The sequence below is a fragment of the Merops nubicus genome, unplaced genomic scaffold (genome assembly GCF_000691845.1).
Source record: "Merops nubicus isolate BGI_N331 unplaced genomic scaffold, ASM69184v1 scaffold12807, whole genome shotgun sequence".
NCBI classification, from domain to species: domain Eukaryota; kingdom Metazoa; phylum Chordata; class Aves; order Coraciiformes; family Meropidae; genus Merops; species Merops nubicus.
In genome coordinates, this window is record NW_008619672.1 from 25,202 (window position 1) to 96,099 (window position 70,898).

A 70,898-nucleotide genomic window follows, 5' to 3' on the forward strand; every position below is an offset into this window, starting at 1 on the left:
AAAGAGCTCTTTGTGGTACCACCACTGCCGAACCCAGGCCCATGGAGGGGCACCTAGCACTGCCCACTCATTCAAACAGCCTTGGTCACCGTCTTCTCAAGTCCTGTGTGAAGAGGTCATAAGTTAATAATTCTGAAAGCACATTCAAATTCACATTTGCTAATTGCATCCCATTGCTTGTGAGGCCTGAACAGTAGTGGTGAAAGTGTGACAGCATAACTAACCGAGACTCAGCTGAGGTGGGATTTGACTTGGTGGAGAGCTGACCAGGTCCCGGCCCACCTATGTAAAAATAGCAAGATGGGTTTGAGCTTCATTCAAGGGAAGAGAGAAGAAGCACTCCCAGAGAGGCACAGGCAGGTCCCACACCAACCCTAGACAACAGAACAGCTCTAGGAAGACAAGGATCTGAGGAGAGATGACCCCAAGTCTTTTCACTGGGTAGGACAGCTAAGACAAAATGGGAGGGCTCAGTATGGGGAAGAGTGCAGGACTTAGGACAGAAAGCTCAGTGAGCACTCAGTGCTTCATCATTATTCACACCTTTTTTCATGTACACCTTCTCTGAAAGTTTTTTTTCTGTGGCTAGATTGTAATAGCAACTTCTGTGGCATCCTCACAAAGGATCCTCACCTCCTTGAAAAGGGACTTTTCAGGTTTTTTTTCCCCCCCTCAAATAAATCAAGGGGATATAACAAAAAATACTGCTTCTATCTGCAAATTTTATCTCAGTTACAAATAAGATGTTGTGTCAGATTCTCAGCTGGCATAAATTTTTGGTCACTAAATCAAAGCCTGGTGGAGTTCCACCAATCTGGCCTATTGTCTATAATGTAGATTAATAGAGGGACAAGACTCCAAACCAGGTAACTGCAGCCAAACCACAATTTCAGGCACTTCCTTGCCAGTGCCTTCTGCCTGGGGCCATAGATCACAGAAAGTTACAATACTGATGAGAATTAAGTGCAAATGTATGGACAGCCTAAGCATGTTAATTTTTGAGCAAATTCTTAATAATGAACAGAAACAGAAGAAGCCTGAGAATGAACAAACAGTAAAATGTGCTGGCATTATCAAGTTCAAATACACAGAAAAGTTAGGCCCAGAGTGGTTCTGCCCGTTCCCTGGTAAAACACAACATTTGTCAGCAGCTACCTGCAGCACTGCTTCAGGACTCTACACAGTTGTATTTCTGCATGGCAGAAATCCTGATAAACTTCTCAGCCTGGCAGAACAGAAACAAAAGCCAGAGAAAGCAATGGGACAGAGGCAAAGTCAAACAGCAAATGAACAAATATTCAAGCTATAGCATAGAGGGAATGAAATAAAGGCCCAAAGCAAACCCTAATGTGCTCCAGGACATGACTGCTCTGCCAGGACCCATTAACACCTCGTAACTGCAGCCCAGCACCCGCAGAAAGAATTATATTTTCATATAAAACAACACAAAACCCAAGCTAAGCTCAACAAACCACCAAAAGGTAAATCAGAGTAGCTAACAGAAATCAGACTCAATTATTAAAAATATAAACAAAACATGAAGCAAGGAAGGCATCCTGAAACTTTGGAAGGGTCAGCCTGGAGAAACTGATTGATAGTCCTTGTTTCAGAGCCAATTGTTAGCATAGCTGCTCAATTTGGATCTGTGCTTTTGTATGGGAAGGGCAATTTCCCAAGAGAGGAAATCTCATCTTGGGGGCTGTGCGCCTTGCTGGCAGCGGGACAGCAGTCTGGGGAGAGACTGGGACAGCAAACCTAGGAGGAACTCCAGTGAAACTGAAGGACTCATCAACAGGGGTGATATCCTCTGTCACCTGGGACAGGGAGAGAGGGACAACTCAATGGAGCACTTCTTTTCAACTGAAGATTTTTCTCAGGTCTTTTCTGTCATCATCTTTTTTGATGTGGCTGCCTTGCATCTCATGGTTGCACCTGTAATTCGTGCCCACACCAGCAGTGATTAAGAGATGGCAGGAACTGCAGCATTTGTACAGAGACTTTGAATGTCTTAGAGTTGGGGATCTTTGAAGCAGGTCCTTTGGCTCAATCCCCGAGAGAGATAAAGACAACTGTCAAAAGGGAAGCCAGTGAATTCATGTTTATAGCAGCCTGCCATACACAGGTTCAATTCATGTCAGAATTTGTCACAGGCAGTTCATTACTCGTGGCTGGGCTAGGGGCCCACCAAACATTTGAGGAGGTGCTGGCCCTTAGTAAGGCCATTAAAAAAAAGAACAGCAGTAGTAAATACTGCTGTTGTTATGCCTCCAGAAAGCCCAAAGGTTAAATGAACTGGGAATCTTCCTCCTCCTTGTCTGACCAAGGTTCCTCCAGATCATGATGGAAGCCTGCTGGCCCCAGCTGGTACTCTTCTAGGACACGCTGACATAAGTCGTGGTCAGGTTGACTGTTTTTCCTATGAGATGTTATAATTGCTGTATAGTATGCAAACAGTGGGGAAAATGCAGACAAGGTCTTTGAGAGGCATTTATAAAGAAGCAGCAGCTTGCTAATTGTGATCAAAGCTTTTGTGATAATCTTAAACTAATTTCAGAAAAATGTAATAGTAACATCAGACTGATCTTTGGCTGATGTGTCCTGGCAATAGCAAATGCTTTTTAAGAACAGAGAAGCTCAGCAACTCTAAGTAAATACTGAATCATCCATTTGTTTTTCAACGTCTTTCCTCTTAGCATTCAAAACTGGACCACTTGGCTCTAAAGTGAGAGTTAGTTTCTTTGCAGGCATAAGGTGATCTCTGATTTAAACGAAGATTTACTCTATTTTCAGACTGCTTTTCACCAGTGCTGGAGAAGACAGACTCCTTTGTCCAGTATTTCGCTCCAGCATGGCTGGCAGGAGACAGCAGCAGCTTTATCAGTGGGTGAGCACTAGGAAATGGGGTTGCTCGCTCTGCCAGTGAACGAGTAGACAACTCTTCTGGTAGCTCCAGGAGATAAAAAGTTTCAGAAACTGAAAGCGGCTCAGGAAGGAAACAGACCAAGCTGCACCGTCATGTAGCACCTACAGTAACGGGCATGCCTGGAGAAGGGGCCAGAAACAGGCACTTTACACCAGGGTGGGCAATTAGAAAATAACGATACATGCATGTGAAGGAGGGGAGGGACCAAGAGGTTCATACGCCGCCCTGAACACTCATTGTACTGATTTATAGGCCTGACCCAGAGCCCACCAGGCAGGCCTCTGCTCCAGTCACTGCATCGATTTGACATATGCCAGTGTATCTTGTTGCACTTCTGGTTGACATATTTTCTTTGGGTTTGAGGGGATTTTTTGTTGCTTTCTAAGAGAAAGAAAGAGATTAAAAAAAAACAAAACTCTAACAAGTAGATCATCTGATTGTCTTTTCACAGTAAATTTTTATCACCTAACAGAGCTCAGACCTTTTACTCTTGCTGAGCTCTGATCAGCACTCTTCTCTGAAAGTAGTCATTTTGCATAGCAGTTAATCTTGATCACGCTCACAGCTGCTCAGATATTTTCAAATCTGATTTAAAAAAACAAAAGCCAGCTACAGAGCTCCCATGAGCAGGAATATGTTAGGCAATTTTTGCACATTGTTCTACAAGCTAGTTTGCAGGTCTGAATTATCATAAACAAGTTAGGAAAAGAAAAAATATTATCTTTCTCAGAACCGTGTTGACTTATGAAAAACTCTTCCCAGATATAAATCAGGGAGCTTCCCTGGCCAGAACTAAGATCCAGAGAAAATCTGGAGAGCTGGGATCTGCTTATTCCTGTGTAGACTGCTAAGAGAAGCTTAGCTCATTCAAAGTTCAAGTTCAGTTCTCCAGGTTGGTATGCCATATGTTTCTCAGTGGTGTTATGGCCACCACTGTCCTGTGAATCTCAGCCCCTTCCGAGGCAGTTATCTTGGCTCATTCATGATGCTCAGACCACATTCACTCCCATTTTTTATTTGTACCTTTTTGATATTTGCACATCATGTATTCCCCTGTGTGAGAGACCAAGGAAAAAAGAAAACATTTTTAAAGAGTCTCTTAATGCACCATCAGTTTCTTATCCAGGAAAAACAAAAAGAGAGGAAAGCCAGTGCTATGGGATTGTAGGACTCTGCCAGTCCTCAGCAAGGATGTGGGGGGGTCCCAGGTGTCCTTTCTCAGAGCCACTGAGAACTGTTGCCATATGGAAATTCATCAGTTGTTTGGTGTTGCCTATGGGAGAAGGGCTAATGGTGCCGATACACTGCAAGGCAGGATAGGAGCTTGTGTGGTAGTCAGCACCACAAGCGTGTTGAATTGGTCATTTTTAGATATCTCCATCTTTCTCATGAACTGTTCCCTCCTCAAAACAAAACTTCCCCTCCTTGGTACCATCTACCAGACGGCCCATTTTATGCTCACATGTGTATGTTTGCACAAATTCCTGAACTCTGCCCTGCTTGGCCACCCCGAGCCCTCACCAGTCTCCTCACAGCGCTCACTGGGGCTGGCTTGGCAGCTGCTATACAGACAAAATTTGGGTGCTTTCATTATGGAGTTATCCACAGGGGAAATTTAGATTCCCAAGTTCCTAATGTTAGAGCTACCAGTCTGACTTTTTTCTTTGCAAGGGATGAAAATCACAACAGAAATGCAGTTCTGTGCCAAAAGTAATTCCTGTCGAAAACTACAACCAAAACCAGTTGTTTCTGGCATGCAAAGTGGACTTTGTGGATACCGTGCTACACAGAGGATTTGCTCGTGTCCCCCAGTTTTCCTAGGCATTCCATGCTTCCCGGGAAAATGCTTCAAACAGTTGGACACTTTAACCTACGTGTACTCACCACAGCATTCGGCTTCACTGAGCTGGGTTCACATGCTTACTTTGCAAGTGTCCTGTGTTTTCAGTGAACAAAACCTTACTCTAACAGCCACTGGTTTATCAGATGTAACATAACTGCACAGACTGAAACAGCCTAATTTCAAGCTTAGTTACATCCCTAACCTGCATACTCTGATCCAAAATCTTACCCAATATGCATTTTTCTTCAGCTATCTCAAGGGCCTTGCCAATTCTGTAGCAAAACTTCCTTGGTCTTAGACTAGAAACAAGTACACATTGCACCAGACATTAATGCATTTAAACTGGATTTGTCAAGTTTAAATCTGGGATAATTGTGTTTCCTTCTTTGGTGTTTTTTTTGTTTGTTTGTTTTGGTTATGAATGCTGGCATCTGTCTTTGCTTTTAATCTGTTTAAAATTTTATTGGCACAGTCATATAAGGTAAGTAAATATTTTTTTCATGAGCCTATAAAACATCATTAGTTTATTTCTTCACCATGTCAGATTGGATAAGTATCTCCCAGTGCCTGTACATCTTCATGAGGATTTTATTATTTATTTTGATTTAGACTAAACTAAAACAAAGACCTGCCCCAAAAGCCCTGGGTTTCTCTGACAGTCTTTAAAATATACAGTAATAAAATTGAGTTAACATGCTCTCTCAGCGATTTCCAGATGGCAATATGCGGGTAAACAGCAGAGAAACCAGAAGAGCTTTAGCCCCCTTCTGTTCTGCCCCAGCATTGCAGCAGACGTATCCTTTGAATCTCTCCCATCCCAAAGTCGAAGGGCCAGAGGAGAACAGCAAAGGGGCAGGCAAGAATGGGATCCTGCTGTTAAAATAATAACCTTGCCCATTCCCAAATGTCAGAGGGGAACGTTAGCTTTGGTCAACTGTCCAATTTTTGAGAAACAAAAGCACCAGGATGGACAATTTACTATTTTATCCACACAGAGATATTAACTACATCTAGTAAACTGGAGAATGAACTAGCAACACAATGGGTGCATCACTGAAGCTGCCCTGTATTAATTCTCCATGTAGACCAGCTTGATGTGAATTAGACCACCACTAAATACGCAGTTTACCCTAGATGTGAGGAGAGGAGAATTTATGCTGAGAGCAACAGGAAGCAAAAACACATGGGTTCATTTTACAGCTGATTAATCTTCAGTGTTCCAGAGTGGACAGTTCTGACTGAGGACACTTGAATCTTACAAATCTCATCATTTGTCCAGCTGGAATAACCTAAACCATTTACGTTCCACTTTATAAACTGAGTGAAACAAATTATTTTCTTTAAATTTATCAAAAGCCAGGAGCACTGCAAATAGAGGGAAATGCCATCCTGCATGAAAACATCTGCACAATTTTGCCGGTGTAAACCCAGGTAAGTGTCCCTGTCATCCAAAAAAAGAATACTGCCACCAGAACCACAGAAATTGTTCCTGGTGATGTAACCTGCACAAGGAACTCAAAAGAATGCAGCGTTGTATCCACACTGAGCAAACCTGTCCCAGTGCCTTAAAATGTATTGTCCTTGCAGTCTTTGCTAGCCACCACTTCACAGAAATGGGACAACTTTCAGTTTCAAACAAGAACCTCTATGAAAGAGGTGACAAACCTTGCCAGACACCAGTGGATGGCACTGCTATAGATGCAGAGCAGCATTCTGGACTGATTGTGAGATATGGGCTTGATCCATTACAATTACTGTGTCTTCCAAGACAATGGTAATTGAAGCTGCTTGGTAGCTGCAGGATTGAAACCACAGTACTGCAAACCAATGCAATGGGGAGAGACGATAAGCAAAGTACCCAAGCAGAGCTAAATACTTTTTCTAAAGTAATTTTTTGTTCCACTCAGGTGATTCTTCCTTTTGCATCCATGGCAAACATAATATCCCTTTTGGGTGTGAGATGCACTTACACCCTGTCCTCCAGCCTTCCTCACAGAGCACAAATGCTCTTCTACAGGAATTACAGTTTCTTCTATGCAAAGATAATTCATTCAGAAGAATTCATAACGAAACAAGGCCTCTCCCTCCTCACTCCAGCAGATCCTAAAGCAAGAGGAAAACCCTTCTATTTTACCTTCAGTGAAGTCAAACGACACATATCAATGATATGAACAGATAACACAGTTCAGTATAACCCCCAAATATTTCACTCCTGCTACGACTGCTGCTGAAGTACAGAGAAATGGAGATTTGGAGACTGAGCCTCACTAGTTAAATAATAATAGTTCATTAATAGTGAAACAACCCCAATGCGTGCAGACAAACTCCTTGCCTGTAAAGTCATCCCTTCTCCCTCTTGCCCGTGCACCATTTGCAGAGCAAAGGGAGCTGGGTCTTCACCAATCTGCAGGACAGCACTGGGGACTCTGAAGTGCAAGGAGCTGCCTCCTCATGAAGGGTGGGGAGTCCTGGGAGCTGCAGGACATCCCAAGGCGGCACAGAGGCCTGAGGCTTCCTCACCTGTGGTGAAATAAGGAGACCTCTGGGCAACACTACATTGCACTGGTGCTAGATGGCAACAAACCAGGGAGCTGTAACAAGGTTTCTGTGGTTTTACCACTATATCCCCCCTTCTTTCTCCATGGTATCCTGAAAGCGAAGGGCATCAAACACAAAAGCCATCATCGCAGTTGGAAAAACACAGGTATGCAACCTAAGTAAATATAACTCAGTTGTACCACTAAAATTGAAAACAGAGAAAGGACATAAAAAGAACATACTTTATTTTAAATTGCAATTTTTTATATGTTCACTTTTATTGCCTCACTCTTTAAAATAAATCCAGGACCTGATTTACTTTAATAAAAGTTTAATTTCACATCTTGGTTTCAATTCTGTACTCTTAATTTACCCTATGGCCAGTCTTCTGAGAGGAAAAGAGCTAGAGCAGCCGGGGAGTTTACAGACAGGTTATACCCGGCACTGTAGCACAGAGGTTAAGAGCAGATTCAGTTGTAGATTCCACTGGATAGGAATGTTTTGGTGGTTTGCTTGTTTGTTTGTTTTTTCATAAGTATTGTTTTGAAAAAGCAGCAAAGATTGAAATGGAGCCCTTCTTTACATCCAAAAATGTAAGCATTTGCATCGCCATTTCACAGTCATAAGTTTCAAAGTTGACAGAAGTGGCATACAAAAGAGGAACGTTTTAAGGGCCAAACCCAGGGTGAGTAATACACAACTGACCCACAGCAGCACTGCAGAAGAATCCTGCTTTCAGAAGCCTCAGTGTACCAAGCACAATTTGGATTATACTTCTTTTTACTTGGTTCTTCTAAAAATTGCCAAGCGATTTCAGAGTGTAAAGTCAAATAACAATTACTCTTGCTCTGCAGCTGTGCAGTTACTAACCTCAAGCTCGTACAACATATGAAAAACGGATTTATTAGCAAAGTTACGTGGGATACACATGAGGCGGCTGCTTATAAACAAGGACAGAAGATGATCTGCAGAATGGTTAGCATAAGCAGCTAATATAATGGCACAGAGATGAAACAACCTCTTCAAGTCATTCAGGACTCACAGGTCTTGCGTTCAAACCCTGGCTCAACACATCTGAAACATAAGCAAAAGCCAAGATGTGCCCATGGACACACAGACGTGCCTCAAGGGAAGCCAGACTGAACACAGCTATGCTTGAGTTTTCTCCCAAGCTTCCTGTTTCTGCAGGGAAGACCTGGCTCTCCCAGCCCTGGGGTGAGGGCTGCCCCAGCCCTTATCCAAGGGCTTGTCTCTGAGGGAGCACCTCAGAGCAGCTTCATTTTGGCCAAGGGTGGGGAGACTTTGCTGCTCTGCTGTCACCTCTTTGACCACAGGACTCCCACAGGGCATCCTATCACCCCAAGGGCAGCCCCACTGCAGATTTCTCCCTTCCCAACCCATAACAGCCATCTGCTCCAAGTCCTCACATTACTATCAGCTAAGAGCCAGGGAGACATTAAAACCACCAGCACCCTCACAAACCTATACTCTCGCCTCGCCAGGTGTTCTGCCAATGACCAGGCCTAACAGGAGCGACACAAACAGCAGGAAGAGAATCCAATACACAGACTGTATTGTAAGCAAAAAATGTCATAACATGAGTGACCGCCAGGGGTACAAACAAGTCAACCAGCTCGTACATGATCGACGCCACCCCCAACGATCCCACAAAAGACGTGACTCGGCCCACAACAGGTGATATGAACAGAGACCCGAGGTTTCCCATAGTTGGCATGGGAAACAGCCAGACTAGAAAGCTAAACATATAAGAAAAAGGTGCCCACATGGCGACTCTCACCCGATCGACCCGCGCTCGCAAAGGTCTTAAGCAGACCAGGGCCCAGTCCAGGGAGAGTCAGGAGGTCTGCCCTGAACCAGGAAGATCTGGGGCGTGCCTTCCACAGACATGCACCCAGGAGCTTTGGGGTGTTGCTCCCCAAACACAGACACTCCTGACTCCCTGCAAGTGGTCCCAGCTTTTATCCCCAAGCAGACACCTGCCCTTTGTCAACTCAGTGCGGGACCCCTGGGGCTCATTTCCCTTCTGGCTCTCCCTGCAGGGCCGGCCGCACCCTGGGGGGAAGCTATAAGGCAAACTCACCACCTCTGTATGAAGGGCTGTGGGAATCACCCATATGTCAACATTAATTCAGGGCTCGGGGTTCAAACCCCAGCATTTCACCAGGGAGCCTCTTGCCATCTTCTGCCTGCTCTAGTCAGTCACGCTGCTTCATGGAGAGCATCTGCTGCGGGGCCAGGGCACCTACCGAGGGGGACAGAGAACCTGCTGCAGAGGCCGCACCTCTCCTCCCCACACACACCGGGCAGTGCAGCCGGTGCCACCCCACCAGCAGAGTTGCCCTGCCTGGGAAGAAGGGCCAGGCAAGGGCCCAGCCCTGAGCCCTGCCTGCTGCCAGGTGCACCAACCCTGCATCTCCCCTGGCACTGAAACACAGCTGAGACCCATTGTTACCACTGGGGGAGGGAAGGTGGGGAAGAAAGAAGCTGAATTATTTGCAGTGGGGAATGGGCTGACCCCTGTCATCCAGATGGGCAGGCCTCACACTCTGGTTTCTGACTTCTTTCTCCTTTGCTTCAATATTCGCACCCCAGAGGCAAGATCTGCCCCTCGATGGCTGCTGGGAGAGGTGGGGTGTGTGTATCCATGTGCAATGTGGTGAAGGCAGGTGAGATTTGCTTGGGCAGGATCAGAAATCATGTGCTTCTCTCAGAACCAGAATATACACAGCTAGAGCAAGAAAAGTCAATCAGAATTAAAAGGCAGGCGTTTGCAAACACAGAGAATGAAAACCGCCCTTTTGAGGTGGCTAAGCAATGCATGTAGTAAATACCCACGCAGTCCAGACTGGCAGGAGATCAGCAAACCTCTGCTGTCTTGGTGTGCAGCTCCCAGTCAGCTTCCCCAGAAGTCAGTGCACACAACCATTTTCTTTCTGAAGAGCTTATTTGCACGCAAAGAGCAAATCCTGCCGCTCAGACTCACGGTAGAGGCATAACACCATAGCTCCAATTCAAGATGCTAAGCGTCAGCAGCGAGCACGCGGCTCTGCACGCAGAGGCTCATGGGTGCACACGCAATTCCTCCCAGACACTAGTCACTGTGTTTGTAATCCTGCTCAGCTCGCTGTTCAGGGAATTTGCACCTCCCTTCTTTGGCTGCCGAAGGTCTTGCTGATAGCCACAGTGTCCCTGCAGCTGTATAACTCATTACAAACGCATGGTTCATCAGAAGGTTCCCTACCACTCGCAGCTGGTTTAACTTTGCTGTGTGCTGACTGCTCTGCAGCCATAGCATATCAGTGTATGGCTTCAAAACAAAAAAAAAGAAAGAAAACTAAAGCAACATTTTTGTTCTAACATTTCTTCAAAGGAGCGATAGCAATCAGCCTGTCCTTTCTGCAACAGTGAAAAGAATAATTTTGGTTTAGTAATGTAAATCTCACTGTGATGGAGACCAGGTGGAAGGACCCAAAGGATTGCAGCATGGCCAACTAGGCCAGCTCACAAATGCTCAGCTGTAAACACCTAATGGCTGACCACTCAAGCCCAGAGATGTGGGGGAGTCCTACACGAGCTACTGAAAGGAACAGGAAATAATGCTTTATTCATGTCTGCAGAGCAGCACACAGGTCTACAAATGAAGAGATAGCAATTTCCTCTCATCAGGCTTAAAAAAGTACTAAATTGTAACCAAGGCAGCAGATTTGTTAACATCCTAAATTTATTGTTTCTCTATAGCAACCAGGTCCCATTCTGCCTGGCTGTTGCTGCCAGATGTTCATTTCAGTGTAATTTAGCTATAAATGCAAGACACTGGCTTGCACTGCCCTTGCTTTTTTTCCCCTGTTAGCAATTCTCTTTGCTCCTTGGTCACTATTTCATTAGCAATAAGTCATGCAACAGACAGGTGAAGTTGTACAAAGAAGTTCTTATTAAGCGTGCTGAGGGGCCGTGCTGCCTGCTGAAGCTTTGCAGATGAACAGCCTCCATGTCCCAGGCTGCGATGCCAACCTTCACACTGCACAGAGTGAAGGGCCGGGACTTTAACATGCACGGACTCGGCCTATTGCTGTCTTCTTGCAGTATCTTTTCTCTTTCCCCTTCTCTCCCCCCAGCTTCTTTTAAAAGCTTGTTCTTGTTCCCTGAAGAGAGATTTTTAATGCTATGCTTTGAAGGGAGAAAGCTACCAACTTCTATTTTTCATGTTTCTGCACTAGAATAAGCTAACCTGTAGAGCTGAGCACAACTGATATCTTGGGCATAACATAGTTACAAAGAGTTACTTATTAAGAAAAAATTAATTTAAAAAAAAAAAAAAAACAACCAACCAAAAAACCAAGAAAACAACAAAACTGGCTGGAAGAGCTTTGCCCTGTATTTCCAGAAAGAGCAGTACTAAAAAGGCTGTTTTACCTTGTGTCTTCCCCAGTGAAAATGAAGTATTTTAAGGGTCTAAGAAGTACTGCAAGGAAGAGTACACTGACAATCTGAAGTGGATGTACACCAATACACAGATTCTTTAGTATTAGAAGGGGTTTAGCTGATATTTCAGCTTTTCTCTCTCATGCCAGCCCAAATTAGGGTTTGTATTTTCCACAAAAACTTGCATGAGTTTAAATCATTGAGAATTCTAATTCAAGTTCAGCTGAGGCTGCCCACAAAGCTCAAAAGCTTCAGTGGGGAGAAGGGGAGAAGAATGAGAAGCAAAGTAAACAGCAGAAAAATTACATTTGCTTTGTTTTCCTAGACCCAGAATTCTACCGTAAGCAAGTCCAGGAACAAACTTCAAAAAGCCCTGCGACTGTGCTCTAAGCCCACAGTGTGGTCAGTGCCATTCCTAAGTCTCATCAACACGTGTCATTCACAACTGAGATTTTCATGCAGCATTCAACACACCCACACCTTCTTTACGTTTGCTTTCTAACATTAGCCAGATTTACGTTCCTTAATGGCCAGCTTTTATAGCCTCATCTCTACATGTATTTACCCAGCTGCTATGTATTTGCTAGGTGAGCATGTGTGTCACTTTGTGTTTCGGAAGGGCTTTTAACCCTCGCCTCTGGGCAGCCAGGATTTCCTGCTCCGCCGCCGCAGGAACAGAGCGAGACAGGAAACGCTGCTGGCTGCTGCCACGGGCTGGGAGGGAGAGAGGTCAACGGCTGGGCTGGACCTTCTCATTACTCCCACATCCTCGGGGCTGTGTCTTGGCAAGAGTGCATTTATCAATGCCACTATCAATAACCAATTTATGAATAATTGAACCTATCAAGTTGCCTGTTTATGTTTTCAGTATTTGCTGAACTTCGAGTACATAATATCGGTGCTATGTATTCATTGTCTTTAAAGTGCTTTGAGTATTACATTGCTGAGCTAGCACCAACTGATGCAATAGCAGCACCAGACATGCACATGCTCACAGGAATAAAGCCAAACCCTGCCAGCAGCCTGAAATGGGAATAGCTTCATCAAGGCCCTGACTTGAGACCATCCACTTTACCTTTTGCTCTGTAGAAGCATCCTCGGAGGTCAGCCACACTAGGGCAAGCCCTGTGGTATTGAACAGCAAAGCTGTGACAATCATTTGACATTCTTCATTGTTAGAAGACATAGATTAATTTTAAAATATGTTTTTGTTCTAAAATCACTTGTCTTTTCCTTATTTTACCTGAAGTGCTAGAAGCTTAAACTTTACATGATTACAGTTGCATCACCAGGTTTTGTCCATCACCTTTTTGTATTCACACAACTTCATTGCTGGGATCAACACTTCTGTTTCATCCTTCAGAAGGCCCCTATGGTAATTTATAGTACTACAATAAATATAAAAGCTGTTATGTCCCCATATGGGACAGGGGCTACTGCATCCTACCATGAAGGTAGAAATAGGCTGAATGCTACTTTAACAGAAATATACTGGAATTTCTCATCAGTCAATTGAAATAAATTTAGCTTTATTCTGTAACAAAATGAAACATTCATAAGGCTTCCCATAAAAAGCTCAATGTTTTGTTTTTCCAAAGTGCAAAAACAAATTAATAAATGAAACATTTCACAGCATTTCAGTAGAGTTACATATTATTGCAACTTGTATTGGCAAATATTGTAGGGAACAATATGATTTAAAATATTATAACCCACATATTTTTTAAACTGAATTTTTAACTTCAAACTGACAGCACTACTATTTTTCAAAGACAGCATCGCAAACATTTTTGAAGCCTTGGACCACCTCTGCTCTTGAGCACCACAGCAGACCTTAAAGCTGCTCATGAACAAAGCAACCACCTGCCAATTCTGGTCTCCATAAGGAGTCCAGGGAAAGACTTCGATTTATGTTAAAAGGTAATGTGGAATTCAGAGTCAGTGTTGGGACTACAAAACCATAAACACTGAGCCTACAGTATTTACACAGCTGCAAGTTCAGGTCCAACTTTTTACAAGCTTACTTTAAACAAAGAGAACACTGATGGGATCTGGCTGTCATCCTGAGACAAAGTATATCACTTAAGATCTTTCAAATTGATACTATCTAGAACACAGTAAAAGTACTGCATTTTTATGCTGTTAACAGGAGGGAAACAAAATGCTTGTCTGTCAGGTAGTTTCCTCCTTCCTGTGAAGAGCACACAAAAAATTTGGTTCATTGAAAAATTGTTACAGTTCTACAAATTGAAACATGTCTTTTGATCTCCTGTCCTCAGCATACTATGGCATTTGCAGTTCTTGAATATGCATTGAAGACACTGTGTTAGCATAAGACAAATGAAGAGCTCTTCCAGGAGAGATGCGACTGCAGCCGTTTCAGCTTAAAGGGCACAAGGGCCTTACAGGAAGGGAACACCTCCTCTGCTCACACGTGCTGCATTCATGCACACGGAACTTTCCAGCACACTCCAGCACCTGTAACAACGAAGTCTTAAATAAGACAAGCACACAACAGTACGAAACAGTATGCCTGTTGCAATAGTTTAATACAACAGGTCTTTGGAATACAGGGACTCTATGTAAGCCAAGGTATGCTCCTGTATTATTCTGAAAGAACTTTCCAAGAGCAGCTGAACAGGGTGTCCTTACTGCCAAACAGGGAACCCTGAGGTGGTGAAATTTCTGAACTGAGTACACTGGTGTTCAGCTGTTCTGTCCTTCCTTCACTGAAATTCTCTGGTTTTCCTATTTTGCTTTACATAGGAAAGCAAAGCAGAGCTTCTACTAGCATACATTTACAAGTTCAATCTCATTTCTCCCTGCAAGTGCCAAAGCCTTCCTAATAGCTCTCCTTAGGCAAGTGTTCACCGCCAAATTAAAATGAATCAATGACGACAAGTTAGTAGAATATATTTTCGTTTCAGCAAAGAACCACGTAATTTTTTAGGCCCAATTTCTTTTTATTAATAATATAAGGTTCTATAATCTCTTAACATTACAACTCAAATTTTACAGTTAATCTCACACTATAATGACAAACACCGTTTGGCTTTATTTGCAGAAAGTTAAATTACAGCCTTGATAAACATACATTTCCAAGATTGAGAAGCAATTTGTGTTTTCTGAATTTCAGTGCTAATGTATCCCTGCCTTTGAAACGGGTTAATTAACATTGCTAAGGAAGAACTATTTGGCCTGGCCTCTGTTAACAGCCGTAAGGCAAACATGACATCTCTAACTCAACCAATATAGAGTCAAGTCAAGAAGAGACATGTTTTAGTTTGACTGCAAGATTTAGAACCTGGATAAAGTTTAACAGATTTTCTTCTTTCCCCTCAAAAACTTTCTAAAAAGTCTCACTAATGTTAACAGGTTCTGCAGTCAAGCCATACTCTGCACCTTTCCTCCTTCAAAGAAAGGAGATGCTGTGTAATTGGAAGTCATGACAAGCTTAGTTAAAACTGCTTGTAACTTATACATGGCCAAAATAGTCAAAGCAAATGAAAAAGTAATGTGTTACACCAAGATACTTCATCTCTGAACAGGCTGCAGCTAGGGGAAGTTAAGTCTTCAGAAAGAAAGTAAGGAACACAGAAGGAAGAATAGTGGAAGACTTCAGTATCAGAGAAGGGAAGATTTCTTTTAAATGGGTAATGATCTGTGTGCGTGTCTCTAGGTCTCCCAAACTTGCACTAAGTTTTTCTCCATTTTCATTAGGAATTTAAATGTGAAATTAAAGACAGTCAGTAATACATGCATTTCAACCACAGTTTCACTAATCTCTGGCCAGTAGCTAAATATTTTTCTATCTTATGAAAACAGCAATATAGTGGCCAATTGGAAAAAAAAAAAAAAAAACATTACATTTGTAGTTAGTCTCCTCCTCAGAGCCATCCAGTGACTACATTGCTTGGGAGCCTTACAACCTGTGATTCCACCTTCCCATAGGACAACTGACAAGCAGTACAAATTTTTACTGCATTTTAAATCACTTCAGAAGCCAGTGGCTACATAAAGGTTAGAGAGTATAAGTTTTTGACCATGTAATTTCAGCTATAGTCAGAAAATCAAGATTTGAGAAGGATGTTGTAGAACTGTGTTGTACTTTAGATCAAAACCCCAAGAGACCAGTACTACTGAGCTATGACTACTCGTTTAGTTCTGTTTGTGCTGTCATTCTGCAAAAAGGCTTCATGTACTTTCCTTCAAAACTGATTCTTCATATTTAGACTTTTATTGAGGCACATAAACACCCTTCATATTCACCAGCTCTTAGAAAGATCTCTATTTCGGAGTGATACAAGTCCTCAGCAAGGTGCCAGCTGCAGCCATGTAGTCACCGCCGTGCAGCACAGGAGATGAGGAAGCTCTCTGCATAAACATGTACAGATTCACTTCACCCAGACACCACCGTGTACTTAAGGAACACTTAACCACAGTGCAAAGACTCAGTTTCCTAAAACAGACTACACCTATTGTTTTGGTTGCTGCTGAAATAGGAACTCTGGGGGCCAAAACTAAATATACAGGAGTAGATTTTTTTAAATGTTGAAATGTTGAGAAACAAAGACCATTTGAAATAAATATAGCTGCATTGCACGTATCACATAAACATCCTGTTTTATGACTTGCAGATCAAAGTTTTCCTTGACTGCCTGGATTTTCAAGTGATGTTTTTGAGTGTTTGTGGTTTTGATCACTTTAGTTACAGAAATGAAATTTCATCTTTTACCAAGTCCGAACTTGTCTGATATGAAGTATTTTTCAAGCATCTGATTAGGCAGTATTCCAAAATACTTTAAAAACAAATGCAATTTTATCTTTTCTCCTCATTAATGGCACTAACAGTACAAAAGGCATCCAAACTGACACTACAGAGCTGTAAAGCAGTTGGCTAGAGAGACAGTGTCCTCAAAGGATAGTCTGGATTTTTTCTATCCTATGCAATCATATGTATTAATTATCAAAAAGTTGGGTAATTTGCTTTAAGAAAAAAATCCACCTTAAAAATGGATCATGAGTATTGACAAACACTTTTAGTTTTACTAATTAAGATTCAAGTTTCAATGTAAAAATGCTTACTCTCATACAATACTGATCAATAAAACATTTAATTTTCTTCAAGTCCAATGGACAATTAAAATTGTGGCTACTAGTGAAGTAAATAAATTACCCATAAAGGCCATAAGAAACTATACAAATCTCACTTTTAGGATGATAGCATCTTCTCCACTTAGGTGTTTTAGTAAATTGTTGAGACTGTTTCAAAAGACAGTGCTGGGCAGTTTCATTTGAATAGCCAAAAAATTTTTACTGAAAAAGATATTTTGCATCTCTGCAAAACAAACGAAACGTGAGCAAACCATACACACTAGGACTGAAGTACAGATGAAAGCAAAGTTTTGTTACAAACCTGTTTTCAACACAGTGAGAAATGTCCATTATATAAAACTTATAGTGACTGACCTACAATTAAGATTATCCCAGCAATGCAAATACAACTCAGAACAGCTCAGTTGTGTAAGGTTTTCCAGTAGTAGTACAGTGGGAAACTATAGAGTCCTTAGAAGTAGTTTGACATGCATTATCTCTTTTGATCAAAGCCTACATTTGCACTTTAAGCATTCACTGGTTACAAGTCTGTTAATCCTTCCGTACAGTGATGTACTCCTTGGTGTTCTCTCATCTGTCTCTTAGCAGCTTTCCTTTAGCAAGAGGCTGACCTGAGCAGCTGCTTCTGTAGAAAATATTGTTGTCAGTCTTTTTTCTCCTCACAGGAAATGCTTTTGTAAGAAATTATCCAGCACCGAAAATATTGTCAGCTATATTGCCAAACAAACTTGGAAAACCAAGTCTGTGCTTCCTTTTGTGCCCAGTGGGTTGGTTAAGAGAACTGTAAGTAAAAATCCATAAACATTAACAGTGATTTTGCACGTTATGGAGGGAAGGGGAAGGGAGTGGCAAAAAAAATCAATTAGTTACTAGTTTTTAAAGTTTAGGCTATGTTATATTTGATTACTGGGATATCAATACAATGAAAGTGGAGGAATTTCAAGAGTAATTTTGAAGGAGTTTTAGTACATCATGTTGTGCAGGGCTTTATAAAAGGTTTTTGTTTCCAAAGATATTATTGGGGTCCACATATTCCTTAACAGATCTCAGCATTCCCAGGCCAACATCAGAGATGCTCTCCTTCATCCAGCGCTTCCGCAACTTGCCTACTGGAAAAACAAAAACAAAGTGTTTCAATATATGGCAGGATTCTAGGAGCCAATCAATCTTATGACCATGAATGAATAAACACTGTGTGATAAATGCTTTTATTCAAAAATGAGAAATGTTTTGCTTTATTTGATTTATTGAGCCCACCAGACTATCAAGCTCATTAAGCTCAGCATACTCCCAGAGGAAGACTGTGTTCCACACTGTCTACTTTCTTTAGAAAGTATGAAATTTAGATGAAGTTTAGGATGAAATCACATGTTTTATTAAAACAGAGAATAAGTTTTAAAAAGCCAAATTAATTTTAAGTAGGAAACTGTAGAGATTACTAAAAAGCAGAACCCAACACCTTGATTGCTTTAAAGTGAAAACAACTCAATAATCAAACTTAAAACAGTATTGATTTAAATTGCAAGAAGTTGTTTTCTAAGGAGAAGGCTTAAAGTCTAGTTTTATACAAAATTTTTTTAAAATCTGTTTCATTCAACTTTTACACAGGCTGATAATTGCTCAGACCATTACACATGAGCTTACTTTCCCATGGAAAAAAAAAAGGATATTCACAACATAGACCAAATAAAGCAAAGCTGAAACACCAGCCATTTAAGAGCTCATTTCACTAAAGTCTCACTATAGTCCTGTTAAATGCCTGAGTGTTCACATACTAATTAACCAAGTCATCAACTCTGATTTAACAGATCATTCAAAATAAAGGCCATTTTTTTCATTAAACACACTATAGCATTTAACCTGTCAGCCTGAAACACAATCCATTTGTCAGTACCATGCGATATAGTAAAGGTTTGAGAGACAGATGCTTTAAGAGTATCTGAAGCTAAATTCAAGCCATCTTTTGTGCCCCGTTCTCAGGGTAACCATCAAACTGTCATCAGAATAATAAATTACAGGGACACCTCTGGAGAACAGAGTGTATTTGTTTATACCTTAAGGAATATGAGCTAGTCACAATGCCAACTGAAAAAGCAAATAATGTGAGAAAGAATGAAATTTGCAGTTTGCTGGAAAACAACTATTAGCAGCATGTGTGTCAAGAGCAAAGATCATAACTGAAGGACAAAAAAAAATTGTCATGTGACAAGAAGAGTGGTTGCATTTTGCAGAGTAGCTCAAGAACAAAATCTCATCTGTAAATACACCATCACCACAATTTGTCTGACTGAGCAAGTTGATGCAGTTGAAATTTAGCTGGGGAAACTTTAATACTCCTGCTACCAAAAAAAAAAAAAAAAAACCATCACAGATGTGGCTCAGCCGTCACCTCAAGTCGCTCACACTGGGCCTTACAGAAGCAGCTGAAGAACAGTCATTACCATTCTCAACGTTATCTGTAATATAGTTTCACTGAATGTGTCCTGTGGTTATGGATGTAATTGTCCTGAAAAGACCGCAAACAACTGCTCCAACAAGATGGAGCACATTAGAATCACAGCAGGATGCCCAACAGCTAGCATGCCTGCCTCTTTTACACCTCCAGTAATAATGCAATTCCACAAGGAACTGAACCACTGCCTGAGCAGCACCAAACAGTTGTTGCATATTTAATGAAGTCGCTCACCAAGTGCTGGAAAACAGAAGGTGCTTGGAGTGCATCATTAGTTCTGTCAAAGTGATAATTTACACATCTATCTTGTCAAATTTTCTATGGTTTATACTTTTGCAATAATAAATCTAACATACATTTGATTAGTGAACTGGAAAGAAAAAAGCTGTATTAGTTACCAGCAGTTCTTCACAAACATGTTTGATGAAAAAAAATTTAACCCCTTGATATCAGTAGGTTGAGCTCCTGCTCCTACTGTTCATGTCAGTAAGATTATACATGGATTTTTCAGATACTCAAGTTTTCATATTAGAGTTAAAAAGCACTGAAGCTCTTAATTATCAGCTGGTCCATCCGATTAAATGGAAAATAGACCAAAGGGAGGAAAAGTCTGTGAAGATGACAGCACCACTTAGGAAAACAATCTTCGTATTTGTTTCACTTCAGGTTAGTGCTGTCCTAGAAGTATTCTGCTCCTCCTCTGTAAGATGATCCCATTAGCCTCAAGGATGAGAAGGAAAAAAGGAGAAAGAAAATGCCACAATAGATGTTACCATGAATGTAAAAATAACTGCAAGTGGCATTTAAGTTGCTTAACTCCACTCTAAGCCTAGCCAAACAGCTTGGGGCTCAAAGCTTAACTTCCCCAATATTAAAAGGTCTCAGTTAAGCCTGATCTCATCATGGACTAGAGAAAAACACCGTTTCTTTTCTAGCCTAGAGAAAGTAGACCTCAGTTTCAGGCCTAAATGATGCCATTAATTTAGAACTGACATGAGGCAGTGCACAGAACCAGACTTTATCCAAGCATCTACCAATTATGGGCTCTCAGCCCAGTGTACTTTTCTCACTTAAAAAATGAAATCAAATTCCCCTGATTCTATATCCTACATCATTACTAAAGGTTCTCAAATCAGCATAATGTTGTACAATCAATTTGTAGTAGCTTAACAAGTCACTATTTGTCAACTCAGCTAAGACACACACAAACCCTGTTGCCCTAATTGGAATTAAATACAGCCCTTCATTCCTGCATCTCCTTCCTAATCTTTCGTCTTAACTATCCAAGATGAAGTGTCACAATTAGTTTTCAAGTTGTATAAGTGGCAAGTGCCCTGTTCCTAACGTGTGCTGAGCAGTCTGATGCTTTAAAAAATCCCCTGTTCAACATCCAGAAGTTTTTAATCTAAGGCCCAGCCTATTACATAGATCACAAACACCCTCACATGACAGAGTCTCTACTTCACACAAAGTACTTCAAAACAGAAAGTCAAGAAGCTTGTTCAGTAGCAACTTTCAAAAGACAGTCCAACACCAATTTTATTTCTGCTGTGTTTCCAAGTTTTATCATTATAGTCCCTGTATGAAAGAAAAACACGTGAGCTGGAAAAGCAACTTTTTCCCAGTTCTGATACATGCTGGTCCTGGCCTTAGTTGGTTTCATTAGAAAAGTTCTTCATGTTTCCATGGCCCTTTTGATCTGTTAGGGAATAATATACACTTTGGTAAAGTGAAACCATACTCTGCTGCTCCTGCAGAGCCCACCCTTTGCAAAAACCAACCAAGCAAACATGCACTTACATATTCTCTGTCAAAAATGGTAACAGTTTCACATGTGTATGGTTTTTCAAAGAGAAGTGCATGAGATGGACAACACACATGTGCTGGCCACAAGGAAGACAAAATGGGAATACAGCTCTCCAGGTTCATAAAGGTTATACTTGCTTATCTTTGAAAACACATCTGGATGGCTGGAGAAAGTCTGGCTGCTAAGGATAGAGCTAGAAAACAGCAGGCAGGAACTGGGTTTTGCACTTCCGGAGTACAAAGTACTAGGCACACAGAACAGTCTTGTAAGGAAAATTTCAATGTGGCTGATGGATCGCAGGACTAACTCATGCACACCAGATTACAGCAGTATGTGGTCCCAGTGGAAAGAGGCTCTAGTGGCACTCCACATGGCTCTAGACTTCCTCTGCTCCACTCATTTTAACATAGATGTAGTTATTACAGAACAATAGCTTTGCAAAAAGGAGAAGCAGTCATAAGGAGGATGGGGGTTTTTCCACCTGTTACTTGCTCTTCCTGAAGTTGGTTGTCTCTATGGAAAGCATCTCTCTGCTCCTAAAAATTGTTTAACAGGTTACTACTCTTCCAGAGAGAACTCCACAATACTGAGAAAGGTCAATGAATTAATCTAATGCTGCAGTAGTGTTGGAGCATATTGGACAAGTGTACTTGAGTCTACTACATAAGTAACAACATCACCGTAACATCTTGCACATTTTCACTTGGTATCTAAACTTAAGTACTTTCAAGTTCTGTGTTGGCAAATCATAAAGTCCTTTGTATGTATTTGGTGAAAAAGGCACTAAAGATGACTATTCTAGTAAGACTTTCAAGAGACCAAGAAGGAAAATACATCTGTTATGATATTGTTTCACAGGAGGTTACTCCTTGTCTGACAAGTGTCACAGTTTAAACTTACTCTAAAAAATAGGGCTTGCTCCACTGGTAAGACAAAGTACAATCAGTCTCCAGTGCTTGAAAGTAAGAGTACTTTTCCTGTCTAGAAAAAAAGAATGCATTCAATCCCCTCCCCGTAAGGGAACTGTATCACTCCAGATTTTGTGGTTTGTATGGGTTAATTACTGCAGCATATAGGTTAAGCCACAGCCTCCTAATGATGCCAAAAAATTGCAATGAACTGCAATGTCAACCATGCAATTGAATGCAAACAAGGCATAGGGGTTTTGTGGTGTGTTTGGCCTTTGTGGGTTTTGGTTTTTTTTTTTTTTCTTTTTTATTTTTTTTTTTCCTCCTCCCGTTTGTGTTTTTTTTTTTTTTTTTTTTGTTTGGTTGGGTTTTTTTATGGTTTGGGTTTTTATGTGTTGGTGTTTTTGTTGTGGTGTTGTTTTTTTTGGTTTTTTGTTTGTTTGTTTGTTTTTGGTTTTTTAATTTTTTTATTTTTATTTAGCTTCCCTATATAAACTGCCTGGAAATTGATGCTATACATAAACTTACAGAGCCTCAGTTACCTGGTTAACATTTATTTTAGCCAATCTGTCTAGAAAATGGAAGAAAAATAGTTCTATTATGCTAAATGGCTAAATGAGGGTATTTTCCTCAAACTCCTAAGTTTATAATTGTTTCCTTAAGTAGCCAATTTTAGTTAGAACATTCCCTGCAAAGAAAACAACCTATCAATTTTTTACACTGTTCCTTAGTTTTACACAGGTTCTTAGCTTGATAATACAGAAGGGATCAGGCCCAAATGCTGTACCCAAAAAGGTTTATAGTCGTATTTATACACCAGTTGTACCTACGGATACTTCCTCAGCACATTACTTCATGTATACAAAAAAGCATGTATTTTCTGAAAATAGAATTTAAGAATGCTGGGTATAGCACACCATACGGATGGTTTTAGGGCTTGCCCTAAATGATTAGAAAAATAGTTTACCAGAACTTAAGACTTGCATCTGCAAGGAATTACCATTTAGAAAGCAGCGTTAAGAATGACAGTTTCCTGAAGCTAACTGTGGCTTTAGCTACCCTCACTTACATGACACAAATGTAAAGGTAGTGGCCAGACAAGCAGAAGGCTCAAAGCTGTGCTCAAAGACACGTACTGTTCCTTTCCCAGTGCAGGACATACTAAAGGTAAGATGAGAACTGCAATCAAGACTGTATAATTTCATGTAGAAGTGGAGACAAGGAATGCTAAAACAAGAATAATTCCTGAATAGCTTTTGAAAAACTTGTACCAAGTCACAGATTCAGCATAACATTAGCTGAAAGGGACAAAGGCACAAGAAACCACTTCAAAATCACACAGTAGAAGCTATTTTCAAGCCCCTAAGCAGCTTTTCAAAGCACTTTGCTCACAACAAATTTAGCAAGAAAGAGACCCATCACATTTTGACAAGACTGCCAGGATCATAAAAGATCTGATAATTTCCTCTTAACATGATCAATTTCTGATACACTAGAAAATGGCTGAATTTCCCCTGCATAAGAAGAGGCTGATGAGCTATTTATTTTGGGTGTATTTTTATAGCAACACATACATCAGATTCTTCCTAAATTTAAAGTCTGTTCATTACATAATCCATAAACATTATCAAGTATTAAATGCTAACATTAAAGTAGGAAAGCCATTCCTGACACCAATGAAATTCAAATGTTTGAAAGTCAAAAGTGAGGAAACTTAAAAAAAAAAAGACAATTTGATTAAAAGAACAAAGTAATTCAAGTTGCAGTATCATAGAAATTATATCCCGATTTATAAGACACAAAGTCCAAATATTCTACCCAAGAATACAAGTAATTGTTACACTGAAAGGATAAACTCATTACACAGATGAATACATCTAGCTTTGCTACAGCTTCTCATGCCTGTGAGGTGCTTACTGTATGAGGCTGGCATTGATACATTTTTGCAATTTCTTTATTGGAATGTTGTTCTTACATATTGCAAGGCATGATCTTCAAAGTAATCCATTAACACATAAAAGTCATGCTTCTTTCTTAAAACTTGTAAGTCTCAAAAGTCATCAAGGGTAGGGGGATCTTCTCACAGCATTGCTACCTCTAGTGAGTCCTGACTAAAAGTTACAATATTTTTCATTAACCTGGAGGGATGGGAGGAAAAAAGAGATATTGTGATTAAAATAGAACTCCAAGGTATTACGAAGCTACTCTTCAAAAAATTAAAATAGGATGATTTCAGTGCTCACTGTAGATTGTGGCTATGTCTACCTGCAGGTAGAACTGCCCCAGACGTCAAGTAATCTAGAGCTTTACACATCTCAAGCTGTCATGTATGACCACTTCAAGGAGTGTAAGAAGACTGACTTAGACTTTGTCTCCTATAGCCTCAAGTCCCAGACTACATCTGTTTTCTTTGATACACAAAACCAGAGTTAAAATAGCTCCATTTATCACAGTGTGATTGTAGGCAGACAAATCAGCCTGTTTCCACATAGTGAAAACAACTGTTATTAATCACAATTACAAGACAAATACTAAAAGAAATTGCACCAGTATTTTCTGTTCTCCCACAAAACAGACCAGCCTTGGTAGTGCTAAGAGTCACAAGGCCTGAAGGTCAGTAAATAAAACGGGTACTATTAGGTTAATTCTCAGCAGCACATGTACTAAGCACTGGAAAAAAAAATGAATCTTGGATATCATACACAATGAACTGCCAGACAAACATTAAAAGCAGAAAATATTTACAAGTATAAGAGGCAGTCATGCATACAACAGGAGCATAAGAAGTCTAACAAAAGTTTTCCATATCTGTGGATTCAGAAAATTCAAGTGTGTAAGGGTTTGAAAATGCTACATAACTTTTTTCCCTTGTTCGACATATGCCGTGAGCAAGGTTTCATATGGTGAAGGCAAATATAGCCAAACGTGACAAGCTCCAGCTGCACACCAGTTAATGGATGGAATGCTCTTCACTGTAAAATACAGCTGCCACAGCAGGGGAGAGCACAACAGCACATCAAGGGGGTAATTCCACATCCCACGCGTAAGAACTGACCGGTCCGCTGCATCACCATATTACAAGATTTAATCAGATGACAGTAAGAGTATATTTTAAAATACTGAAACTGTTTTCACTCATGTTAGTTACCTACACATCTTCCAATATCCTAACCTTGCTAAAGCAGAGTCCATTTCAGTTTTTATCATAAACATAGATGCCTGAAAACAGCCCTAGCTAAAAGTTTCAAGTCCAGGAAGTCACCAACAGGTTTTAAAGCACAGCTTCTGCCCTTCAGTTTTCCCTCTGTACAGAGCTTTCCTAGAATTACAGAATTTTGCATCTAGTTTTAAACCATTAGACTTCCATTTTGCTCTTATTTCTGCCATCAGACAATACCAAGAGAGTAGACAAGATAAATGCCTTAGTCAGTTTCAAGAAGCTAGCTGCAGACCAAACTAATTTCACAGCAAGCCTCCCTGACAACTGAGTTTACAGCATTATATAAGACACATGCAATCAAATTAGGCTACCTGAATATCTGGAGAAAGCATATGTAAAGCATCAGGTATACAAAGCATTGCTCACACATGACACTGGTCTTAAACATGATAATAAAATAATTAAATAGCTTCCAAAGAGGTTAGTAACTCAGCACAAGTAGTTCCCAAAGTCCAAGAGGAAAGTGAATAATCAGAAGTTAGCAGACAGTAAGCCAGTAATATCAATCCTTACATAATATTATGCAACAAATGGTAGGTTGTAACATAGCCCTGTTTAAAGGCACTAGCTCTTTTACTGAAAGTATATTTGTAAGTGCTTTGCAATTAGGGCTGCCAGCATTCGCTTTCCTGCACGGGACACTGAACTGTCTTAAAAACTGTTAAACTCCCATTTGAAGTCTTTGTAACTGAACACATCTCTGCACAGGGTTCAGGAAAAGTTGCTTAACATAAACTGATGAGCGACATTTCCAGGTTCTCAGTCGGCCTGCCAGCAGAGTTCCTGTTAAAGGCTAGAAGCTAGTTCTCATAAGTACACCACCTGGTGGGACAACATCAAGCTAACCAGGTCCAGGGAAACCTCCCCAAAAGTCTGGCGAGGAGGTGAAAGTTTCTAGAAAGATTGCAAGGTCATTCCCCCTCCATCCAGTAATATCAGCTAATGCCTGTGACATATTTTTCAAAGTTCTATTACAAACTATATTAGGTACTCAATATTTAGCAGTATCAAAAAGTCTAACACTAGACTGAGAACATTACCTCCATGGTGATGTGACAGGCTTCCTCCATTGGCAAGTATTTCTTCTCTAGCAGCCCTCTAAATTGGGAAGATAAGGTATTTATTCAACAGCCAATGCACAAGATTTGTTTAGTGAAGAGCTTGCTATAGTACTCATTTATGTAGGTGGATGAGAAGTTTCAGAAGTAATTAGGGTATGCAGTACAGGTAAACAGTTTAGTTCAACTCTGCAGGTATATATAAGTGGGGATTTTTCAAACTAACATTATCAAAGCCAAAGCATTACACATGGAATTCATAATGGCATTCCAGATAAACTGTATTGGTATTCCATGGAATAGATACACAAATCTATTATCCCAGAACGGGATAGTGTGGATAACTTCTCCCTTACTGAAAATAAAGTAGCCTAATGGCTGGGATGGTCATCTTGAAGACAGACAAGTGTCTACTGAAAAGGAAATCACAAAGTTTGAAAACAGGCTCCCCAGAGTGATTTGAGATGCACATTCAGACCAGAGTTTAGACCCAGATATCCAAGCTTCTGGTCAATGAAGTGAAGTACTTTACAACTGACAACCTCTTTGTGTGTTTGTGGCAGAAAAGGTTTAGATTTTTATGTTAAGAAATATATGAACACTTTCAAGCTCTAGAAACTTCTCTCCCTTGCAGCTCCAATTATGAGTAGTTAAGACAGCAGAGAAGGTGTAACAAAAAGCTTTCCTAAGCACAGGCACTCAATGTTTCTTAATAAATGTGGGTTTTTTTAGGAATAATGTATATAACCATAGCTACACAGATTTTTTTTTTCAGTCTGCCACAGTGCACATACTTGGTTGGCAAACTCACTTAGGTTAAGTTAGGTTAGGTCAGGTCAAATTTAGTGACCTACAATGGAAGACATGGATTGGTCCCTTCCAATCCCCACCTATCATCCAGGTGATCACATTCCTAACTTACTCAAATGGTAATATCTAAGTATCAATAAAGCTTCATTAAATAACCACTGAACTGTTCCATTCCCCAATGCACAGAAGCCTCAGACCTTGTAGGTAAAACTCTGCATCCACTTGCCAAATTCACTACAAATTTCTAAGCAATTAGCATGAGAAGAATGATATCCTAGTTATAAACACACTATTCCTCCACAGTCCTATTGGCAGTTTTTTTCTGGTGCTGACGTTCAACCATGTGAACCCAAAAGGTAGGATGAAGAGCAGTTTGGCCAGTCCTTCTATGTCTAAAGTTTTTATCTCCAAAGTAATAGATATTAGTTTCCCTTAACTAGGTAAATATAACATTTCTAAGTGCTAAAGTAGAGTTACTCCAGAGGTTTTTGATAAATGTCAAAGCAGCTTACAAATGGTCTAACACAGCAGACTTAGACCAGCACTTACCTATACAACCAACCAACCACAGCACTCAGTTTTCTGAAATAGCATGAGAGACCCTCACACTGATTGTTCTTTACGTGAGAGTGCTCTATCCCAGGATGTGCTCAAGACAGAGCTGGAATGGGCCTTATGCAGCATGGTCTAGTAGGTGGTGTTCCTGCCCATGGCAAGGGTGTTGGAACTAGATCTTTAAGCTTCATTCCAACCCAAACCATTCTATGATTCTATAAGGCACTACCAATAGCTACAATCTCACTAGTTTTACCATGTTTTAAACCATTAAAGACTAGCTGAGTATTAAGTGAAAGAAATATCTTTTTAAATAGTAGAACTAAAGAAGTCTGGTTTCCCATGGATTTCAGCTTTATGGTTGATAGTTTGTCTTCTAACAACAAATTCCAGTTCAAGCTTTCCTGTGCTTTAGCCATAAGTATTCATTGACTGATGTCTAAAATTGTCACCTGGTAGTCTCTCCTCAGCTTGGTGCACTACTAGTGTGCACCTTTCCCTAGCTGCTAATATCAAAGCTTTACAAAGAGTGTTAAGAACTTTCTTGTAAAATTCAGTTAGCTTGCCCAACGGGCTTCAATATTACAGAACATCAGCTTTCCCCCCTCACCCTTAACTATTGTTTATACACATTACCTCAATTTGTTCATAGACATGAATAGGATCACTAATTCCTCTGTAGTTAAAGGCAAAGTAGAAGTAGACACATGCACCTGCATCATAAGTCTGTGTCACCCTGTTGAAGAGAACTGCATTACAAACAAAGCTTTATGGCATTAAGTCAGCTACTATGTGACATTACATAATTCATAATATTGTTCTAAAAGGGCAGCTTTTTTTTTTTATAGTTTTGTATGCTTCTTGCTCATACTTCATGAGTGACTCAATGCTACAACTGAGAATTGAAGCTCTTAAGTTGTTACTTTTGTCTATATGCATGGGAGTCAAGTGTAAGTGTCAAACTAATCAAGTGCTACTGATCTCTTTAATTACTTGCTCTTACAAGCAATCCACTTGGAGGTTAAAGAAGGAGGTCAAGATTACTATTGTTTGTAATATCACTGCTAGACACACTTTACCTACTAGCTAGCAAGTTTAATTACCTCTTCCTTCATTCTCTTACTAATCAAAGATTCAAAAATAAATTTAGGTTGTTGCATAGCTTACCTGCAAGTGGAAAGAGGAGCAAACTGAACCCCTTTTTCTTTGCATTCTCTTACTATCCTTTCCTTTACATTCCTACAAAGGTCCAAAACCCTGTAAGAAAAAACAGGTCAAAACATAATATCTTAGCCAATGATTTTATTCCACTTCCTAAAACACACAGCTTCAGCTTTGATAGATAATCTTTAAAAAGTATAATGTCATACCACAGAAGACTGTCTACCAGAACTGGTTTTAACTAGCTTAGATTTTGTTCTGATAAAGTCCAGAGGAGAGACAAAAATGATCAGAGGGCTGGAGCACCTCTCCTGTGAGGACAGGCTGAGGGAGTTAGGGTTGTTCATCCTGGAGAAGAGGAGGCTCCAGTGGGACCTTATAGCGACCTTCCAGTACCTGAGAGGGGCCTACAGGAAAGCAGGTGAGGGACTGTTCACAAGGGTTTGTAGTGACAGGACGAGGGGTAATGGCTTTAAGCTAGAAAAGGGGAGATTTAGGTTAGATGTTAGGAAAATGTTCTTCAGTACGAGGGTGACAGACCACTGGAATAGGTTGCCCAGACAGGTGGTGGAGACCCCATCCCTGAGGACATTCCAGATCAGGCTGGATGAGGCTCTGAGTAGCTTGATCTAGTTGGAGATGTCCTTGCTTATGGTAGGGTGATTGGACTAGACCTTTGGAGGTCCCTTCCAGCCCAGACATTCTATGATTCTATGACAGTCAAATGTTTCTCAACCATAGCTGAGAGATAAAATAAACTTAGAAAAAAGATCTTAACTTTGGGCAAAAGTTATCATTTTAGGTTTTTTCCCTGAATTACTGTGGAAAGAAAAAATACTTAAATGTATTTAAATAATTATTGTCTTCACTACAGACTTTTCTGTTTGAAATACACTGCTGATCCTACACATGACTGCTCATACAATACAGTTACTGTCACCACTGTCCAGCTCCCTAAACAGGGCAATTTTAAGTATTGAATTTGTTATAGTTTACAAAATCCTAATGTAATACACTAGCAACTTTTGCAAGAACACACAGGTGCAAGACTTGGGGCACATCAGGGAGCCTCCAATACACATAAGGCCTAAATTAAGTTCCCCCATGAGCAAGCATGAGTTAGGAATAATTTGAACATAATCAAGTACAAGTTTCAAGCAATTCCAAAGAATAATCACAGTTTACCTATCCCAAGGAACAGATGTCTCAAATGATTCTCCTATTACATAGTAATCCAGACCCAGGTCCTAATAAATAGAGAAAAGAAATTATCAGTAACATTCAGCAACAACATCTGGGATTCCAGTATGTGCTACATAGCTGACAGTTGAACAACTTCAGAGTGAGAAAAACAAAGTCTATTCTGCAAAAGCATCCATCTGTCCCAGTGACATTAGTTTATCATTATGAAAATAGGGTAGCTCTTCAAAGACACAGATGAGAAACATTTTGATGCCATGGGTATAGTGAGACAACTTTGTCAGACTGTCAGTCTGACTACACTAATAAAATATTTGTATCACTACAGCATCAAGCCAAGAGCTCCACTGTGCTAACCAATATCATAATTAGCAGAAATAAATATTCAGAATGTAATTTCTATCTAGGTAAAGACAAACATTTTGTCCATTTCACATATGATCTGTCAAAATACAGAAAAAAAAAAAAATCTGTGATTTATCCCTGACCATAAAACACAAATAAAATCTAGCACTCAGGATGTGCATACTACCCTGAAAACAAAACAACTCTCTTAAACAGTAAGGCTAAAATTCATAAGAACAGCTGTACCAGTTCAGAATAAAGGTCCATTTGTCTTAGAATTCTGATTCAACAAGATGGACAAAGAAGAGTAACAGCTAAGTGAGCACACGAGTATTTCAAGTACTCTCGCAGCCTCTGATTATTCAACTTGTAGGTTTATAAGGTGATGTGGTTTATTTTGCAACAGCTAGTTGATTCTTCAGTCTAATTTTCTCTACTCTTTATTAGAAACTGTTTTCTTAAATACATAAGTTAATGTTTGTGGTGTCTTGCTGATGAAGTTCCATGAGTAAACACTAGTCAGAAATGCAAGAGATAAAACCTCTTTGAAAAGTTTGAGATATCATCCAAGCAACATTCATTATTTGGATTTCAGACAAGGCATCTGCAAAAAGAAACTTCTATAGCTTGTTATATTAACAGAAGTTTCAGCAGGCAGATAAAAAGTGACCTACCCGAAGGTAAGCAATGACAAATGTCAGCATATATCCTCTCTGTCCATTATCTTCTCCTGCTGCCAAGCCACTGCAATTAACCAGAATTTAATTAACTTTCAAAGTAGTCACTGGTTTCCAAAAAGACTTAAACACTTTATCAAACATGTGCAAGTTGAGCTGTCTCCAAGCTGTGTTACAATGGCTTCAAATAGTACAGTCACTTCTTCGCTAGAAATGAGAAGTTACTTCAGACCAGACCTTTAAAACTCTACACATTTGTCTTTTCATTCTGTAATCTGAAGAGATGAAGAGTAACACAACAGTCTTCAAACATCACAAAGAACAGAGGAAACAAAGCTAGACACTTGATGTTCATTTACAGGAATAAGTATAACTGCATTTCTAAGTGTGTTGGATGCATGCATTTCTATGCTCACTGGTAACATAAGCAGGACTACTGGCTTTGGATCCCAAAAGTGTGCTAGGAATGGATAAAAGACAGCACTAAATAAAAAGGAAGCATTGCTTTCACTAGCCTATCACGTTACAAGCCGTGAGAAATTGTTTGCTTTTAGCTATTGGTTTCTTCAAAAAAGTGCTATGTATCTGTAGACAGCCCTACTGGAAGCTCCTGTAAGTTTAGGACAGGTGTGTGAAAAAATAAAAAAGACATTCTGAAGGATAGAATTAAAGCATTTTAGACCATTAATCCATTAAATGCTTTTAGACAAGGCTAAACTATTAAACACTTAACTAATAGCCTTAACTGAGCAGCACAGGCAGCACTGTATTCTAACAGACCTAACTCAAGTTTCCCTTCCTTATGAATACACCATCTTGAAACAGCAAAATACAGGATTCACAGCTGAAGCTTTTTCCTGCACACAACTAAAATGCTCTTTAAGCTCAAGAGCAATGTTATTCTTATCACTGAATGTTAGCAAGCTGCTCACCTGGAATTCCACTTTAAGCACAACAAAAACACAAATTTCAGAAAGGATAGCCTTGAAATGCATAAAATACTTATCTATAGACATTTGAATAGTTAAGACTAAAACTAGCAATAGCTTTCCTAAAAAAAAAAGTATATTGTTGACAAACCACACTTAATGATGGTTTTCAATTATGCTTAATCAAAGCAGAAGGTCAAGAATTTAATCATTACTCAGCCTGCCACTCTAATGAATGTTTTATGTCCCTTTGTAAGAACAGAAAATAGTCCAGGGACAGAAATTCACTGCATTCCTTCAGTTAAACTCTTCTTTTAATCAAACTTTTGGTATTCATATCCTCACATCAATTCTACAGTCTTAATATTACCCTTATGATTTTCTCTCCCCTTTCTGTAGTTCAAATATGGAGTCTAGCATTGCAAAACAAGCAGCTTCCACGCTCTATAAACAATTACAAGGGCTAGCTTTCATTTTAATAACAAATTTGGTATTTAGTCAAATACTTATTTTCCTGCAATACACAGACAGCTGAAATTACTACCTATTAATAGTTAGTTTGCACAAGCCATATTTATCAGAGGGAACATTCAATAGCTAATTGATTACTACCACTTAGAAGTAGTAAACTAAGAACACATGCATACAGTAATCACTGTAAAAATACAGTACTGGTTTTGCCTGGATAGCTAACTCCCAGCTTCATATGAAAGTCTTTGAAAAGCATACCCAAACTTGGTGGCAATATCATAGACTTGCTTTTCATGCTGAAGAACCTTCTCTCTGTCACCCTCAAAGAGCAAGGTAGCTACACACAGTACGTTGGGATCAAATCCTTTGAACTGCAAAGAGAAAAAAACTTCACATTATGTTGTAACCTATGTGGCAGAATATAAGCAACAAGTTTTTACATTTCAAATACACAGCACATTCTCTGGTTAGTAAGTGTTGTTGCAATTAAGAGGAAAGACTAGGAAAAAACACTTTTCAGAAATTTAGTCTCAAAACTATCAAGTTTTTCCTTCACAGAGCAAACATGCACAAGCGTACTGAAATAAGACATTATCTGTCACCTTTTCTTTCCTGTTGAAAAGCAGAATAGATATAACAGCTGCCTACCTATGCTGAAGAAAGAACAGGTCTTGAATGCTTTAAGCAATAGAGATACATTTATATTTTATCAATTACTCCTGTATTAAAGCAGGAAGATTACTATGATAAATGTCACTACTCAAAATATTCTACAGCACTGTGCCACAGAAAATCTGTTGGCAAAAGCACTACAGAAGGTAAATAACTTCTAAACTTGCGGCAGAGAGGATATCCCAGCTGAAATGCAGTGAAAGCTATTAGTTTTATAGTAAGGCAGTGGGGCTGTCTGGCTTTGTTTCAGGAGTAACAGTCAAGAGTCATATGTTGGCAAAGTATCTTGGGGTGGGGCTCAGTCCTCCAGCCAGTGAGACCAAATCTGTATATAGTGTGCTCCAGAGACATCCAAATCAGTGTTTCTGAAAAGAACATTAGAATCATATAATCATAGAATTGTTTAGGTTGGAAAAGACCTTTAAGATCATCAAGTCCAACTTGATTAACCTAACTCCACTAAGTCCACTTCTAAACCATGTCCCTAAGCACCACATCTACAGGACTTTTAAAAGCATCCAGGGATGGTGATTCAACCACTTCCCTGGATAGCCAGTTCCAGTGCATGATAACGCTTTCACTGAAGAATTTTTTCCTAACACTCAACCTAAACCTCCCCTGGTGCAACTTGAGGCCATTTCCTCTTGTCTTATCACTCGTTACTTGTGAGAAGAGACCAGCACCTACCTCTCTACAGCCTTCTTCCAGGCAGTTGTAGAGAGCAATAAGGTCCCCCTCCAAGCCCCTTTTTCTTCAGACTAAATAGCCCCAGCTCCCTCAGCCAGTCCTCAGAAGACTTGTGCTCTAGGCCCTTCACCAGCTTAGTCACCCTTCTCTGGAAACAGCATTGCCCTCTACCACCTCAGCAAAACACCACCATGAAAGCCACAGCAGAACAGAACACACCTTCCTGGGCCAAAGGATTGTTTTATTCATTAGTCCTACAAAACCAGCACAGCTAACAAAGAAATAGTTATCACAGTGATAAATGCCAAGGACAGGAATAAAGGCCTATTAAGATGCTATTTACAGTCCCTTCTTGTCCTAGAACCACTTGCATTTTGTCTAGTATAAATTCTGCCACCTTTTGGCTGTAATGCTCAGGTAACACACAGTTCTCTTTAAGAGGCACTGGAGGAGCTAGCTACAGTGTAAATTACATGAGTGCTCTAGGTAATGTTTGTCTACTATCAGTGAACAGTCCCAAACTACATGGAGAAACAAAGTAGAAAGACTTTGTCCCTATTTTCTTAACTGGTATCAGTTAAATGTCTACTCCATTTAATAAAAGAATGAAGTGTTGGTCTGATGTGTTCTGTATTCTGATGTTTACCTGTTTTTGTTTTTTCCCCTCTAGGAAGCAATTCACAAAATAAGCATAAGATGCATTTGAGTAACACCTGCAACATCAGTCTCAGGGTCATTACACTTGCTTCTTTTTCTACTCCTACCTCCCATCCCAGCTGGGGGTTTCTCTGAAGTAGCAGTTGCTCATATTCACCAGGGGACTAAGCCTTGACATAAGAGCTCGAGACTGAGCACCAGCCTGGAATCTATACAACACTACCACACAGCATTTCTCAAATTTCTGCATGTTTTTTCTCCTGCAGAGCTAGAAGAACTGGAGCTGGCATACAACACCCTTTGGTGATGCATCATCTCACAAAACAGCAATGCTTGTTGTCAGCTACAGAAGCAGTATGCTGCTAAATAGGATTGTTTCAAACTGACAGCAATCTCATTGCCAAAACCTTTACTACTTCAGATATTCCTGCACTACAGGAGATCTGGGAGGAAAGACAATTTCTGGGCTATCTCTAAACAGAGATTCTCCAGCAAAAGAAGTCCCAAGACATGGTATTTTCTACTTCAGTAGCACAGGAAAAGGCAGCAAAATCAACACTAGGCATTGTCTCTCAGTTAAGTCCACTCCTTGAAGGCACTTGATATTATCAGATCAGAATGCAAGGTTTACCTCCTAACAGTTACATATATGCAGGATGATGTAATTTTTTATATTTGAATACCCATATTTGAAGGAACTCAAATTTGGAGGAAAAAAGAATCAGTGATATAGTAAATTTCATATAAGAACATAGGTGAAAACATCCTGGCATCAGATAATTCTGGATTAAAAAGGGGATTCATCTGGACAAATTGGAGAAAAACAACAACAAAAACAATTTATATGAGCAACTCAAGGAAATCTTGAAGTTTGCCCAAAATTCCAGTTCTCTAACAAAAGATCATGCCTTGACAATCTGCGAAAAGACAGTGTTAGCCCTAGTCTATCAGTATTAACTGATAATCAGTGGTCTGTAAACTGGATAAATTGGTTCCAGTCTTGTTCTGCCACTGACTCACTGTTAGACAAGGCACATTATTCTCATCTACAGATATGACTGAGGACAGCTCTCATGGAGTAGCTCCTCAGACAATCTCATTTTGGATTACACCGCCTTCATAATCTCAAATTAACTGATACTACAATGTAGGATCTGTTACACTCAAACTCAGATGTATTAGAGGCAGTAGAACAAAAGATCTTGAGTTTTATGAATAGTATGCAAAGCACCAAACAGTATTACCAAAACTTACCTTTGTGATGTAGAATTTTTTCAGTCCATCCAAAAATGATGTAAAAATGGAAGCAACTTGTGGCTTAAGAGCATGACCTTTGGCAAAAAGTGGGAAAAGGTGTGTTAAGGCAAACAGTGCTCTTAAAATTCCTATTTCAATGAGCAAATAAATAGCTTGGTAGTCTAAGCTGTAAGAATCAGTTGGAGCACTTTGATTATCATAATTAAAGAAACTGCTCTGTACCCATTTAGGAGACGATTCAGGAAAAGGTTGGTTTGTTTTTTAAGGCATACGTACAACCGTGCACAAATATTTCATTTGACACTTTAAGGCTGCCCTAGTTTAGATTTTCAAAAGTACATTGTACACTGAAAATTTTAAAAGAGCATTCATTAGTTTTTACACTACAAAATCAGCGACTTTTTTGAAGTCATGCCAAAACCACTGAAACCAATAACCAAAAATAGTGCAAGTAAGAAGTTAAGCTATGTTTTTCCTTAATGGTTATGTCACTTGTGCAAAGTTTTCTACATAAGGCTAGTCATGTTTCCTTAATCACATATGGAGAACTAAAATCACCAGGATATATAAATGGTGTCTCGGAGTCTGTTAAATTAACATGTCTGCCTCAGGACTGGGTTTGATTGAGCTGGAAGTGTTCTAGTGTTTGTTTCACTGTTCTAGTCACAAGCAACTTCTGAACTCCATTACTGCTTCACTTCAAGTCTTGCATCTGGCCTACATGCTGTGAGCCCAATTCATAAACTTAGGCATCATTACATGATACTTCCTTCTAAAACACTTCTAAGTATTTCCTCCTGAATAAAGCATGAACTTCAGCAATTGATTACTCTTTAAGTATCTCCTTGCAGATACAAACAAACCCCAAGGAGTACACCTCCAAGCACACTTCTGTAAATAGAAAAAGTGCACCAGATAAAAGGACATGAATTTATTAAACCAGTGTGTGAAAAAAATACTGGATTTAAGCCTACTTAATGACTACAAGAAAAATCTATAGACACACCTGCAACTATGTTTTGTAGGTGACTGTATAAGCTACAACCTCAGACCAAAGCTAAAAAATAGAAGAATGATTTACTTTTAGTGCTGGGTTTAAAGCTTTTAATTGGTCAAGCTTCTTCCCGATTAAAAAGAAAGAAAAATGCATCTGCCTTCTGTTATACAGGTCTGAAAGAAATAGCATAACACAGAAGAGCGACCAAAGCAAGCAGCAAGGCTTCTTGGGCTCTCAAGTCTTAAAAATCCTGGTTCTGTCATTCGATAAGCGAAGTTCAACTTTCTCAACACCATCATATTAATGCTATTTGAAGTCAAGACCCATCACTGAGGCTTCTGGCCAAAAGAAGTTTCAGAAATTCTGACTTGTTCAAGTGGTATTAAAATAGAGGTTCTCAAGGTCAGTCACATTTGACTTTTTCTTCTTCATACTATCCGGGTTTCAGTTAGAACAGAACTAACTCTGTTCAGTGACTTTACTTTTCAGCTAAGTCTAACTAGCTGCACTTTCTGACGTTAACAGCATATTTTTCAAAGACAGCATCTGCTTCTAGCTCTGGTAACACTCAACATTTATGGTTACTACCAAAGATTAGCGTGCAGACCCAGGTTGCTGCTAAATCTTGTGTACCACATTGAAGGTGCAAGAACGTAAAAGGCTGCACCTGCTGGGATAAGAGGACAAGACAGGTGACCCTAAACGGACCAACCAGGTACATCCCATATGCACCATATTCAGTATAAAGTTGAATGATTACAAGGGTCAAGCTCTCTTCTTCAATAGCTGGCATCCAAGGAGGATCCATTCCCTCCCTTAAATCTTGATGTATGTGTTTCTGAATCCAATTTCAGAATCCAGCTCCTGAATCCAGTTTCCATCTGCCACTGAGTCCAGTCTGGGACTTGCCCAGTGCCTGCTCCACAGCATCAGTGATGACGGTGACAATTGCCATCGGGGTGGGCTTGGGTTTGATACTGGCTTTGAAGATATTCCATTTTATTATGAGAAAACTAAAACAGCTTTAATGAAACTGATCCATAAGTCTCTCTCCCTTATTCCCTTTCTCTTCCCATCTGGGAAGGGAGAGGGGTTAACAGGGTATGTTATAGATCTAGCAGGCAGCCCTGACCCTAAACCTTTGATTTTCATCAAAACAGCATGGTCTCAACAAGACCTTCAAGTTCTTTAAACTTCTAGCTTTTGGGTAGTGGAACTTCTTGCTCTTTTCAAGAGCATCTTGAACCAGAATGCATCTTTTGCCAAATTTAAGTTGGCAGTTTAAAATTACAGCTTTCCCTAAGAATTGCTCAAAAATGATTGCTACGTATGTCCAACATTCAATTACCTTGCACTTAAACAGGACAGATTTCACAAAAGTCTTTGCATTCAGTAATCTTCTGGTAGCTTTGTTGACTTTCTATACATAAGCCTACAGTTTAGTTCTATTTCCATACAGCTATGGCATTTACTACACCTGAACTTCTTTCAAAAATACTCACTTTGGACAAGTATGTCATGGCCTCTCTCCCACCTAAACAATCATTGCTACATCAGAATATTTTTTTAAAACCTGTTACTCCTAGGCAATCTGTATACCACTTGTGATGCTTTTATGAAATTTAAAGGAATCAGTCAACTTACCTTCGGAGTAAGATACCTGTATTCCAATTTTTTTCATATCCAACTTCTCATTAGTACTCTTTACGAGAAAATGTTTCAAGTACTATATTGCAAAATTATCACCTTTGCTCATTTACAGCAAAATAGAAGAAGTGCCTCCAGAATTTCCAACCCTCCAGTAGACAATATGCCAGAAGTGGGAAGGCAGCAAAAGAAAAATTTTCATGTCTTTATATGCAGAGCACAGCTCTTTAGTGACTGTTGCAGTTGATACTGTTCCCCCAGGGACAAAACCAGGCTTCTGTTTCTGCAAGTACACATTATGGGACTATCTGGAGTGTGAATTTCAGGTGCATTGCCTTCTTTGTCTAGTTTTGACCAAAAAAAAATTATACCTAAAGCAGACAAGCTACTAGAAATCAAGACCCTTGGAAAAATACATTTGTCCAAGATGTACACACTTACCAAACTGAAACTGTGCATTGTCAACAAGGCGAATTGAGGCAGGAGCACACCTCTTGGGGGAGAAGTTACAGGAATGAGAGGAAGGAAGAATAAAAAGATTATGAACGCAGTTTTTCTGAAACACATGACAATCAAATTTCCATTTCAATATATCATACAAGAAAGCACATTTTGATACCAGAGACCTATGGCCATCATCACAGATAAGAGGTAACTACAAGCTTGTTCTCACTTGACTAGCAGCACCTATTAGGTATGCCTAGATATAACACTGAGCATTTTCAGTTCAACCTTAGGCCAAAACAGGAACAGTCCAAAGATTTTTGATCTTCAAGTACTGTGTTTTCTCTAAATTGCCATATACACTGAAGACACCATACTTGATTAGTATATTGAGCAGACGTGGTTATGTAGTCAAAGATATACCTACACTACAAATCCACTGAAGAAGTCTAACAGTTGTGGATTAACCCCAGCAGGCAGCAAAGCACTACACAGCTGTTCACTCACTCCCCCTTCCAGTGGGGCAAGGAAGAATATCAGAAAAGCCAAAGTAAGAAAATTCATGGATCAAGATGAAGACAGTTTGATAAGCAAAATGAGAAAAAAAAACCCACCACCAAAAAGGGATGCATAAAGCAATCAATTACCACCAGATGATAAATATCCACGCAGTCCTCAATGGTTGACAATGGTCAACCCCCAGCAATGGTAATCCCTTTAGCAATGGTAACCCCTAAGAAAACTCCCCCATCCAGACTGAGTTCTGGCCATAATGTTATATGGTATGAAAAGTCCCTTTGGTCGACTTATATTGCTGTCCCAACTGCATTTCCTCCCAGCATCTTGTCTGCTCCTAATCCACTTGCTGGTGGGGGGAGAGTGAGAAATGGAGAAAGCTTTGACACTGTGTGCACACTGTTCAGCAATAGCTAAAACACCAGTGGGGCTTTAACATCATTTTGGTCACCAATTACAAAACATAGCACCACAGAGACTGATACGAAGAAAACTAATTCCATCCCAGTCAGACCCTGCACACTAAAGCTTTTCAATCAGACTGCAGTTAAAATCCCTATCTGGGTTCAATCTAGATTCTGCACAGTACAGAAATCTGAAAACCTGAACAGCTGCCCTCCACCAGGCAAGCCTCTGGTCATACTTATGCCTACATCATGTAATCTGAGATAGCTATGTCCAGTCATACTGAAATACATGTCCAAAGAAATATGACAAAGCCTGAATTTTAGGTTAGTCTTGTCTAATCATATGAATATGGAAGTACTCATCACTTGGATGTGCCATGTTCACCCTCCATCATATCATTAACATGTATTTGGTCACACAACAGGAAAAAAGGATACAAAGAACTAAGACCGTTCTCCAGGCAGGTTGACAGAAGTCTGGATGGTTTTAAATGAGACCAACCCCCTCACAACCTGCAGGGTGGTTACTCTTACATTAAGGCAGACAAGAAAAAGCTTTTCAGACAGCAGTCATTGGAATTACTATTACGATTGATGCGAGGGACAACAAGAGAAGATTAAGTAGTTCAAGCTCAAGTACAGTAAAACAGCAGCAGCAACAGAAGCTTTGAAGTGAAGCAACACTTAAGTGGCTAGCAGTGCCTATTTTCCTCCGCTTCTAAGCCCATAGCTAGGGAAAAGACAATAGTTCCCCAATTAACATAAAATGTTGATCAGCCATATGATTAAGCATCCCTCAGCAGTCTGCTTAGGTACTTTTAATATGAAGAACAAGCACTAGCAGTAGAAGCACAACAAACTGGCAAGTGCTGCTGACTAATGTAGACATGGTATTCACATACCAGCCTGAACATCTGGCTTGGAACATTAAGTCATTAATTTAGACCAATCACTGAAAAAATGTAAAGCTGTTTAGTTTGGCATTAAAATATTTGTGAAATTACCTTCCTAATTCAGAGTATATTCCATCATTCATAGAAATTATTTGATAGTCTAAGATAGTGAAGAAAGCAGCTAGTTAGTGAAAGATTTGGTTGGAAGCACAGCCATGAGGATACCTGTGTCTGAGTTTTGCTACATGAAACCATCTGACCACACCATTTACAAGGCTCCAATTAGTACAATGTAAGCACAATTCGACCTCAAAACATCCAGTTCACCTATACACATCACTGTGCTTCATGAAGTGTTTTCTAAACACAGGCCATATCCTTCCACTGCAGGGTTTTTGTTCCTTTGTCCCCTCAGAGCCATAATTCAACTGCCTTTTACTTGTATGCTTCAACTTAATTCCTTTAAATACTGTTCCCTTTTACATAGCCCTGAATTAATCTAAGGACAAAGCTCTCCACTGAAGGAGATGCAAAGCCAAATTTCTTTGTGATGAGATATGCAAATAATTCCCACCGAATAAAGCAATCAAGAGGTACGTCCACTTTTGGCTCAGAATATCAAGGAAATTCAGAACTTGTCCTCTTCTCAACTGCATAATTTCCAAAAGCCTCATGAGCCAGATACACATGAGGTTCACATCTCAAATCCATGGCTATCGACTGCCAGATTACTAAAGCATCAGCATCCTCCTTGTGATAGAAACTGTGTTCTTGAGTGAAGTCAAAGCCCAGCTTTTACCTGCTTTGCTACTTCCCTTAAGCAGGCCACCCCTCGTTCAAAGTTGGGGAAGACCACAGAGCCATATTTCTGGTATTCAGGGACTGGGCGAATCTTTATCGTAACTTCAGTAACCACCCCGAGAGTTCCTTCAGGAAAAAAGAAAAGCCAAATAAATTTTGCAAGAAGCACACCTTGCAACATTACCCAGCTTAACAACTGTTTACCAGGATGTCAAGGTAACAAATTAGAAATTCCAAAAATTCAGTACTGCAGTAGTAGGTGACTACCTACTCCTGGTCATTTGCACAGTGAATTCTTACAAGATATACTCTAAGCTGTGATGTTTGTTACTAGACTTATAGGCTAACTCCACAGAACTGTTTTAAGCACTCTTCAGAGTTGCTTCATTTCAGTCCTAATTAAGGTCTCCAATGTATTATCCTAACAAGAAATTCATCCCTGCACAATGCCACCCATAGACAGACTTCAAGCTACAGCAATAAAGATGCTGAAGTCATCAAGCCATTACAGGAGCTGGATCAAGATGCAGTTAGGTGAGACTGTTGGTACCTTCAGATCCCATAATGAAGTGGTGGATATCGGGTCCTGTTGACATGCGAGGTACTTGACAGTTTTTTTCTACTATTCCTCTAGGAGTTACCATTTTTATATGAATCACCTGTTAGAGCAATAAGCAATGACTGAGTATTAGTATTAAGCATTTCCACAAAATGTATATTAAGCTTGATACAGTTCAGCTTTGTAGATTTTAGACATTCTGTAAGAACTTCTGGGATAATCTGAGGACTGTTATCAACAATTACTTGTAACACAGCATGGTTTGCCCATACAATTTATGTTCAACATCTTCGTTAAGGACCTGGATGATGGTAAAGAGTGTCTTCTCAGCAAGTTTGTTCATGATACAAAGCTGGAAGGTTTGGCTGATACAGCTGAAGGCTGTGTGGCCATTCAGTGAGATTGGGACAGACTGGAGAGCTGGGCCAAGAGGAACCTAATGAGGTTCAACAAGAATAAGTGCAGAGTCCTGCACCTGGGGAGGAGGAATAAAATGCAACAGTACAGGTTAGGAGGAGATCTGCTAGAGAGCAGATAGCTTTAGTTCAGCAAGGCCTACTGAACAACAACTGTAGTTCCTGCCAACCTCAGTCACTGGTAGCCATGCGGTACGTTTGTGCACATGAGCGTGTCTGAACTATGAGCTGAAGAAGCCTGGGGGCGAGGGGGATACGTTGCCTGGAGCATGCTGTGGGGACACATGAAAAAAGCCACAGGTGGAAGGGCCATTGTACAAACTACAAGAGAGCTGGAAGCCTGAAGCAGAGAGGCAAAGTCTGAACAGTGATGACTTGAGTTCTGTTACAGTGAATATATTGAAAAGGTAGATTTTTAAATTAAAAAGGTATGCTTTAAAGAGCAAGTTACCTAATATAAAGATGAACCCTTTTAATGCTTAAAATGGAATGTGCATCCATCCTAGAATTTTGACAGTATTATTACACTGGATTGAGTGCAGAAAATGGTGGAGGAAAGCACCAGACTCAGGAAAGGGTAAAAGTTACTTAAACAAGCTAATGAGCACCAAAATTAAATTTACTTTTAGATCAGTGATAAGGATTATTAGTACTAACACTAAAAGGAAGCAAACAGGCACTTTGGTCAAGATTTGATGCCCAAACTGTCTCACTTAAGAGAATTGCCACTGTCAGTCATTTTGCCAAGCAGAATAGTTAATTATAACTATCAGAACTACTTACCAAATCTTCAATGTTTCCATAGATGTTTTTTTTCATGCCTGATGCTCGTGTTGCAACCCACCCTCCTAGTGAGCTGAACTCCATGGAGTCTGGTTCATGGCCTGTACAGAAGCCACTTTCAGCAAGCTAAAGAAACAAAGAAATATGTTCTAGAGATCCAGTATTTGCTAAGTACTCCATATATCAACATGCTATGTCTTGTTTGTTTGTTTGTTTTTAAAAAGTATCCTGACCACACAGCCATTTATCTAGGCACAAGTTTTATCTCTGATATGTCAATGAAATTCAAATTGATTCTGCTTCTCCTGTGCATATGGGATGCTACGTATCAACCTATAATAATCCTCCCGATCTTTTAAAACCAAGACCTCTATTGTTCATAAGGCGCAAATTCAAATACCTATGGGGAAAAAAAACTATAAGTCACTGCCAAGTTTGCACAGACACTGCCAATCAATAAGGCACAATCTCTTGTTCTTTGTATCCTAATGTGATATGCAGCAGGTACGCAGAAAATGTGAGCAAATTGTCTGTACTTAATTCTCTCAAGGAGTGATGCTTTTTAATATACAGCCATCTGGTTGGGCTTCCTGCATGCAATGCTGTCAACTACTTGTGATGCAGATCATGCAGGTCTGTACACTAAGTAGTGGCTTGTTTCTCATTTTTCTGTTAGCTTGGCCTTGCCATCTGCACAGCACCTGAGGTTGATTCGATGTCCTCAGAAAGGCAACACTAAAGCTGTCAGACAGGAAGAACTGAATACCTCACATAAGTGATAACTGTGTTAATGCATTGGAGATGACCAATTTGCACTGACCAACTGAAAACAAGCCTGTTGGACATCAGTAGTTAGGTATGCCACATAACGTGGATCATTAAGTGTTCCGTTGTACAAAGCGTTCAGATTTTCCTGACTAAAAGTCACTTCTATGTACCGTCTGTGGTGATTCATCTAGCTCATGTTCCTCTCATGTCAGAGGAGCTTGTGGACTTGCACACTTACTGGTCATATATTAGGAAAGGTTTGGAGCCTGCACCCTCCTCATTTCCCGAGGTGACAAGACTTTGCTTCGGCCACAGCTTAGCAACTTCTGCCAGTGGTGTACACAAGCCCAGCAGAAGAGCATGCTTCTGAACACCTCTAACTGGCCATGCACTACAAAACACTTGGTAAAAACTCCTTGAATCCTGTTGCATGAACAGCATGTGCTAAGAGCACTTACAGGCCAAGGGAGAGATTACGGTATGTACTTGGCAGATTCAAGAAGCAGCCTCATCCAGAAAATATGAGCACATACTAGCTTTTTCTGTAGAATCATAACCTCATTGGTAATGTTTATGACAAAAACCAGTATCAACTATCGTTCTATTTTCATTATCTTTTTGTCACCTTTAGTCCTCATCTATCAGCTACTATTTCATACTCTGTTCTGACAAAAATCAGTAACTTGAGGCTTCTCTGTGAAGTCTGTTAGTATGTGGAGTTCTCATCCCACAGCAAATAGTAACTTGATCACACTAGTCACTAGCTTTGACAAACACATGAAAGGTACTTGGATTTTGAGCATCCCAAGATAAAAGTAACAGCCTAACTTTTGTCAGATATCACGTCTTCTAAATATGTTGTTGTTTAGAATTTGGCTCTTGATTTTAGGTACTGTTACAAGGTTCATGGTACCTGTAAATGAGATAGCCTAAGTAACTTCAGCACCCAAAAACTGAGGAACACAGCAAGAGGCACCAAACCTCTACACTGAAACATAATTCCTAGATAATGTTGGTAAAGTCTCTTACAACAACAGACAACTCCTGCAGGATTTGATTCAAAACCTCCAATTCAAAGATTACTTAATAGCAAGCAACAAACTAAAAAAAAAAAAAAATTCAAACAGTTCTGTCTTTGCACAGTCCAAATGTATATCTGCAATTCTACCTGTACTTCAGTGGGAGTTTGTGTTGACATTAACTATAGTATTGAAGCATAGTTATGGTCAGATTGTCCATCGCAAAACACCTACAAATTGGGGTCCTAGCTTTAATCACCTCACATTTGCTGATAATACTGGAATTCTGGTATATTTAGTAAGGGTTTTAAAAATACGTACCCACTGAGTAGATTTAATTTTGTATTCTTTGCACACTAAAGGAATTGCACAGAAATCCTCACATTCTCAGAGTCACTCCATATATTAAAGCCTTTGTACAAATAGTAGTTTATTCAGTATTGAACAGATTCACTAGCTTTTCATAGTTAAAAACCTGACTGAAAAAAAAAATTTCAGATTGAAATGATCCAAAAAGAATAACTGCATCAGTAGTATTTCAGCTCAAAAAAGCCATAAGTAGCAAGGGAATATTGTCCCTTACTCCAAGTGAAAGGAAAAGTAGTGGCATTTAAAGGATAGATAGTAGTGAAATATCGAACTACTACTCTAGAAGAGTGTCATTTAAATGCAGAGGATATTCTCCTTGCATTTTAATTCCAAGCTCAAAAAAAACAGATTTGGAAAGATTAAAATATTACGTCAAATGATAAAAGGGAAAACAAGAGGCAAGAAAGGCCATCTTATTCATCATTAACAGCTCTGCTAGTCAAATATTACAGGTTTTCTTCTAAAAAGAGGCCTGGAAAAGAGCATTCAGAAAACCCTTCAAATCCCTGCACATTTGTAAGGTGCATTTAGGCATTAAGAAAAAGTCAGACAACATTTAACTATCAAACAAGTCCTAGGCAATTTTTCTTAAATAAGCAAGAACTGCACATCCTGAAGAACCAGCTGCATCCACAACTTGCTTGATTATAGAGAAGCACCAAGATAGATCCTGAGCAGGGTGCTACGGCTCATCTGATAAACTGCAATTAAAAGCCAATAAAAGACAAATGAGGACACAAATAATTTAGTCTATTGTTTAGGGCAACTCTCCATCCTTTCTGCTACTCTTATGCAGCTGGCCTTAAGAAGCAGCAACAATAGCAAATTTCTTATATGCTCTAATCTTTAGGGAAACTACCTCTGGCCAAAATGAGTAAAACGTGCATCACAAAATGACAATTTGAACTTTTCCTGGAAACTGGTACCACATGTCATGCCTTGTAACCACAAGGGTTTATCTAAGGTCTGAAACAAAGCACAGCATGACACGCTCTGAATTGTCATCTTATTTCAGCAATTGCGTTTTGTGGCTAGAGCTAAAAAGAAAAGTAAAATTTTAAAATACAGTACTCAATGCAATATGGTTCACAGCCATGCATACAATGCTTACCATGTCAGTCTTCCTGAAAAACACACAAGAATCAAGCTAGAACTCAATGATTTCAACAAGACATGAGAAACAGCTAAGAAAAATATGGAGAAATACTGTATGCTTAACAAGTGAAAAATACCTGTTTTTCCAGATCTTGTCCAACAATGCCAGCTTCCACACAAGCTGTTAAGTTTCTCTCATCTATCCAGAGAATGCGATTCTGTTGAAATGCAAATGAAAACTAAGAATCTGCATTACAGGCTTTTGTCTATTTCCTTCATTAATGCTACAGAATCAAACACGGTCGATCATAAAGTTTACTATTAACAACTCCAGGTACTACAGCACTGGAAGCTGAGCCCACTCACGCCCTCAAAAAGCCACATAACAAGTTACAATTTATGACGTCAGCGCTCTAAGAAAATAACATTTATTAGTCAATTCGTACTAGGAATGGTCACAGAAACAATGCAGAAAAGTCAGAAATAATTAAGCCAAAATTACATAATAGAATGTAATGTATTATTGCTTATAATGTGATTATAAGCTCTTGGATTTCGACACAGTATGCTAGAAGCAATATTTATTACAGGATGTCAGAGTGTGTACATGCTTTGGAAGTGCAAAGTACTTGAAAGGATATCCTTTTATGTGATGAGACCTTCACTGTCCCATCAATATATTCTACTGAACAGGAGAAGTGGTAAGTGTTGCAAGTTACAAGGAGCACCAAGCACTGTCAGTGCAGAGAATCCACATGAAGGAGAAAGTTAACAAATATGGTTTTAGCTTTGTTTATAGTCAGAATGCTACAGAAGCTTCAGCTTCCACTTGTTCTTAAGTACACTTCTGGTGTACTTCTGCACAGTGTTGATAGATAAATTTATAGGAGAATAGCTCTAACTTCCCTTCGCCTTGAATTTTCAAATGACAGAAACACACATCTAGTCCAACTCAAAACTATGCTTTAAAGCACTTGTCTCCCCTCTCACAACACCTGGACTAACTATTCAAACCCACCTATTTCAGCTCCTTTCAGACACCTTCAGTTTCAAAATACACTGCATAACTGACCTAAGATGCTTATATAAGTCAGTTTTTATGCAACAGAGACCCTACATATAAGATGAAAACCCATTAAGTATCTAACATAGTAAAGCTTAGCCAACCATTTTAACTGCTCTGAGACACCCAAGCTTTAACTCTTACAATTCTTCTTTTAAACTTAACTTCCTTATTTTCCCTCCTCATTAATGGGTACAAGAATTGGCTGGCAGAGTCATTCAAGACACATGAAATTGTCTCCAGACTGGAGAGCTGGGCCAAGAGGAATCTAATGAGGTTAAACAAGAATAAGTGCAGAGTCCTGCACCTGGGCAGGAGGAATAGAATGCACCAGTACAGGTTAGGAGGAGATCTGCTAGAGAGCAGCTCTGTGGAGAGGGACCTTGGAGTCCTTCTGGACAACAAGTTGTCCATGGGACAGCAGTGTGCCCTTGTGGCCAGGAGGGCCAATGGGATCCTGGGGTGCATTAAGAAAAGTGTGTCCAGCAGAACAAGGGAGGTCCTGCTCCCCCTCTACTCTGCCCTGGTGACACCTCACCTGGAGCACTGTGTCCAGTTCTGGGCTCCCCATTTCAAGAGGGACAGAGATCTGCTCGAGAGAGTCCAGCGAAGGGCTACGAGGATGACTGGGGGACTGGAACACCTGCCTTATGAGGAGAGGCTGAGAGACCTGGGGCTGTTTAGTCTGGAGAAGAGGAGACTTAGTGGTGATCTAATTAATGTGCACAAATATATGAGGGCTGGCTGTCAGGAAGGAAGGGTCAACCTGGTTTTGCTTGTAACCTGAGACAGGACAAGGAGTAATGGTCACAAGCTGGAGCACACGAAGTTCCACCTCAACATGAGGAAGAACTTCTTTACTGTAAGGGTTCCAGAGCACTGGAACAGGCTCCCCAGGGAGGTTGTGGACTCTCCTCCCCTGGTGACTTTTAAGACCCTTCTGGATGGGTTCCTGTGTGACCTGCCCTAGACTAGATGGTCCTGCTCTGCCAGGGGAGTTGGACTCAATGATCTCCAACAGGTCCCTTCCAACCCCTAATGTACTGTGATTCTGTGAAGTGGTCTATTTTCTGACTCAGTGTATACTTATCTAGCTCACACAAAAGCATGATAATAGGTGTTAACCACATTCCTTTCCCACCCCCAAATAAGACAAAGGTCAAAGTCGTGGGCTATGAATCAATGAGATGAAATGAAGGCTTGAATCAGTATTATACAGAGTAAAAAAACTACTCCAAAGAGTACAAAAACCCAAAGAGCTTCCTTCAACAGGCAACTACCACCTTTGCAGAAAAGATCACTTTGTATCCAGATAGAGAAACAACAACTTTTAACTGAAGTACCACCAACTGAGTGGAGAAATAGGAGCTAAACCCTAGGTCTTATCTCAAAACTTAAAGGAGTTAATAAGCTCAGCAGGTGCTCAGAGGCAGTAGACCCTTACAAGGATACAGAGCTTTCTGAAGCATCTCATTTCTACAGTCAGAAACCTAACATTTTTAAAGTATAAATCTCCTTCATAACAGAAATATGAAAACTAGCACTGATTTTTACATAAATTAATTTCTAGGCTGCCATAAAAGGATGAACTTCATATTCTCAAGATGCTATCTACACAAAAAGCTAGGGTTTTCTTTGAAGATTTTTTTTATATATCAGGTCACCTTAAAAATACTTAAAGATTGGCAAGTCTGCAAACACTAGCAAAATTTGCAAGAGATAACTTCCTCCTAGCCTTTCACTTCAGATACAACTTCCTGCACAGAAAAATAGTAGCTTCCTCTGATTTTCACTTAAAGCTGCTGTAAGTCTTAATGATTTTTTTCCCCTTATTGAATGCATATTGGTCATATGTAGTAGTACATACATCAGCCAAATCTCACTTAAACTGAAGGAGTACCAATTTAATGATGCATGGTACAGATTAATACTTCCATCCCTACATCATTCTTGCAAAGAAATAAGTGTTGTTCTCTAGTGATCACCATTCAAAGTAACCATCAGATAATTAAAAAAAAAAATAAAATTGAGACATACCATTTGTGATGTATCCAGCGAAACAATTGTTCTTTTTTCTTCTTCAGGACATTCAAGGGCACTAGAGACACTTGTCCCTCCTGCATATATGGCAGTGACATTGCAATCAAAATTGTCAGGTAGCTTTTCTTCACATACCATCCCCTCTCTCCCTCCTTTCTGATATTGAACTTAATAAAAGATCATGGTAGTATTTGAGGCTATTTATTAGCCTTTTAAGGCTGTCCTTTCTCCCAAATGGGGTTTTACAAAATCAAGGTAGCATCGGAGCTGACCATGCTTTAAGAGCACTAAATAACAAACCACAAAATTCTGTGACCATCTCAACTACTACTGTTAAGTCCAGAATAGACTTTTAAAACAAGGATAAGAAATAAAGCCATCCAAGAAACAGAGATAGCTACAGTTTCTGTATATTCTGACTACTGCAGTCACTACACTTGATCTAGAGAATTGGCTTAGGTCTACCTAATACAGGAATGCAATACTTATCTGAAAGGAAGAAATAAACTGAAAGGGTATAACTATTTAAAAAAAAATGGTTAAAACCAAACAAATATTCTGGAGGTTTCCAATGTATTTTTATGGGATGTCACACAACAGTCTCCAAGCTGCATTTGACTTCTCAATGACTACAGAAGTCATAGAAAAAGAGACTGGGATGCTAAAGAGATCCACAGCAAGCCGACAGAACCACCACCAATGGCAATACAGAGACAGTGCCAACTAATAACGCTCTCCAAGAGCGGTAAAGCCCAGGATCTTTGTTACCAATTATAGGAAAGGTGCCATTTTCCTTCAATACCAACCCCTGTAGAACAACTCCAGAAGCTGACCATTGTTGAGTATAAATAGACTTGAAAAACAATCTGAAAATCTTTCTGTAGCCTGGTCAGTCAACATTGCTGCTTTGAGCTATACTAATCTACTAGTACCAAAGGTGACTTGTAGCAGTCTTACAACTCTCCAGACATATCTGACAAGGATAAGAGCATTTCAGGGAGAAATCAGCTCCATTAGTTTGTTCTTGTATGCAAATGACATGGCCATTTACAAACCTAACTTATACATGTTTGTGGGAACACAGCAAAAGCAATGCATTCATTCTTAAGTCTTCAAAGACAGAGGAAAAATTCAACTTCATATAAACACTTCTCTTGCACATTCAACATGCAAGGTATTAACATACTTCCAATGACTTCCACAAAATTGAACACAGCAGCTTTTAAAAATGCAAGACCATAAAAAAAACACACTTAGATATTACTTAAATCTACCTATTTAATCATAGTAATGTACCAATAATTCAATATTTAAATTAAATTCAAATAGAATACATTTTTACTAGTAATGTTAAACAGATTTAGGATTTTTTAACACTTACCACCAAACGGTATTATGCAGAGGTTGTGTTTGCAGGCTAATTCCACAATTTTAACTACATCTTCATGGCACACTAAAAAAGTCCAAACAGTTAAAAAACAGGATTTGTGCTTAGTACTAATGCTGCACTGTGAATAAGCAGCTGCTCCTTTTCTGACACCAACAGGGAAGAAATTCCAAAGAATTAGGCACCAAGTAAGAGGTGGGCTCAAAAGAATTAGAGTTCCAGAATAAAGTTTACACCTGAAAAAAATTGTACATTTGAAGAACCACAGCCTTAAGTCTCCTGCTCTACTCAAGGACTGAGAACTCCTGCAAATTCTCAGGGCAAGATGGGCTACCAAACAGCAAACAAGTAACTTTTGAGCTTCATTTGTTCTCCAAGATACACAGCTTATTGAGAATAGGCTGACCATTTTAATTGAGAAATAAGTCTCCTTTGAGAGCTGAACAACAAATATTTTTCTTCCTGGCTAACATTCAGTTTAAAAAAATAGAGTCGCTGGAGATGTGAGAAATTTACTTTTTCAGAATGCATTCTGTATCTGGTCAAAAAGGGAAGCAGAAATGCTTGTGCATAGGCAAGGAAAAGGATCAAAACCAGACCAAATACAATGTGTACACAAGTTCATGCAAACAGCAGAGAATGAGCAAGACTGAATAAGCAGGCTTACGAACTCTGGCTATTTTACTCGTGCCATACAGAGCAGCTTTAAACAAAGGTAGTCAACCATTTTATTTCAATAACTTTTGGAACTGCACAAAATGGTGTGGCAAGTGCTGCTCAGTCACCAGCACTGTCATGTCAGTACCTGTCCTCAAGTAATGAGATGCATCATAGAGTGCCTCTCTGTGCCTCCCCTTTTCTCTCCCTAAATAAAGGAAGCAAATCTGAGCTAAGACCCAGTTCTTAGCAGAAATTGTGGTGTTTCTAACACAGTGCAGCTATCAAAGTATCAGAAAGTTACAAAAGACATGGAAAGAGCTAAATTTATACAGCTGCAGAGAAACTGAGAGGGGCATAGAGCAAACGGCTTTAGAGTTAACTAGACATGGAAAGCATGTCCTAGTGACCAGAGAAACGCAACTCAAGTAGAAAAGTCACACAAGAGTGCAAATAAAGTTATATCAATTTAAGTACCTGTATTCTGTCAGACAGAAGCATATTTTCTGCTACATATTATCTACAACAGCAGTAGTTATTACTCTGTTTTAAGAGTGTGTAGCCTGTACTCAGATGGCTCTGCGCTTCTTTGCAGTCAATGATCCTTTGTAAAGTGTTCTGATAGCAGTTACAGGTGTTACACTTCTAATAAAGTACAGCATGTCATAAAACAGTTCTTTGATAGAAAGATTTTACTACCCTTCTACCATCATGTACTCCTTTAAAAAAAAGGACTTAGACTGACATTTAGACAACTACTCTTGGTGAACATAATTTAAATTACACTGTGGTTACTTAAGTCATGAATCCAGCTGTCAACAGAAACTTCAACTATATTTAATAACAAATTTGACTTCCCCACAAAATGATGGGATTTAACAGGCACAACCTGTAATCCAGATGTTAAACAGTCATGATGACCATAGTGAGAAAATTCCTTCATTTTCTGTAAAGTTAAAGTCAGTGAACCAAGACACAGCTTGCCCCTGACAAGAAAGCACAAGAGTTTAATAAATAACAGCCTCCCAGATCAGAAGGGAGAATGAGACAATTAAAGCTTACCAGGCCACACAACTATATCAGGAATTCGCTTAAACATTCCTTCCCTGAGTACAAATATCTCATGTAGGCAGTGACCTGAAACACAAACAATGAGTTAACAGGTTCAAACAAGGAAGCATCCAAAGCTGCAGTCACACAAATGCAGTTCTCTTACCATGAGCTCTGAATACCCTATCTTCTGCATCCTGTGAATACGAGATTTTAGTGGCTCTAAGATCCTGAAGAAATTCTTCTTTTACAATGGATGGAGGTACATCATTAACATTTAAGGATGCCTACAATACAAGAAAATAAGTTCATTAAAGGTAGGCTCACCCTTTTCATTATTTCTGTTGCAGAGAAATTATAAAAACAGGTTAACAGCCAAGCTACTAACTATTCAAGACCAGAAATGGAGAAGTTCTCTTCCTCATCTTCAGTCATCAGTCCCACTTGTCCTACCTGGCACTCAGCTGACTAGATGCACACAGAAGTTTTGGTTCAGTAGCACATTCTCTCTTTTTTCCTCTTGATAAATTTGGAGCAATGCACCAGCTTAGGAGTGCATACCGGTCAAAGAAAGAACAAAAGTCTTTTTAAAGACTTTGCAAGATCTAAGAACAGCTGCCTGAACAAAACTAGAGACTCTCCTGTAAATAAAGAGGTAGATATTGAAGGTAAAAACTCCTTTTGACTGTAAATTTCTCCTCCAATACAGAGAAATATGTAAGAAAGCCACTACCCACTCCACAAATTCTTCTACTTCCAGTTCTGTTTCTACCAACCTACTTCTCCTGCCATACACAGGAAGTTAAATCCACCTCAGGCCAAAGTCTAATCAGAAGACCAAAGCAAGGAAAAACTAAGTTTGGCTAATATGACATAACTGGCATGCTTTAAGTAAATCTCACATTAGATTTTATAAAATCCGTGTTCAGTCACAAACATGCAGGTGTTTCCAGAAAATCTCTAGTTAGGAGTCCTGATCAATACATTAGAAAAGTTTTTCAAAGAAGCTACACTGGACACTGTGGCTTAACAGGCATTGAACCAAGGTTCTGTAAGTCCAGAGGGAAAACATCTGCTTAAGGCTTTCTAACAACACATTCTTCCAGATCTTTGACAGATGTCTTGTGCAGCGTTCTTATGGTCCCTCAAAGTTCTGACCTAGCCACTTAATCTTTTCTAAAGCCCACTTTAGATATCAGGCACATGGAAATGTAGGCCATATGTTGACTTTTTAAGTCTACTTAGAGAAGGAGGATTCTTTACAGGATCTAGTTAAAAAAAAAAATTTTGGAGATAGTGTAATGCTTTTCTGTGCTCTGAAGGTTAAAAAACCCAACGTGCTATTTTTCCTTCATAAAAATGTAGTAAATAAATTCATTTATACTTTTCTATGGGCAAAATCTCTAAAGGATTACATCTGCTATTATGAATGGCATCTAATGAAGGAGTTCTTTGGGTAGATACGACGCTTGTATTATGACCAAAAACTAACCTCTCAACTTTAATTCCTATTTTGAAAGAAAGCTCTGGTCAAGAATCTTATTTCTAGTTAAGAAAGCCCCCCAGGTCTGAGAACATGAGAACTGGAAATTTTTCACTACCGCTTATTTTAAATACACTCTTAAAAATTAGGAGTTGCACAAAAACCAATTAAAACATAGCGCAGTGCTTTCAGTCTCCTGTCATGAAAACCTTGCTGACAAACTAACCATCACCTTCAACTCATAGAAGAGCAAGCTTCATAACAAAGTTGCAAGCAATCAGGAGAGGCCACAGGCCAGCTAGTGATGCCAGAGAGAGACTGCTTACAGCCCTACCACCAAGTATTTTGTATGTAACCTTTCACACAGTCAAAGAAACTTACGTGTTTCTTTTACAAGCCTAGACTACATTTCTTGACAAGCAGAAAGAGAAAACAGCAAAACTGAATTTGTTTTTCTTTCTCTTTGGGAAACAGGAGAAACAAGTACCAAATAAAGATCTTTAAACCTCTTTAAAAAAAAAAATCCTTGTTAGCCATGCTTTTCTATTTTCTATAACATTTTCTATTTTAAACTTTGGCTTCTTCATGGATTTTCACAGACAAAACTTTCATATTATCTCAAGTTGAACATGAAGAGCTTGAAGATTTTTGTTCTCCAATAGGGACACTGACTACTTAGAGCAGTAAGGATTCCTTGTAGGTGGTTAAGTATCTTGATTTTTATCTCTTCCACAAGTATTTGAATCCTTTCGTTTTCATCTTCAAGACTGAAACATTAGTACTTATCTTACACAATGCCAAACAAAACCACACCTTTATTATTACAGGACTGAAATATTTAAGATTTGTGTACAAAGTCTACGTGAACTATGTCTAAACTGCTGCCCGTGGTAAGTCTAGTCTGAAGATGGAAAAACATCATCAGGCCTGGAGCACCACAGAAGCAGGTAAATTACTGTTAATTAGAACAGAAAAGTAGCACACAACAGGGAACCCTCCGGCCTTACACAAAGGCAGGACAAGATGAGATAGAAAGACAAATAGACAAAGACATCACTCCTTTACCACTGCTCCTATACCTGAGTTTCTTCATGTTCTGTTGATAGCAGAAAGTGAAAAACCAATATAGCATGACAATCTGAATCAAATTAGGAACTACAACAGAGACATGAAAATAGGGAACCTGCTGAAGAGCTTGAGAATATCTATGAGAAGTCTAGATATACACCTGGCAACTCCGGACTCATATCCTGTGTAAGGGTAGTCAGCCCATTTCAGATCAGAACACCAGAATCTGAGGGGCACAACATAAGCAGGAAAGCATTCAACACTGCTGGCAGGTACCCTGAGGAGCTGGTTTGCAAGACACTGTGGAATCAAGACACTATTCAAGAATCTACCCTTGTCCTCCAATTCTACTTCTTCCTATATTTACTCTACATATAGAAAGCGAACAATGGCTCTCAGGACCTCTGTTGACAGCAAGTTAAAGCAGCCACCAGTTAAGACCAATCCTTGTCAAGGAAAACTCATCAAGAGGAATTTTTTTCATAATACATTGGCAGATGGATATCCTGCAAGTCATACCAGACAAAAGAATATCTTGACTAACAGAAGACTGAAGAAACATTCAAGTTCTCAAGCCCTATGAGATTACCTGCTTCAGAGAAAATGCAGTCTTGAACTCAAGAAATGGCTAAAACTGTTACTCACAACAGGGTTGCTACAGTCACTGTACAAGCACAGCCTGTTTCCAACACTACTTCAAGCAGCTATCTAGCAAGGATACTGCAGCCTCAAAGGAATAATTCTCAGAAGGGAGCCAGGTCTCCTGACTCTAACATGAGGTACTCATAAAAAAGAAAAATATGAATGCTTCACAACACCCTGAACATTCCAAATGTACTGTTTTTCTGAAAACATTCAGTTCAATCTTGAGTATTCTGATAGCAAATTTTCAGCACCCAGACAGGTTAAAAAAAGACTGCTTTCAAATAAGAATGTTGATACCATTAAATGCACTGAAAGTACAGCACAATTTAATTCCACTGTATCTTCTGCCTTTGTTACCACAAAGAACATTGAAGCCACAAACGATTCTCTCTAGGCTAACAGCTTCTGCAGTCTTGAAAAGCAACCTACGAACAAGGGCAAAACACTCCGTGTTGGAAACTTTCATTCTAATAAGTTCTACCTGTTAACCTGGAACCACAAGTCATGCAACATCATTGAAGGTTTTGTTAGGATTTCTACATCAAATACTTTTTGAAAAAACAGAGGTATTAATACATTATACTTAATCAATTATGTGCAATGTGACCTTCAGGACAACAGCTGAATCACCTTTCACAGCGTGGTCTTGATTATCACTAAGAGTGATGGTCAAAGAAACTGGTTCAGCTATTTACTTACTCTAGAGGTAGTTTTGTGCTCCAGACTTGCTCCAAAGGTTTTTTCTATCCATTCCTTAAAAGTTGGTAATACCATACCACCTAATCTGTACCTGAAAAGTCAATATTACACAGTGTCATTTTAAATTAAAAGACTGTATGTCAGATATACTTCTTTAGGTTCTACATATGCATGAAAGTTTTTAATCAAATTCTTTACCTACAAGCTTGCAAAGTTTCTGCACATTTAATTTTCATACAGCTGTGCGCTTGATTGCATTTAATTGTTTTGTACTTCATAAAATTAAACCGTAATCATCTCAGGTATTACTTGATGATCTTTGGTAATTATGGCATAAGGCTTTTCAGATATCCCACCCCTCCCATGTTGACTTTTAAAAAGGTCTCTCCCTTTCACTGCAGAAAGCAGTGTCACAGTTTACATGCCAGTTACAGGTTCAGAACATGTGCATAATGACACACTGCCATGTAAACATCAATCTCAGACACACAAACCCAACTCAGTACACCTTACATGTTTTCAGTAACAGTGTTAAAGGTTCCTCCCTCATCATCAGAACCCACCAAGCAATGTGAAATTATCAAACTCTTCAGCAAGAGCTTAACCATGTGACAAATGAAGACTTAGACAAGCAACAGAGGAGCTGTTTGTGAACATGTGTACTACATGCAAAAACAAGTAAGGCTGAGGACACTTGAACAGGTCAAAACTACTGCTATTGTTTGCATGAACACACCTTGTGCATGTTTATGTAGGCACAAGCATTCTCAGAGCAAAAGGACTTCCCTGTGGTACTGAGAGCCTCAGCAGCTGAGAATCCTTACTATAGTCTGCATCTAGGTCACTGCATTAGGTCTAGAGGGTCATCCTCCCAAGGTTATTTCAATAGCTGTTCCCCCAGTTACAACCCTATCCTTCATAGCTCTCCCAGACAAGGCAACAGCTAAGTAACCTGTTATACAGGGAGATCAATTCCTTTTGTTGCCTTATCTCAGCTACCTCCCAGTTCTCATATTGAAAAAAAAAAACCCTACTCTATGTCTAGAGATAAAAGACTACAACCAAATCTCAACTCAGGCTAGACTCTCCAGCTAGGAAGACAGCGTTCAGTCACTCCTCCTTGTGACAGCTGTTGCTTCAACACACCCATACAAAACAGTTAGGTGAAATCTATAAAAAGGAAAGTGCAATAAGCAATGGAAGTTTAATGCATTTGCTTGAGGAGTTTGTAAGAAAGGTACAGAGAGACTCAAGTCAGCTTCATGTGTTTTGTTCTCCAGATACACTTTTAGGTATTGCCAACCTACTATAATAGCTACCTTGCAAGGGTAACCTTAAACACTTACTCAAAGGACAAACTAAAGCTATGAGAAAACCAACAGCTTTTAAGTCAAGACAGACAGAAGTCACAGCACAGAGGGAGTTAGTGAGTTTACTGCACAGAATGCAACACAACTGCTCAGGAAGCAAATTTTGTGTGTATGTTGATGGTGCAAGAAGCCCCCCAGAAGACCTTCTCAAAAAACAAGTTTAGTTGCTCTGACTAGCAAGTATCATCCATCCCTGGTGAGATAGTAGAGCCTGTAATAAAAAGATCATTTGACGCATGGAAAAGCATGGTCTGTTAGAAGAGTGAACATAGTTTCCATAAAAGGAAATCCTGTTTCACCAACAGTTCTATCAGGGTGTAAAACCAGAAAATGAATAAAGGGGATACAATGAACATTGAATTCCACACTCCTTTATACTTCCACAGGTGTTCATCCCAAAAGCTATTTAGGAAAACACTATATGGTACTAAAGGAAAGGTTCTTCTACAGGCTGAAGGAGAAGAAAAGGTCAAGATAAGAAGCAAAAGGCAGGGCTTCTTGATCATCATCTGAGACAGACTCAGAAGTGCAGCTTTCCACACACTAGTACTGGAACAAGTTTTACATAATATCTTCATCAGTGGTATGGATTCATCAGTGGATGCTCTAACTACATGAATAATACCAAGCTCTTTTGGGGAGATAGATAACGCTCTGACAGGAACTCAGGACCTTAAACCTGAGCAGACAAATGAAAGTGAAAATGGTAGATAAGATGCAGATAACTGCAAAAACAAACAAACAAAACATCACCAACAAATTTTGCAGAATCAGACTGATAGCCGGTATAGGAAAAACCATGACATCTTCACTGACAACATACAACAGCAGCCACCAGCACTATGCATCAAACAGGCAGGTATAAGAGACAGTTCATCTCTTCACTGCTCTGTAGAAACCTGGTATACCACTACCTAGAGTGCTGAACACAGTTTTTGTGCCTGCACCTCCAAAAAGATGCAGCGAAGCTAGAGAGGGTTCAGACAACAGCAACTGTAAAGGCCAAGGGGCCTTACAAACCGGGACTAAAGGGCCCCCAGCTCCTCAGCACGGACAGAAAGTGGAGGAGCGGATGCGACTGAATCGTATGATCCACAAAGGAGCACACAGACTGAAGAACTATGATGCACCTGAGCCTGCAACACAGTAAAGGATACTTTGAAACAAGTATTTTACACCTGCTGCCACAGGGTGCTGCAGAAGTAGACAGTATCAGCACACTTGAAAGCAATTTGACAAATTTAGGGACAACAGTTCTGTAAATGGATACTAAAAGGACAAGGCATCTATAACATCTCTGCAGAAGCCTATTCTCCTGTTTTCTTTTCCAACACTCCTTTTGCCACTGAGACAAACTATTCCATAGAAAATACACTCATGTGGCCCAACATCAGGGCATTCCTGATGTTAACTATCAGTTAAAGATAATGCAGATGGAGGAAACGACCATTCTCCTCCCCATTCTAGAACAGCAACTAGTACTCAAAGAGTAGCCTCAATGATTCCTTCTGGTAAAAATACCAAGTTAAATCCTTTATCTTTTTTTCCTCCAAAGCACATGGCATAGATTTTCTGTGCAGCATAACCTACCCCAGATAAAATAAAATTAGCAGATGAAGGAATAAACAACAGTGACAAAAGTCAGAATCCTGGTATAAGGAGAGAGATCACCAAGATGTCACCAATAAGTGCCTAAAACAAGGCTTTGCATTTTAATCTGGGCTTGAAAAATTAAGAAATTAAGGATTGGAGTGCTCAACATCCCAGCTATGTTTTTGCAGCTAGTTTACACAAACACCAGAAATTAATTCTTCTGAAGAGCAGCATTTATTTGAAGCTTCTCTTCCCCATTATTTTTCTTTACTCTCATAAAAAGTATGTATTTTTTAAGCCAGGGAGGAGACTGCAAGACTATCTTCCACTGAGGCAGGAAAAAAAAAAAAAAAAAAAACCACACAACAGTCAGATGTCAAGTGACAGGCTTAAATCCCACTGGAACAAAGTTTAGAGATCCCCATGTAGACTTAATCTTAATGTCATTTTCTAAAAAAAAAAATCTCATAAAAAACCAAACTTTCTGTACAAAGGGCTAGTAGGTAATAAATCAGAGGTGTTGTCACTACTGAACATACAACTGAAGAGCAGTTTATTTTTAAGCTCAAAGGATAAAGTAGATCCATGCACAATAGTTCAGAAACCTCAAACACAAATTGGAAGTCTAACAAAACAACTTACTGATGCTCAAGTGTCTCAAAGCTGCACTGACATCATGCATGGTATCTAAAGCTTTAGAACATGATGCAGATTCTCAGTCTGATTCTTCTCCAAAGGAAGTTTATCACAGAGTATATCAAGTTACAGAGAAGACTCACATTAGTATTTATAATACTTTTAATAAGCCTTCCAATAAGTCACACAGTCTATTTTGCTACATTAGACTACTGTTTATAGAATTCAGTAAACCTGTTAAATACAGAACTACTAATAATCTGTTCTATGACAAAGAAAATTTTTTGCCTTTTGTCTTAATTGAACAGTGCCATTTTTAAACACTTAAAACCACTATTAGATAAGACACTTCAGTTACATTAATTTTCAACTAACCTTTTTCCTGTAAATTCTGCTTGACCCTTCTTATTGAAGATGAATTTGGAGTCATTGTATCCCCATCCATTCCACTTCAGAAGTTCTTGCCTTCAAAGAAAAAAAATAAGTGAGAATGTTAGCATATTGTAAGCCAAAAATTATTTGCAGTTATATAACTTTAAAAAAGTCTTTTCAGACAGGAATTTAAGAAATAATCTAGATATCAAAAGTGCACACCTTAACAGAGCTAAAAGTTATTCTGCAGCCACAGCCATTACTCCTTCAGACAGCATCCTCGGACTTGCAGGACAAGATGACTCAAAAAACTCAGCAGTTTAAATCAATACACACTGTTTAGTGATATTCTCAAACTGGCAAGAGTAATGTTTGAAAGATGCTTGGTTTTAAATCTCTACATAAATAGCAAATAAATAACACAAATACGTAATAATTTCAGAATGAAAAAGACATTCAGCATTGTTATTCTCGGTCAAGAAAAGAATTTTAGTTGTTTGACACCATTACTGCAATCCCATCACATTCTTAATAACATTCACTTGATGAGGTACTCAGACACATTTGGATTGAAAATGTGTTTTAGAAAGTAAAAAACTGCAGGTAAGACATACCAAATTCAACTTGAACATGTTACCATAAGAAAGGGAAAAATATATAAGAAACCCAACCAAATCATCCACAGCTGCCAAAATACAACATATCAAAATACCTTAAGTACAATAGTATCAAAATAGAGGATCTCTTAATTATGATAAAGTCATCAGAAGTATAGCAATGTAAACATATTTAAGACTTAAATACAGAGTAATTACAGATTAATCTAACTTTGCTTAAAAAGTTTGTCATTTATTTACATTAGAAAATACATATTGCCTAAAAAACAAATTTTGGTTAAAAGAAAGGGATCTTAAAGAATTCTGAAAAAATGTTTCATCTCATTCTGCTACATACAGTGAACGTAGCTCTTAGTCTTTGACCATATAGCGTAAGAGTAAGACAATCAGGGTGACCGTTTCAAAAGGACTGCCATTTACACAAAGCACTGCCTCGAGTCAGTTGTAGCTCCTATACAAGATAACTGGGTGATGACAGATTACCCAGGGCCTTCATTATAAAGACAATCTTAACACAGGCTGTTGACATACTTTCACTGCTGTAATTAGACTTGGCTTAATCAAAATTTATTTTCTTCAAAGTGCCTGTACACAAGGTTTTAATTAATCAAATGGAAAAAAGCCATGGACATGTATTCTACATCATTGGTTGAATTGGACATTTCAAGAACCCTTTGACAAATCAAGCACTTTCAAGCAAACTTTATAGAGCAGTTTCAGCACTCAGCAACTGACAACTGTGAAATAGCCAGTTTGTTGTTCTTCCCCATTGAGGAATTTATGCTAAAATTTCAGCTAAAATTAAAACTGTTTGAGTAGAAAGCTCACCAGCTACAGATGCCCCCTTGGTTGACTTCACCTCTGCAGATGTAGTGTTCACTCAGAAGAGCACCAGGATCCACTCAGGTTTGGTGGAACACCTTGTGCTATTACACTGACATGACAGATTCTGCAGCAGTGTTCTTAATGCATATTATACACTCTTGCCTATTTTAAAATGTATTTCTATATATGTATATTTATGAATATTGTGCATTTACAAAAAATTCCACAAAGACACTAAGTCAGCCACAGTTAAGCTCTTCCAAGCTGAGAACAAACTGACAACTGTCCAGCTCTAGTGGCACTTTTTTTTTTTAACTGAACATTCCCCTCAAATCCCCACAATTGCAGTCCTCCTCCAGGAGGATTTCTCCCTCTGACTAAATGCAGTGTTTCTATGCAACTGATCTCTTCAGCTCCTTGAACGCTGCAAAGTCAGCATAAATTCTATATTAATAAATGAAATCTGAGGAAGACTCAAAAAGCTTCCCCCTCTAAATTAGAGAGCTAAGCCCTCTTGCAAGACAGTGTCACAGTAAGTATGCCATGTATGCATGATGCATGAAACGGGCTAGAGAAACTAGTGGCAAAGCCAGAGACAATCAGACCAAGTCACAAAAGACTAGGCTCTAGAGGACCTCGTGACAGGAGAGAAACTGATACAGCACAGCTTTGGAACTATCATTAGTCCTGATGTTGGTGCAGATAGGTACTTCCCACAAAACCTATGGGTGGTACTATGAATTAAGACCCTGAACAAAGACTCAGATACCAGGTCTTCCTGCTAGGCTGACTGCATCTCCAGTTCTTGGCTTCTTCTAAAGGCCTGCTCTGCTAGGTTGCTGTTGAACTACCCCGGTGCTTTCATCAGGCTTGAAAATACAGAATACAATTTATGAGTTTTAACTCTTAAGAGTTTGGTTTTAGGTTCAACTACTCCTGAATAAAATAAGTACATAAAAAGCCTCTCTGCCAGACAACATAGCTCTTGTTATCAGTGTGATGAGAATAATGAATATCATAAAAGTTTGCACATTTGTGGAACAACTGGTTCTAAAACATCTCAGCTACATCATACCACAAAATTAGATTTCCCCTAGGCCCATACACAATGGCCAGTATTATATCTTGTGACAGGTAAACACCACCACAAAATGTTAAACATTTTTATATTCAAAACTATACCAAGCAAGTCTGAGGTTTGTCTGGAGACAGGAAGGGCTGCTTTTGTTACAAGGCATCTCACATTTATTCCTTCTTTTGTTCCAACATACCACAGTACTGTCAGTTTAAGAACTGCTGTCTGATTTACATACAGTAGTTCCTAGCACTTCATGCCTACACATTAAAAACAAGTTTGAGGAAATAGTGCATATGGCTCCCTAAAAAGATAACATTTTAAAAGAAAGACTGATTAGTCAGTTCTGATTTGTAATTGACATGGGCTGTAGAAAGATCAAGCTGTTTAGATCTTCTCCAATACCATTACCTCTGGCACATGGGAAAGCAAGACACATCCAGATGAGACCTGCAAGCCTCCTTGACTACTGAGGGAATGTCATACTGATATAATTCGATGACTGTAGCAGAACCTCTTGGAAGAGTATTACATATTAATTGACATATTATTCAGAAGAGATGCAAGCAGCTCTGCAAGATAGAGATCAGGGCAGCATGCTGTCTTTCCCAGGTCTGCCTCATTACCCCAGCTCCCAAGGTAAGGGAAACACTAACACTGCAACACTAACACACTTGCTCTGCATTTCCTTGTCTTTCCAGCTTACATCTGGAAATTAACACTGTCATTTGACAGCATAGTAAGAAGCACAAGGCAGATGAGATAAATTTTTTTTTCTAATCTTAAGTGTTGTAATAGCATTCCTCCTTCTCTATTTTCATACTGTCCTTTTGCAGCATTACTTATACAATCACCATTCCTTAAAAAAAAAAAAAAAAAAGCTTTTCACAGCCCAGCTCCAGTGTAGCACTCCCACTGCCCCCAGAAAAACCCTGGTGTAGCAACTAGAGCTGCCTCCCCGATCAGCATCATGTTTACCTTAGCTCTCAAGAATGATCCAAGCTGTGACTGGGAATCAGTATAACCTTCTACATTTCCCAAGTTTTTCATTCCCAAAAATCCCAATGTTAAACTCACATTCCAGAAGAGTATGAAGGTCAGAAAGAATTGCCAAGCATCTGCAGACCTAAGCACACATTAAAGGTCCCTCCATGCACAAGTAACAATGGATGCAATTGGCTCTGAGACCAAGGGATTCAAACTACACATTGACCTGCAACTAACGTGCACCACCATTATATGCCTGTCTAGACTTCACCAAATGATGTATCCTCTAACACTTCAATACTGCCTACCACCTGAAACAATTTCCCTTGCAGTAATAGTTTCTTATCCTAAGTCTTCAAAAATTCAAGGATTTGATTGCTAAAACAGAATAACCCCAAACCCAAGTATCACATCTGATTACTCTGAAGAGTAGCTAAATATCTCAAAACATATTAAAAAAGTTTCATGCCCAAGTCTGAAAAAAAGTTGTTCACTTTGGCTTAGTGAACTGACATGTTCATGCCTTGCTACACACAGAACATGTGTAGCAAGGCAGTTTACACACTGTTTTTCCTCCCAGGCCCCTTCCCAAGAATATATAGAGCAAAGAGACTCATCAACATTTGGTGGTGTTCTTGCTTTAAATTTGATGTTACTCAGCTCTGTATTGCACCTGAATTGTCTCACTTAATTAGAACAGCATTCCTATTCAGTACCTTGGCCTCAACAAAACATCAAGCTCACTAACTCTGCTTTAATCTTCAACATAAATAATGAATATTTTAGCCAGAAACAGCAGGAAATGACCAGTGCTTTCTTGCCTTCTAACTTGAAAGCCAGATATTCATTACAGAAATGTATGAAGTCCTATAAAACAAAGCTGGCTTAACTTTTTAAATATCTACTTTTATGTATAAACATACACAGAATTACATCATCTGAAGGTCTAAAAACTGAAAGAAAACAAGTTACCATGGAAACAGGAGATGAAAACAGTGTGACCAGGTTAAGTGAATTCAAGTATTTCACTTTCACTACAATATCCAACACTGAAATACTAGGTTAACTTGATGCAATAAGGATTTTTATAGCAAAGTATTTGTTCAACAAGCCAAATGTTTTCAGCATTTTTCTGGAAAACTGGCTAAAGGATAATCAAGGAGACAATGCCCAGGATGCTCTTTGGGTCACAGAACAAGGTGCTATTTAAGACTCCAAATGACCATTAAAGTGCCTACAAACCAGGCAGAAGCTCACAAAGTGACAGCATGCCCAATCCAGAGGGGGGAAAAAGGGTGGCCCCCAGCCCTTGTGCTGATCTCTCAACTCCCCAGGCACAGTCACTCAGATGGGCAGGCAGAGGCCTCCAGACCTAAACCATTTCAAGCAAAGTGTACAAAAAGCACTCTCCAAATCATGTGATTTAATGAGAGGCACAGTGACTGGCTGAAAAAGCTCTTGTCTCTCCCTAGAAAACTAAAGAACAAGCATAGGGTCTCCTACAGGTATCCAAGCTCAGCATCCAAAGTTCAACCCACATGGAAATTAAACCATGGATATAATTTTCCAGCAGCTCCAAATGTACATCACAAGTATCTATCAGACACACACATACACAACACTTACAACTGCCAGTCAAGAAGAATTTTATACTGGAAAAGAGGACTATCACCAACAGTTACAGAGCCTTTTATTTTCCAAGGTCTAGAGCACACTGTTACTCTAACACCAGAAATAAACAGTTTTTCTCACTTATGATGAAGTTACGAGATTATGTTCAATGAAATACTGGAACCAAGATAAAGTAAAGAATGAACTCCAAACATTAGCATCATGTGATTTAACAAAGAATGGCATTACCTCATTACATAGACATACCATCTAAGCACATTAATATCATCAAAACTTCCCCCTTCTCTGAAATAATCTGCAGATCTAGTAATTTATGCACAACATGGAGACAAATATGCTAATTTACTCAAAGGACAAGTGACAGTTTCACATATTTTCTTCAGAGAAGCAGGATGAAAGTGCAGTTCATCCCAGCTGAATCAATGCAACGCAGATGGAGCAAAGCCAAGATGCTCACATCAGTTTCCTCACAATAACCACCAGCATTTCCAATTCAATCACCAGCCGATGCTCAATGTTAAAATATACACCCAAAATACTCACAGACATTCCTGTTCCACAATCCAAGAACCACCACATTCCTGGAAATGAGTTTCAAGTGGCAGTTTTAAGGGCTACCACATAAGCTAAAGCACCAGTATTTGCCTAGCATAACAACACAAAAAATCTTGCACATTGTAGAGTTCTTGCAAAACTCAGCACATGGGCACAGTAAGACTGAGACAGTATTATGGTGCTAGGGGTTTGTAACATGACCTTAGCCAAACACTATATCCTCAAAGCCTGCCTCAGCAGGACTTTTGGTTACCAACTCAGACCACCAGCTGGCACTTCAGACCCCTTTCCACAGCTGATACCAGAAACTATCCCTCTCCTCTGCAGCAGCCTGTTTGGGTACCATAGTCATGTTTCTCAATCAAGTAAGCAAGCCACTTCAGAGTGCTTTTGAAGCCAGTAGTAAATAAGTATCAGGTGCTTAGAAATTAGGGAAGGGAATGTAGTCCAAGGAATCCCTTCAAGAACTACTTTGTGAAAGTATCATTATCTGGAGAAGAATGTCATGCTGCAGGCTGGGGAGTATCTGTTGTGTTTGGCATTCTTATATTTCCACCCCCTTGGAGGATCTCAACTGCAACAAACCAAACGTAGTTGCTCGAAAGGTCAAGTAACTTCTGTCTCATAACCTCAGACATGCAGGTTCCACATTGCCCACTTTCAGCTCAGCCCCTGCAGCTGGACAGACACCTGATTCAGTTCCTATTCTGCTTGCTGAATATATGGCAACACAAACCGAGGTTTATATTTATAGTTTGTCTCTACAGTAAGCAGCAAATGCAGACAAGATTTTATGCATAAGACCTCAAGGTTTCAGGTACTCAAAGCAGAGTGTGATTTTTTTTTCCCTTTTAAACAACTGTTCTGATAAAACAAATGTTAACCCTCCTTACAAGTGTTCCTAGACTTGACTACTTCATTACTTTGCATTTCACCACACTGTAATAAATAAAGCCTGAAGGAATAAGGAAAACGGTGTTTCTCTAGTGAATATATCCAGTTTGGCTTACTCGGTATCAAATGATCTAACAATACATAATATATTACTGAAATTCTTACAGAATTCTGACATTTCATCTGCCTGACATTCAACTACTTGGAGCTAGATGACAGAAATTGCTGTTACATACAAAGTCACACATTCAGATTATAACATGTTCTTCTACCGGAGTAACACTTCCATGTGAGACTCTTCCTCCCTTGTCTGTTCCTCTGCTTGAAGCATTAACCTTCACTAGCAGTTAACTGCTTCTGATGCAATCACAGAGCCTCCTGTGAACTGACACATCTTCCGCAGTCCAAGTGGCTCTTACTCTTCTGTTTCATCAAGACTCACTAAGCAGCACCAGCCCTTTCCTTCAGCACCCTAAGTTTCCACCACCTTAAGCTCAGAAGACAGCTATTCCAGGATTCAGTTTTGTTTCAAGTGTTGATTAAACACTGATGTCTCAAGAGTTCTTAATACTGGTGGTAAGATATGAAGCCTCTTTGACATTACTCATTAAATTCAAGTAGTATGAACTTTGTAGGAGTAAATTCATGTAGCTGCTTAATAGAGTCATAATTGTCACATTACCCTGAACAACCTGGGTGTAACCTGGATGCAGAGTAGGCAGACACTCATCCCTTAGTTTACCCTGGATAACAGTATGTCTATAGTAGAGATCCACAAGCCTCTCTTCATCCTAAAGAAGCTTGTCCACAGAGAGGAAAATAAATAAATAAATCGGGAAAACCTGCCCTGCCTTCTCTTGCTCTAGGACAGAAAAATTTTAAGCCTACAAGCCTACTGAGTCAACATTTAGTTACACTCAGTCAATACTCCCTTTTAACAAGGGCCAAATTGTTTGAAGTTTGATTTGCATAAGTAATAACACAAGCTATTATGGCAAGATTAACATCAGTGCATACACCACCTCTGAGGCACTCTTACTTTCTAGTGTACATAACAGTTATTAAGGAGTGGTAGCACCTTATTGTTTTGTACTTAATCTTCAAAATAACCATATGCAAGTTTTTAATTCAAGTCTCACCAGCAACATGAGCTTACTAATAACTGGTCAACAAAAGTCAACAGCATTCAGAAAAAGTAATTAATGGCAGAATTCTTTCCCAAGTACTTTTTTCAGTAAGTTTCCAGCATGCCTATCATCCCATTAAGGTTTCAACACACAATGTGTAGCTATGATCTCGGTCTTCCACAGCAACACTGAATACAAAATTCAAGCCAGGAATGACACCAAGAATTGACATCCTTCCACTCTTACAGTAACTAAGATTTCCCTTGAGGATACTCAGCTCAGTATAGAGCTGTTTGTCTTTTTAGAAGCATTTTCCCGTCTCAACAACTAATTTTAAAAAGTAGGAAGCATATTACAATGTGCTTCTTTAAACACATCAATTTGCAAGCCTCGGGAGGCATTTTATTTGCCAACGGTAACAGATAAGCACTCACAGCTCTCCATTCCACACACTCTCCTTTCCCCTCTCACTGGTGATGAATAACATCTGGGTGAGACCCTTTGCAGTTTGGTCTTTGAACTATCAACAAGAACACCACATTTCTGTAGGTCATTATCTAGCGACTATTGGCTAAGCAGCCAGAAAAAAAAAAATTCTGTGATCACACATACACCTACAGTATTAATTTTTTTTTCAATCATAGGAAGTCTTCTACTCAGCAGAATAAATGCAGCATGAGGAGAGTGCACCTAAATCTGGCACAACAGTGTCTGTAGTTTTGACACCATTCCACACACTACAAGGAAGACACAACGTATCAAAAAAAAAATTCTGCTTAAGGTACTTCTGGCTGCAGCTGTGCTAGGAAAAATTTAAGTAATAGTTCAGAAGAGGCAGAAAAGCTGAATCATCATAAAGACTTCAAGAAAAAAAAAAAAGCACCTGGGTTTGCATTGTCCTAATGTGGCTGCTAAAAGCCACACAGTATCACTGAACCCATCTACAGGACAGTTATTTTTTACCAGATTTTTTCAATCAACCTTCTAGGTCTCACAAACAGGTCAACCAGCTCCAGATTTGCTGGAAGTCACTAGAACAGGAATCAGGTGTTCATAACTTGCCACATCAAAATCAGTCTAGGCAGCAGAATTGTCTTTCTCCCTCATCACTCACTTTAAAACCTGGGTATTATTCTCAAACACAAACTCCACTTAGATCCTCATATCCAAGTTATATTTCAGTATCAGAATTTTCATGTGCAACATCTCAAACAGTTCAAAAACACATCTGAGATGTTCACTGGGAGCCTGAAGACAAAGATCCAGTTCCCTTGGAGGTTTTTTCCTTTCTATACACAAAAAAAGGCTGGGGTTTAAGCACACCAAGACAGCTGTACCAAGCTTTGCAGCTTGTGGCCAAGCTTTCCAGCAGTTGTATCACTTTAATCATAAGCTCCTTAAAGCAACATGATTTTTACTCTTAATGCAACACAAGTTATTTAGAGTAAAAATAGCAATCCATTACAAGCCTATAGCAAATCTAAACATGGGAGAAAAATGTTGGTAACTTGTAGAAGTACAGCTGTCAATTTTCCTGTGTCTGTGTTTCCATGGAGAACAAAGCTCTCCTTCAGGTCACGTATCTTCACAAGTCTCTCTCCTGCCCTTCAAGGATGCAATAGCTGACTGTAGAAATTATGCAATAATCCATTTAAAATAAATTCCTGAAAACTAACCAAATTGATTTTTTTTTTTTTTTTCAGAAATAGAGGTTTATTCCTAAATTCAAAACAAAGGAAACCTCACAACAATTTTGAAATAACCTGTTTCTCCCAGTGAGCAGGGCTGTTTAACACACTTCCTGTAAGAGCACTGAACCCCCCTCAGTGCAAACTAAAGGCTTTCAAAGCTATTGACTACATACCCATGACATGCCACTCCTCCCAAAGCAGGCAAGCTCAACTTGTGGCCCTGGGCCACAAATGGCCTGTTACAATAATCCAGATTGCCCATTGCTCTCTTCTTGAAAAAAAGTTGAGAGCAAACCTCGGGCTGAATGGATTTTTCTCAAAGGAACAACTCTCTTATCTGTTATCTGCCCTATCGGCCTCTTTACCACCCCCCATACACTGCACACAGCTGAATGGAGAGCAGTAGGCCACCTAGAACCTAAACCTTAAAATGCTCTTACAAGACAGCAAATCAGCATATATAGAAAATCCAGCCCCATGAAAGGGTATTTCATAAAAATAAAAGTCTACCCCAGCAGAAATGGGAGCCTCGTGATAAGTTACATGAAACTGCATCACTGTGGTATGATCGCAGCATTTAAAAAAATCTGCTAGAACAGTAAGTCCAGGAGCCAGGAAAACAATTTTGGGCCAGACAGTGTTGCTACTTGATTTCCCTTGGTCTCAACATGACCTGCGATTCCTTACTACTAAATAAAGATCAGAAAAGTTAGTTAATACGCTGAAAGCCATTCACATCTAAGAAATGTGAGCTACAGCCTAGTGTAGGAGTACATTTTTAGCAGCATTCACATAAGGTGAAGGCTTGACATGTCTGTGAACACGAGCAGGAAAAAGGAATGAAATCCCATACACAAACCTTGCTTTTCACACATGCTGCATCTTCACTACAGCAACCTCGAAGTGTTTTACAAACATTGAAGGTGACTGTGAGTGACTTTCCGTTTTCACATGATCCCACTTACTACAGGAACAACTAAGAGGCCGAGG

At 39.4% G+C, this 70,898-nt stretch overlaps 1 protein-coding gene across 1 annotated transcript; it reads right to left on the minus strand.

The window, feature by feature from the left end:
• Nucleotides 1–17,646: 17,646 nt before the first annotated feature.
• Nucleotides 17,647–60,595, minus strand: AGPS (alkylglycerone phosphate synthase). The gene is made up of 19 exons (XM_008943881.1): nucleotides 60,509–60,595; nucleotides 56,535–56,625; nucleotides 52,806–52,926; nucleotides 52,652–52,726; nucleotides 50,927–50,998; nucleotides 49,543–49,622; nucleotides 46,580–46,660; nucleotides 43,192–43,317; nucleotides 41,984–42,092; nucleotides 41,432–41,559; nucleotides 38,814–38,865; nucleotides 35,726–35,802; nucleotides 32,714–32,826; nucleotides 31,053–31,122; nucleotides 30,019–30,080; nucleotides 28,840–28,929; nucleotides 28,309–28,408; nucleotides 26,290–26,347; nucleotides 17,647–17,971 (listed from the first exon to the last, which is right to left on the minus strand). The coding sequence occupies exons 2-19, from the start codon at nucleotides 56,607–56,609 to the stop codon at nucleotides 17,850–17,852; spliced, it is 1,611 nt and encodes a 536-aa protein (XP_008942129.1). The 5' UTR covers nucleotides 56,610–56,625; nucleotides 60,509–60,595; the 3' UTR covers nucleotides 17,647–17,849.
• Between the last annotated feature and the right edge of the window lie 10,303 nt (nucleotides 60,596–70,898).

Coding starts and splice junctions, on each gene's coding strand:
- AGPS (XM_008943881.1), bottom strand. CDS start 56,609: ATGGTATTACCAACTTTTAAGGAATGGATAGAAAAAACCTTTGGAGCA. Junction 28,930..30,018: donor ACATCTGTTCCTTGGGATAG/GTAAACTGTGAT, acceptor TTTTTCTTACAG/GGTTTTGGACCTTTGTAGGA. Junction 17,972..26,289: donor CCTGTCACATCACCATGGAG/GTAATGTTCTCA, acceptor TTGTTTTTCCAG/TAGGCAAGTTGCGGAAGCGC.